Source organism: Hyla sarda, chromosome 1 (genome assembly GCF_029499605.1).
Source record: "Hyla sarda isolate aHylSar1 chromosome 1, aHylSar1.hap1, whole genome shotgun sequence".
Lineage (NCBI taxonomy): Eukaryota > Metazoa > Chordata > Amphibia > Anura > Hylidae > Hyla > Hyla sarda.
Genome location: NC_079189.1, coordinates 615,769,070 through 615,841,158, shown reverse-complemented (window position 1 = coordinate 615,841,158; position 72,089 = coordinate 615,769,070). Strand labels below are relative to the sequence as shown.

At 43.3% G+C, this 72,089-nt stretch overlaps 3 protein-coding genes across 7 annotated transcripts in view; all 3 read right to left on the bottom strand.

Annotated features, from left to right (window-relative positions):
* Positions 1-4,971: 4,971 nt before the first annotated feature.
* LOC130298915 (oocyte zinc finger protein XlCOF7.1-like) lies at positions 4,972-23,360 on the bottom strand. Its single transcript, XM_056551373.1, has 7 exons — positions 23,240-23,360; positions 17,213-17,360; positions 14,763-14,942; positions 13,720-13,846; positions 13,572-13,636; positions 13,138-13,408; positions 4,972-6,731 (listed from the first exon to the last, which is right to left on the bottom strand). The coding sequence occupies exons 2-7, from the start codon at positions 17,288-17,290 to the stop codon at positions 5,734-5,736; spliced, it is 1,719 nt and encodes a 572-aa protein (XP_056407348.1). The 5' UTR covers positions 17,291-17,360; positions 23,240-23,360; the 3' UTR covers positions 4,972-5,733.
* An 8,513-nt stretch (positions 23,361-31,873) lies between these two features.
* On the bottom strand, positions 31,874-57,343 carry LOC130298931 (oocyte zinc finger protein XlCOF7.1-like). Of its 2 annotated transcripts, none has more exons than XM_056551375.1 (5): positions 56,726-57,343; positions 55,681-55,860; positions 51,074-51,200; positions 50,763-50,990; positions 31,874-35,063 (listed from the first exon to the last, which is right to left on the bottom strand). In XM_056551375.1, exons 1-5 carry the CDS (start codon positions 56,801-56,803, stop codon positions 34,273-34,275), a joined length of 1,404 nt encoding a protein of 467 aa, XP_056407350.1. In that variant the 5' UTR covers positions 56,804-57,343; the 3' UTR covers positions 31,874-34,272. The 2 variants fall into 2 exon arrangements, with proteins under 2 accessions (XP_056407350.1, XP_056407349.1); XM_056551374.1 differs by having other exon boundaries at positions 31,876-35,063; positions 50,751-50,990; positions 56,726-57,342.
* Positions 57,344-67,301: 9,958 nt separating this feature from the next.
* LOC130298868 (gastrula zinc finger protein XlCGF26.1-like) overlaps positions 67,302-72,089 on the bottom strand; it is a 23,301-nt gene continuing 18,513 nt past the window's right edge. For all 4 annotated transcript variants that reach the window (XM_056551369.1, XM_056551372.1, XM_056551371.1 and 1 more), the window contains exon 7: positions 67,302-69,160. In XM_056551369.1, the coding sequence (XP_056407344.1) occupies positions 67,827-69,160 (1,334 nt within the window). In that variant the 3' untranslated portion in view covers positions 67,302-67,826. The remainder of the gene's footprint in view (positions 69,161-72,089) is intronic.

Sequence of the window (72,089 nt, the reverse complement as noted above, 5' to 3'; positions counted from 1 at the left end):
CTACAGCCACCCGCCACCCAACGTTTCACCAATGAAGGCTTCTTCCGGGGTGTGGTCAATAGAGTGTGGGGTATGTATATATGCAGAGACTTAACCAATTAAAACCAGGGACTAAAACACGTGATGTAGTTAAGGCGTCATAATCGCCCATAGGTCACTGTTACCAAGCCTCGCTTTCATAGCGAGGTCCGGAAACAGATACGCCTGTCAGCGCGCATCACCTGACAAAAGGAAATCGCGCCAGAGGGCTCCACAGCGTCGCGAGACAACCAAGCCTCGCTTCCAGAGCGAGGCTCGGATGTACGGGCCAATCGTATGCTAGGGTTGTGTCATTATCCAATAGAGGGCCAAGCCTCGCTATCAAAGCGAGGCTTGGAAGGTGCTCAGATGCGGAAATCCCTACTAAAGCGAAAGTTCATAACTCTAGGTAGTTAGTTATAGTTATATACAAACACAATTCAAACATAAATAAATAAAATATATTCATTTCTATATCAACATATTATAGATTGCATATCAGGGACTAAATATCATGATGGGTACATATTGTGAGTAAATACATAAAGAGTACACACTTAAGGTAAGTACATATAATACCAGGGTCACATGTTATGTAGATGCAAGTGCATATTATTGTATTTTTTCATATATTTATATATTTTATTATATAGATATTCATGCAGCTGCACTGCACAAAGGCAGTACAGCATCATGAAGAATCAAGGTAAGGTGCATCGCGTGCAAAAAAAAAAAAAAAGGAGGGGGAAGGGAAGGAGATATTGGAGGAACAACAGTGAAAAAAAGGGAGTCAAGTGCAAGGTGAACACACAGTGCCAAAATGAAAGTGACATGCAGGAAAGGGGGGGGGGGGGCGGGGGGAAGAAACCTATGTAAATATCTACCTAGTAAAAAAGGGGGGGGGGACATAATGTCAATGAATGTGTGAGAAAGTGAAAATATCGAATATGGCTTAATAATTAATACCACTGTCATAATTAAATAAGTAAATGGGTAGCAGTGGGTGTTAAATATAGTTTAAGCAATTAGATTAGAGCCCCAAAGATAAACAAAGAGGGGCATAAAAATGTGGGTATATGGAAAAAATAAAATAAGGGAGTGGCAGTGTAGTGTGAGATTAGTGTACGGAGTGTGAGATGGGATGAAAGAAGTGAATAGTGTGAGTGAAAAAAGTGTATATGTGATTGAAAAACCTATGTAGAAGTGTGATGAGGTAATATGAAAGAAAAGGGATTATAATTATGCATGAAGAAACATAGGGTACAAGAAGTGGAAGTAAAAGTGTCGTATCAAGGAATATATAATTAATTGAAAATTAGTAATAAAAATAAAAAAGTATTAAAAATATATGTAAAGAATATATAGAGAGAGGATTGTGACCCTGGAAGTGTACATAAAAAAGTATATTTTAAAATTGATAAGAGAAAGAGAGTCCCAACATGATTCCGGTGGTAAGGTCACTCCAACGATAGAAGGAGGATAGAGATAGTCACGTGGTGGCCCTGGTTGATAAGTCTCATAACACATCTAGATAGACAATCAGATAAAAAAGAAGAAATAAATTAGTAAACAACAGTTAAAACAAAATGGAAGCTGCTAAAAATCACTTAAAACCCATTAATAACACACACTAATAAAAATCCGAGCTCAGAAACCAACCAATACTCCTCACAAAAATGGGGCATAGCTGTTTACCTCATTTAAGCCGTGAGGTACAAGTGTGTCCAGCCTGAAGATCCATCGCGTTTCTCTTTGTGCAACCAATTTCTTCCATTGGCCACCTCTGATACCCACCGGGACGTGGTCGATACCTATGAATTTGAGGAGAGTGGCATCACTGTTATGTTTAAGTTTAAAGTGTCTTGGTAGGGTTTTCAAAGACTGAAGGTTTGTTTCATTGGCTGCCGCATTGATATCCAAGATATGCTCTCTGACCCGTCGGCGGAGCTCCCTGGTGGTCATGCCCACGTATAGCAATTCGCATGGGCATTGTGCAACGTATACCACCCCTTTAGTTACACAGTTTATTTTCTGCCTGATTTCATATGACTTGGTACAGGATGAATTGCGAAACATATCAGTCCGTAATATATTACTGCATGCAAGGCATTTACCACATGGGGAGCAGCCGTTTTTGGGGCCCTTGGAGCCAAATAAATATGGCTCCTCAGTCTCATAGTGGCTCCTCACCAGAAGGTCCTTCAAGTTTCTATTCCGTCTATATGCAATCGCTGGTCTCGAAGGTATCATACCATTTAGTGTCTCATCCACTTGTAGAACGGGCCAATGCTGTTCAAGTATCTGCCTAATCTCATAGCTACGAGAGTTATAATCTAAAATGCACCTCACCTGGTTGTCAGTTGTCTTGTTGGTCTTTGTTCTATGTAGGGATGACGCACGATCCGTTTTTTTCGCTCTCCAGTATGCCCTTTTAATGCTCCGATTGCTATAGCCCCTTTCACGGAATCTTTTCTCTAGATCACGGGCCTGCATTTCAAAGTCCTGTTCCGTGGAGCACAGGCGTCTTGCACGTAGGAATTGACCTATGGGGATATTTCTGATCAAATGTGTGGGGTGAGCAGAGCTGGCGTGTAGTACAGTATTAGCTGAGGTAGATTTACGATGTAGATTCGTCTGGATAAATCCATTGGCGTCCGCCTGTATCTGGATATCCAAAAACTCAATATTAGTTTTATTCACTTTATGTGTTAGATGAATGTTTAAGTTGTTGTTATTGAGGGCATCCATAAACTGTTCCAACTCGTCTAGTGTACCTTGCCAAATAAACAGGATATCATCAATATATCTGCCCCATGACAGTACTTTTTCAGCCAAGGGGCAGGTATCCGACGTAAAGAGGGTCCTCTCCCACAACCCAAGGAACAAATTGGCATATGAGGGCGCACAAGCCGCCCCCATAGCCGTTCCCTGCAGTTGTAGGTAGAAGACCCCTTTAAAAATGAAGAAATTTCTCGTTAAAATGAAGGACAACAGTTCCAGAATTAAGGCACATAGATCTCCCTCCAAATTGCTGGACTCCAGAAAAAATTTAGTAGCTGCTATACCGTCATTGTGTCTTATCGACGTGTATAGTGATTCTACATCACATGTCACAAGGTAGGAGTTATCATCTAATTGGACACCATCAAGTCTACGTAGAACATCATTTGAATCCTTAATGTAGGAAGGTAACAGTTCGACTAGAGGCTTCAAAAAAAAGTCAATCCACTTACATATTGGTTCAGTCAGGGAGTTACACCCAGACACAATAGGTCTTCCAGGAGGTATCAGCGCGTTCTTATGGATCTTCGGCAGTAGATATATTGTAGGGATGGTCGGGTACTGTATAGTTAGTCCTTGTTTCTGTTTCAAATTCAAGATGTTTTCCTCCACAGCATTGTCCAGAATATGAGCTAATTCCTGTTGATAAGACATCAGGGGGTTAAAAGTGAGTCGCTTATAGCAATTGGAATCACGTAGTTGTCTAAACATTTCCTTCTCATACATATGAGATGGCCATAGGACAACATTACCCCCCTTGTCTGATGGTTTTATAACCACGTTTTTCAAAGCCCTCAGTTCTTGAACAGCCTTTCGCTGGGGGTATGTTAGATTGTCACTGGCTCTTGTTTCTGCCAGGCGTCTCAGGTCCCTAATTACCAATTTGATAAACATATCCACCTCAGGAACCAAAGTCGTAGGAGGGAAGGTGACACTCTTAGGTAAAAGGTAGCGCGGGTACTCACCTGTTCCTAGTTGTGGCATAAGATCCTGTTCATCCAGTAATGATTGTAAGTTTAAAATAGCCTCCTGTTCTATCGTGGAACCCAACAGGTTTTCAGTGTTCAGATCAAAGTGTCTTGTGTGCAGTTTTTTGAGGATCAGGCGTCGTGCAAATAGGTGGATGTCTTTTACTGTACAGAAAAGATTAAAGTTAGCCTGAGGACAAAAAGATAAACCCAGGCTAAGCACAGATTCCTGTTCATTGGTTAAGGTCACATCTGTAAGGTTAATTACCTTAAGGGACGGTCCAGGTGCCGGTGTGTCTCCTCTCTGTCTGGTAAAGCGTCTTTCATTGGAGCGTTGGTTATATTCAGGTTTGCGTCGTGATTTCTTAAATTTATTGCGTTGGGAGCTAGATGAAGATGTACTTGAAGAGGCTCCAATCGAAGAAATAGAGGAGATTGAAGAGGTTCTTACCAGGTTCGTTTGGGGAGTCCTCCAGCGATACACCCGGTTTAGTTGGAGGTCTGTCAGATCCCTCTGGTATTTTTTCACCTTAACTATTTCGATTTTCTCCTCCCAGTCTTTAAACCAGGAGTCCACTTCTTGGTTCCATGTTGTCAATTCTTCTGTAGATAGATCTAGACGGATCTTTCTAGATAGTTCCTCTATCTCAGTTTCCAGAGAGGTGAGTGTTTGTATATTATGACTTACCAATAATTCCAAAAAGGTTTTGGAGCACGTGGAGCATGCTGCTTCAGAGGGTGCATTACCTTATTTAAGATGAGCCGAGCCGTCCTTCTGCAGGGGGCCCGGAAGAATCGGTGGGCCGAGAAGATAATCCGGGGGCTGGCGGGAACATAGTCGGGGGCTGGCACACCATCGCCGAAGGGGGGAGGGGGACACTGTGTGCGCACATACACGCAATGCACACGCAGGCTTCCCTTCCCCTCTGCGCTGCCGTGATTCACAGGCACACAGGTCGGGGTGAGAGGTAAGGCACCTCCCGCTGTCCTCGCGATTTCACTGCGGCGGTCCCGTACATATCCGTTGAGCTAACTGGCATTGATTTCTCCCGTTTTAGGGGATTGGGAAGGGTTAATATCAGCCCGATCTGCGACGTCCGGTATTAACCGGGACCCAGAAGATACGAAGCGCGCTCCAATTCTGAGTGTGCTTCACATTACGGGAGTCGGCAATGGACGTAAATATAAGTCCGTGGTCGTTAAGAGTTAATAAATAATACAACAAATCACACATAATGCTATGTTTATTTTATTATGATACTTTATGTTAACACAAACTTTATCTTTTCGACAACTAATTGGTTTTGCTTTTTGAGTAAAACCTTTCTCACATTCTGAACATGAAAACGCCTTATCTCCAGTATGAATGTTTTATTTTAAACAAGACAAAGTGCACCTGTCATATCCCAGAATAAAAAAAGTTATGTGTATGTACAGCATTAGGTATTAAGTAACATAACACTTCTATGAGTCTAGCATCTATATCTCTCTCACAAGTACCTTCTATCTGTTCTTCACTTGGTTTATCATCCTGTGCTCTGTCCTCACTCTGCATGACTCATTTTCCTCCCTGAGTCTGCTGTGCCGGGTCTCTTTATCCAATTACTGCAGGCTGCCCTGTAACCCCTCCCTCTTTACAAGTTGCAGTCTAATTGGATGATTGGACAGGAGTGAGCACAGAGGAGTGCCAGCCCCAAACTCACTTACAGGACTTTGTCCCTGCCTGTGCTTCAGCTTGGAAAAAGATGATGCAGCAGCCGGACAGGATTATGTTCTGGATGGTAAGGGGTGAATGATATTCTATAAAGAGGGAAATTAAATTATCTTATGAAGTGTGAACATGTACAAGATATAAAAAGTTTGTTGAATCTGACAGTGGCCATATGATTTATCGTTAATTCTTTGATGTTCAACAACATCTACTTTCTAAGTAGAACATTTTCCACATGCTTAAGCTGAAAATGCCTTATCTCCTGGTGTGAGTTCTTTGATGTTTAAGAAGAACCGGTTTCTGAGTAAAACATTTCCCACATTCTGAACATGAAAATGGCTTCTCCCCTGTGTGAGTTCTTTGGTGTCTAACAAGATCTGATTTCTGCGTAAAACATTTTCCACATTCTGAGCATGAATATGGCTTCTCCCCTGTGTGAATTCTCTGATGTTGAACAACATATGATTTCTTAGTAAAATATTGTCCACATTCTGAACATGAAAAGAGCTTCTCCCCAGTGTGAATTCTCTGATGCTGAACAAGACTTGCCCTCTTGGCAAAACAATATCCACATTCTAAACAGGAATATGGCTTAATGCCTGTGTGAATTCGCTGATGTTGAACAAGATATGCTTTCTGAGTAAAACATTTCCCACATTCTGAACATGAAAACGTTGTTTCCCTTGTGTGAGTTTTTTGATGTTCAACAAGATCTGATTTCATGGAAAAACATTTCAAACATTCTAAGCATGAAAAGATTTTCTCCTTTGTAGGAGTTCTTTTACGTTTGAGTGCATATGCTTCCTGGCCAAAACATTTCCCACTTTCTGGGCATTGTAATAACTTCCCTCCTGTGTGAATTCTCTGATGCTGAACAAGATTTGATTCCCGAGTAAAACATATCCCACATTCTGAACATGAAAATGGTTTCACCCCTGTGTGAATTCTCTGATGCTGAACAAGATTTGATTCATCAGTAAAACATTTCCCACATTCTGAACATGGAAATAGCTTCTCCACTGTGAGGGATTTTTGAGGCTCAACACTTCTATGACTTTTATTTTGCTGAACATCTTGAGATGACTGAGAAGACAGGACCTGTATATAAGGATGAGATGACAGATCTTGGCTGTGAAGGGCTGAGGGTGTATCTGGGATAATGGAATGTTCTTCATATGTATCTTGTGTGATATCATCATCTGCTTTATAATCTGAAGATATAAGATTCTCCTCTGATCTCCTGCTACAAGAATCTGCAGAGAAGAAAACATTTCTTGTTATATTTGAGTCATAACCATAAAATCTTTCCTGTATTTATCGTCCCAGAATATGGTGGAACATTCTCCCCATCACTCCGGTCTGTTGTGTCCGTGTATTGTCTCCTCCCCTGGTCTGTCTCCACAACACCGAGGGCCCTGACTGTTCCCATGTATACGCCCCTGCCCCTGTATACACCATACGGCTTCTTCCTATTTCAGGCACTACTACGTTATAGTTACAGCAGGCTTAGAACAAATCACTCCAGTCCATAAGAGCTACAATACTTTACCTACCACTAAATTCCATTATATTGTCTTTTATATATTGGGCCCCATTTACTGACACTTACAGGAATGTTATACGGACCTTTGTTCAGGCCTATAAGGATATTAGAGAATCCCTTATGGCTTCATCCACAATATCTACATTGGAAAACACTGCCTTAGCTTGTCAAAAGCAGCATTTCAGTGCTTAGTGTAACCCTTTCCTTGCTGTTGCAGCTTCTTTCATTTCTGCTCACAGCGGGCATGCTGGGAGTTCTAGTTTTGCAACAGCTGGAGGAGCCTTGGTTGGAAAACACTGCCTTAGCTTGTCAAAAGCAGCATTTCAGTGCTTAGTGTAACCCTTTCCTTGCTGTTGCATTTTCTTTCATTTCTGCTCACAGCACCTTTGGCTGTCCGGGAATGCTGGTAGTTGTAGTTTTGCAATAGCTGGGGGCACCTTGGTTGGAAAACACTGCCTTAGCTTGTAAAAAAAAAAAAAAAAAAGCTGCATTTCAGTGCTTAGTGTAACCTTTTCCTTGCTGTTGCAGTTTCTTTCATTTCTGCTCACAGCACCTTTGGCTGTTCGGGCATGTTGGGAGTTGTAGTTTTGCAACAGCTGGAGGCACTCTGGTTGGGAATCACTGATGTAGATATTGTGGATGATGGACTCTCTGTATTAGTGTTTATACCAATATTGAGAGAGAGAGAGAGAGAGAGAGAGAGAGGGAGAGATTAACCCCTTGCTTATGGTGTTATTCATAAACAAATATATCTAATGTATTCCACTTCTTCCTCGTTCCTTCTTTTGTAATATTATAGGACTATTATGCAGCTCAGAATGTGTCTGTCTGTGCAGAAAGGGACAGAATATTGGTATTCTTTATGGTTTACTGTTTAGCATTTGTTTATATTATCTGGTTCTACAGTAGGTCAGTATTCGCCTGCGCCGAAGATTGTGGAATACGACTTACGCGTGCGCAGTGAGAGAAGCTGTTATAGTCGGAGCAGCTTGTTATATGTTTATATTGGTATTATATTTCCTATATTGTTATATTGGACGTATTATATGTTTATATTGTTATATTGGATGTATTATATGTTTATATTGTTATATTGGATGTATTATATGTATATATTGTTATATTGGACGTATTATATGTATATATTGTTATATTGGATGTATTATATGTTTATATAGTTATATTGGATGTATTATATGTATATATTGTTATATTGGATGTATTATATGTTTATATTGTTATATTGGATGTATTATATGTTTATATTGTTATATTGGATGTATTATATGTTTATATTGTTATATTGGATGTATTATATGTTTATATTGTTATATTGGATGTATTATATGTTTATATTGTTATATTGGATGTATTATATGTATATATTGTTATATTGGATGTATTATATGTATATATTGTTATATTGGACGTATTATATGTTTATATTGTTATATTGGACGTATTATATGTTTATATTGTTATATTGGACGTATTATATGTTTATATTGTTATATTGGATGTATTATATGTATATATTGTTATATTGGACGTATTATATGTTTATATTGTTATATTGGACGTATTATATGTTTATATTGTTATATTGGATGTATTATATGTATATATTGTTATATTGGATGTATTATATGTTTATATTGTTATACTGGACGTATTATATGATTATATTGTTATATTGGACGTATTATATGATTATATTGTTATATTGGATGTATTATATGATTATATTGTTATATTGGATGTATTATATGATTATACTGTTATATTGGACGTATTATATGTTTATATTGTTATATTGGACGTATTATATGTTTATATTGTTATATTGGATGTATTATATGTTTATATTGTTATATTGGATGTATTATATGTTTATATTGTTATATTGGATGTATTATATGTTTATATTGTTATATTGGATGTATTATATGTTTATATTGGACGTATTATATGTTTATATTGTTATATTGGACATATTATATGTTTATATTGGACGTATTATATGTTTATATTGTTATATTGGACGTATTATATGTTTATATTGTTATATTGGACGTATTATATGTTTATATTGTTATATTGGACGTATTATATATTTATATTGTTATATCGGACGTATTATATATTTATATTGTTATATTGGACGTATTATATATTTATACTGTTATATTAGATGTATTATATGTTTATATTGGACGTATTATATGTTTATATTGTTATATTGGATGTATTATATGCATATATTGTTATATTGGACGTATTATATGTTTATATTGTTATATTGGATGTATTATATGTTTATATTATTATATTGGATGTATTATATGTTTATATTGTTATATTGGACGTATTATATGTTTATATTGTTATATTGGACGTATTATATATTTATATTGTTATATCGGACGTATTATATATTTATATTGTTATATTGGACGTATTATATATTTATACTGTTATATTAGATGTATTATATGATTATATTGTTATATTGGACGTATTATATGTTTATATTGTTATATTGGATGTATTATATGTTTATATTGTTATATTGGATGTATTATATGTTTATATTATTATATTGGATGTATTATATGTATATATTGTTATACTGGACGTATATGTTTATATTGTTATATTGGATGTATTATATGTTTATATTATTATATTGGATGTATTATATGTTTATATCATTATATTGGACGTATTATATGTTTATATTGTTATATTGGATGTATTATATGTTAATATTGTTATATTGGATGTATTATATGTTTATATTATTATATTGGATGTATTATATGTTTATATTGTTATATTGGATGTATTATATGTTTATATTGTTATATTGGATGTATTATATGTTTATATTGTTATATTGGACGTATTATATGTTTATATTGGATGTATTATATGTTTATATTGTTATATTGGATGTATTATATGTTTCTATTGTTATATTGGACGTATTATATGTTTATATTGTTATATTGGATGTATTATATGTTTATATTGTTATATTGGATGTATTATATGATTATATTGTTATATTGGATGTATTATATGATTATATTGTTATATTGGATGTATTATATGTTTATATTGTTATATTGGATGTATTATATGTTTATATTGTTATATTGGATGTATTATATGTTTATATTGTTATATTGGACGTATTATATATTTATATTGTTATATTGGATGTATTATATGTTTATATTGTTATATTGGATGTATTATATGTTTATATTGTTATATTGGACGTATTATATATTTATATTGTTATATTGGATGTATTATATGTTTATATTGTTATATTGGACGTATTATATGTATATATTGTTATATTGGATGTATTATATGTTTATATTGTTATATTGGATGTATTATATGTTTATATTGTTATATTGGACGTATTATATGTTATATTGGATGTATTATATGATTATATTGTTATATTGGACGTATTATATATTTATATTGTTATATTGGATGTATTATATGTTTATATTGTTATATTGGACGTATTATATGTTTATATTGTTATATTGGACGTATTATATGTTTATATTGTTATATTGGACGTATTATATGAATATTTTGATTTATTGGACGTATTATATGATTATTTTGATATATTGGACGTATTATATGATTATTTTGATATATTGGATGTATTATATGATTATTTTGATATATTGGACGTATTATATGATTATTTTGATATATTGGACGTATTATATGATTATTTTGATATATTGGATGTATTATATGATTATTTTGATATATTGGATGTATTATATGATTATTTTGATATTTTGGACGTATTATATGATTATTTTGATATTTTGGACGTATTATATGATTACGGTATTTTGATATTCTGGACGTATTATATGATTATTTTGATATATTGGATGTATTATATGATTATTTTGATATATTGGACGTATTATATGATTATTTTGATATATTGGATGTATTATATGATTATTTTGATATATTGGATGTATTATATGATTATTTTGATATTTTGGACGTATTATATGATTATTTTGATATTCTGGACGTATTATATGATTACGGTATTTTGATATTTTGGACGTGTGTTCCGGAGGGCGGCCACATATGCTCTCATGTTTTTAGCTCCTGGGAGCTTTTTAATTGTGATGAGGATATTTGTTGTCGTTCCTCTATAAACCTGATATCATTTCACATTTTTTCGGTGTGCATTGAGTCTGGTGCTTTTCACTTCTTCGTGATACACCGATCGGATGCATTCATGGTGTTTAGAAGACCAATCGGTACTCCGTGCACCTCTTCTCTGCATTTAGTAGTTAAAGGGGTATTCCAGGAAAAAACTTTTTTTTATATATATCAACTGGCTCCAAAAAGTTAAACATATTTATAAATTACAATCTTATAGAGAGGGACTCGGCACCACCGAGACTTGCACTAGGATAAAGCAATCTATTCGGATATAGCAGGCTATTCGATCTTTAAGTGTCTTCCCTTGCAACAGCTGGAGGGACTTCAGTGGTGCTCAACGTATAAGACAAGTCCATACAAAATGCAAGCAATAGAAGAAGGTAGAAACGGAGCAACTCACCACACCGACCCAGGTATACTATGCAAGTGGTTCTTTATTCCAAAGCTTCAACCATGGAAGACAAGCAGGGGAGAGTGGGAGCGGGACGCAGGGGTATCCACTCGGTGACGGGACCGTTTGGCGCCTGAGCGCTTCGTCAGACCGGGATAGTGAGGTCACAGGAAGGGGAGTGCTTTAAAACAGGTAAATCCTGATGACGCTGCAGGTGAACTGCGGATCATTGGTTCTTAACTTAGATACAAAAGTGTATAGTAAAACATGTTATACAAACATTAAAAGCAACTTCCTATTATGCGAACTAACAGTACTATGAAGTTAGCTACTAGGGATCGACCGGTTACCGGTATGGCCGATATTATCGGCCAATAATCACGATTTTGGGCATTATCGGTATCGGCAATTACCTTGCCGATAAGCCGATAATGCCCCGTCCACCACACCGCACCGTGACGTCAGGTGCGTCGCTGCTCAGCAGCGTCAATGCAGCGTTACTAGGCCGGAGCCTGCCCGGAGTGGGGAAGAGGACCCCCGGAGAAGAAGGACAGCCTGGACCGGTTCACCCTCCACCCGGAATGCCGCCGGACACTACAGGAAGGATGGATGGCCCGGACCACCCTCCCCGGACGATCCCTGCAGCAACTGGGAAGGTGAGTCAGGGTTCTGGGATGGACAGGGGTCTGTATAATATACTATACCTACAGTAGGCCCTCCAGCTGTTGCAAAACTACAACTCCCAGCATGCCCGGACAGCCAACAGCTGAAGGGGATTTATATACCCATAACCCTCTCGGGGTTCTGTTGTTATCCGCGTAAGCCTGTAGAGAGCTTATCGTCCAAAAAAGACATGTTTCACGTTCTGCCATGGAGGTGTTTTTACACTCTAAGATATTAGTACTGTTTTAAAGCACTCCCCTTCCTGTGACCTCACTATCCCGGTCTGACGAAGCGCTCAGGCGCCAAACGGTCCCGTCACCGAGTGGATACCCCCGCGTCCCGCTCCCACTCTCCCCTGCTTGTCTTCCATGGTTGAAGCTTTGGAATAAAGAACCACTTGCATAGTATACCTGGGTCGGTGTGGTGAGTTGCGCTACCTTCTTCTATTGCTTGCATATTTATAAATTACTTCCATTAAAAAAACTCTTAATCCTTCCAAAAATTATCAGCTGCGGAAGTTGAGTTGTTCTTTTCTGGCTGGCAACAGTGTTCTCTGCTGACATCTCTGCTTGTCTCGGGAACCGCACAGAGTAGAAGAGGTTTGCTATGGGGATTTGCGTCTACTCTGGACAGTTCCCGAGACAGGTGTCATCAGAGAGCACTTAGAAAAGAACAACTCAACATTGGCAGCTTATAAGTGCTGAAAGGATTGAGATTTTTTAATAGAAATTATTTACAATTCTGTTTAACTTTCTGGGGCCAGTTGATATATATATATATAAAAAAAAGTTTTTTCCTGGATAACCCCTTTAATATTCACCTGAGCGGTTACCTGTGGGAATGTCCTCCTTATACTGCTCATCACCGCTCACATCTGTCTCTTCTTCTTCCTTTATGTCTGTAGCATTAATATAGATCAGATCTTTCCCTGTAGGAATGTCCTCCTTATACTGCTCATCACTGCTCACATCTGTCTCTTCTTCTTCCTTTATGTCTGTAGTATTAATATAGATCAGATCGTTCCCTGTAGGAATATCCTCCTTATACTGCTCATCACTGCTCACATTTGTCTCTGGAGCATTAATATTGTTCGGATCTTGTCCCTAAATCATAAGATGTAGATAAAATATTGTAAAAGTCATCAGACAGTAGGAGTCACGTAGGATGTTATAGATGAGCAGGAGATGAGGAGTCATGGAGGGTGAGGGGACTGACCACAAGAGCTTCACAGCCCTTCTACAGATCATAGGGAATATCTCCATCTACCTGATCATCCTGTGGAAGAAGAGGACGGGGACACCTCTCTGGTGCTGTTCTCTTACTGGATCTGACTGTAGGGAACACATACAGAGACTGAATTCATTCTTTACATACAAATAATGAGAGGACGTTTGTATATAGTCATGTCTATTACCTGGTGATGTGAGGGGCTGCTGATCCTCCATCATGACCTGATCCTTGTACTGATCCTTGTGTCCTTCTACATACTCCCACTCCTCCATGGAGAAATAGACCGCCACGTCCTGACACCTTATAGGAACCTGACACATAATGATACAGTCATCACCCCGACCCCTCCAGTGGTGTTACTGTATAATGTCCCAGCATTCCCAGCAGTGTCACCTCTCCAGTCATCACCAGACCCCTCCATTACTGTATAATGTCCCAGCAGTGTCACCTCTCCAGTCATCACCAGACCCCTCCATTACTGTATAATGTCCCAGCATTCCCAGCAGTGTCACCTCTCCAGTCATCACCAGACCCCTCCATTACTGTATAATGTCCCAGCAGTGTCACCTCTCCAGTCATCACCAGACCCCTCCATTACTGTATAATGTCCCAGCAGTGTCACCTCTCCAGTCATCACCAGACCCCTCCATTACTGTATAATGTCCCAGCAGTGTCACCTCTCCAGTCATCACCAGACCCCTCCATTACTGTATAATGTCCCTGCAGGGTCACCTCTCCAGTCATCACCAGACCCCTCCATTACTGTATAATGTCCCAGCAGGGTCACCTCTCCAGTCATCACCAGACCCCTCCATTACTGTATAATGTCCCAGCAGGGTCACCTCTCCAGTCATCACCAGACCCCTCCATTACTGTATAATGTCCCAGCAGGGTCACCTCTCCAGTCATCACCAGACCCCTCCATTACTGTATAATGTCCCAGCAGTGTCACCTCTCCAGTCATCACCAGACCCCTCCATTACTATATAATGTCCCAGCAGTGTCACCTCTCCAGTCATAACCAGACCCCTCCATTACTGTATAATGTCCCAGCAGTGTCACCTCTCCAGTCATCACCAGACCCCTCCATTACTGTATAATATCCCAGCAGGGTCACCTCTCCAGTCATCACCAGACCCCTCCATTACTGTATAATGTCCCAGCAGTGTCACCTCTCCAGTCATCACCAGACCCCTCCATTACTGTATAATGTCCCAGCAGGGTCACCTCTCCAGTCAGCAGTTCCATCATCTTGTTGATGAGTTCTCGGATCTTCTGTTCATCCATTTCCTCATGTATCAGGGAGTGAGGTGGGGGCCCCGGGATTGGGCTCAGGGTTCTTCCCCATCCTTCACACACAGGGGCCCGACAGCGCCCACTAGAGGACTTCTTCACTACTGTGTAATCCTGTGTATGGATAAGAATGAGGTCATGTGACATCCTTCCCAGAATCCATCACCTCTCCAGTCATATCTATCTATTATTACATAGATTAGAATGAGGTCATGTGACATCACTCCCAGAATCCCTCACCTCTCCAGTCATATCCATCTGTTATTACATAGATAAGAATGAGGTCATGTGACATCACTCCCAGAATCCCTCACCTCTCCAGTCATATCCATCTGTTATTACATAGATAAGAATGAGGTCATGTGACATCACTCCCAGAATCCCTCACCTCTCCAGTCATATCCATCTGTTATTACATAGATAAGAATGAGGTCATGTGACATCACTCCCAGAATCCTTCACCTCTCCAGTCATATCCATCTGTTATTACATAGATAAGAATGAGGTCATGTGACATCACTCCCAGAATCCCTCACGTCTCCGGTCATATCCATCTGTTATTACATTGATGAGAATGAGGTCATGTGACATCACTCCCAGAATCCCTCACCTCTCCGGTCATATCCATCTGTTATTACATAGATAAGAATGAGGTCATGTGACATCACTCCCAGAATCCCTCACCTCTCCAGTCATATCCATCTGTTATTACATAGATAAGAATGAGGTCATGTGACATCACTCTCAGAATCCCTCACCTCTCCAGTCATATCCATCTGTTATTACATAGATAAGAATGAGGTCATGTGACATCACTCCCAGAATCCCTCACCTCTCCAGTCATATCCATCTGTTATTACATAGATAAGAATGAGGTCATGTGACATCACTCCCAGAATCCCTCACCTCTCCGGTCATATCCATCTGTTATTACATAGATAAGAATGAGGTCATGTGACATCACTCCCAGAATCCCTCACCTCTCCAGTCATATCCATCTGTTATTACATAGATAAGAATGAGGTCGTGTGACATCACTCTCAGAATCCCTCACGTCTCCAGTCATATCCATCTGTTATTACATAGATAAGAATGAGGTCATGTGACATCACTCCCAGAATCCCTCACCTCTCCAGTCATATCCATCTGTTATTACATAGATAAGAATGAGGTCATGTGACATCACTCCCAGAATCCCTCTCCTCTCCAGTCATATCCATCTGTTATTACATAGATAAGAATGAGGTCATGTGACATCACTCAGAATCCCTCACCTCTCCAGTAATATCCATCTGTTATTACATAGATTAGAATGAGGTCATGTGACCTCACTCCCAGAATCCCTCACCTCTCCAGTCATATCCATCTGTTATTACATAGATAAGAATGAGGTCATGTGACCTCACTCCCAGAATCCCTCACCTCTCCAGTCATATCCATCTGTTATTACATAGATAAGAATGAGGTCATGTGACATCACTCCCAGAATCCCTCACCTCTCCAGTCATATCCATCTGTTATTACATAGATAAGAATGAGGTCATGTGACATCACTCCCAGAATCCCTCACCTCTCCAGTCATATCCATTTGTTATTACATAGATAAGAATGAGGTCATGTGACATCACTCCCAGAATCCCTCACCTCTCCATTCATATCCATCTGTTATTACATATATAAGAATGAGGTCATGTGACATCACTCCCAGAATCCCTCACCTCTCCAGTCATATCCATCTGTTATTATATAGATAAGAATGAGGTCATGTGACATCACTCCCAGAATCCCTCACCTCTCCAGTCATATCCATCTGTTATTGCATAGATAAGAATGAGGTCATGTGACATCACTCCCAGAATCCCTCACCTCTCCAGTCATATCCATCTGTTATTACATAGATAAAAATGAGGTCATGTGACCTCACTCCCAGAATCCCTCACCTTTCCAGTCATATCCATCTGTTATTACATAGATAAGAATGAGGTCATGTGACATCACTCCCAGAATCCCTCACCTCTCCAGTCATATCCATCTGTTATTACATAGATAAGAATGAGGTCATGTGACATCACTCCCAGAATCCCTCACCTCTCCAGTCATATCCATCCGTTATTACATAGATAAGAATGAGGTCATGTGACATCACTCCCAGAATCCCTCACCTCTCCAGTCATATCCATCTGTTATTACATAGATAAGAATGAGGTCATGTGATATCACTCCCAGAATCCCTCACCTCTCCGGTCATATCCATCTGTTATTACATAGATAAGAATGAGGTCATGTGACATCACTCCCAGAATCCCTCACCTCTCCAGTCATATTCATCTGTTATTATATAGATAAGAATGAGGTCATGTGACATCACTCCCAGAATCCCTCACCTCTCCAGTAAGTCGGAAGAGTATCTGTAGGGTGAGGTTTATGATCCTGTCGGCCATCTTGTTCCTGTCTCTCTCCATGGTTGATGGGTCATCCAGGAGAATTCTCTTATATAGAAGATATCAGCAGAGGATCCTGGATTGGAGAAACCTGAAGGGAAGAAGAGGAGACGATGATAAACCGCACCAGATTCTAGGGAGAAATAAAATCCATTTCCTGGAGATAATCTGGGGAAACATCTGAGGAGACATTATAGTCACAATGAGGGACATTCATCAAAACCTGCGCTGAGGAAAAGTTGCTGAGTTGCCCATAGCAACCAATCAGAGAGCTTATTTCACTTTTCAGAGACCTTTTCAAAAATGAAAGGAGCGATCTGATTGGTTGCTATGGGCAACTGGTTGACTTTTCTTCCGCATAAGTTTTGATGAATCTCCCTCATTAAAGGGGTACTCTGTTGCTCAGCGTTTGGAACAAACTGTTCCAAATCCTGAAGTCAGTGCCGGGATCTTGTGACGTCATAGCCCCGCCCCCTCAATGCTAGTCTATGGGAGGGGGCGTGACAGCCATCACGCCCCCTCCCATAGACTTGCATTTAGGGGGCGGAGCATGACATCATGATGGGGCGGGGCTATGACGTGACAAGCTCCAGTTTGTTCCTAACGCTGAGCGGCGGACACTGACTAACCAGTGCACTAACCAGATTTGCACATTTTTGGTCACTTCAAATACCATAAAAACATATCTAAAAAGCAATTGAAATGTCCCATCAAGACAAAAATAGTACCGATAAAACACACAAATCACAGCGCAAAAAATGACCCTCATACATCCCCATATACAGGAAAATAAAAGTTATAGGGATCAGAATAGTAATATTTTATATTTTTGTATAGTTCCCCCACATTAGGTTGGCAGTATAGTTTCCCCCACACTAGGTTGGCAGTATAGTTCCCCCACATTAGGTTGGCAGTATAGTTCCCCCACATTAGGTTGGCAGTATAGTTCCCCCCACATTAGGTTGGCAGTATAGTTCCCCCACATAAGGTTGGCAGTATAGTTCCCCCACATTAGGTTGGCAGTATAGTTCCCCCACATTAGGTTGGCAGTATAGTTCCCCCCACATTAGGTTGGCAGTATAGTTCCCCCACATTAGGTTGGCAGTATAGTTCCCCCACATTAGGTTGGCAGTATAGTTCCCCCCACATTAGGTTGGCAGTATAGTTCCCCCACATTAGGTTGACAGTATAGTTCCCCCACATTAGGTTGGCAGTATAGTTCCCCCACATTAGGTTGGCAGTATAGTTCCCCCACATTAGGTTGGCAGTATAGTTCCCCCACATTAGGTTGGCAGTATAGTTCCCCCCACATTAGGTTGGCAGTATAGTTCCCCCACATAAGGTTGGCAGTATAGTTCCCCCACATTAGGTTGGCAGTATAGTTCCCCCACATTAGGTTGGCAGTATAGTTCCCCCCACATTAGGTTGGCAGTATAGTTCCCCCCACATTAGGTTGTCTGTATAGTTCCCCCACATTAGGTTGTCTGTATAGTTCCCCCACATTAGGCTGGCAGTATAGTTCCCCCACATTAGGTTGGAAGTATAGTTCCCCCCACATTAGGTTGGCAGTATAGTTCCCCCACATTAGGTTGGCAGTAGAGTTCCCCCACATTAGGTTGGAAGTATAGTTCCCCCCACATTAGGTTGGCAGTATAGTTCCCCCCACATTAGGTTGGCAGTATAGTTCCCTACATTAGCTTGGCTGTATAGTTCCCCCACATTAGGTTGACAGTATAGTTCCCCCACATTAGGTTGGCAGTATAGTTCCCCCACATTAGGTTGACAGTATAGTTCCCCCACATTAGGTTGGCAGTATAGTTCCCCCACATTAGGTTGACAGTATAGTTCCCACACATTAAGTTGGCAGTATAGTTCCCCCTCATTAGGTTGGCAGTATATTCCCCCACATTAGGTTGGCAGTATAGTTCCCCCACATTAGGTTGGCAGTATAGTTCCCCCACATTAGGTTGACAGTATAGTTCCCCCCACATTAGGTTGGCAGTATAGTTCCCCCACATTAGGTTGACAGTATAGTTCCCCCCACATTAGGTTGGCAGTATAGTTCCCCCCACATTAGGTAGTCAGTATAGTTCCCCCCCCACATTAGGTCGTCAGTATAATTCCCCCACATTAGGTCGTCAGTATAGTTCCCCCACATTAGGTCGGCAGTATAGTTCCCCCCCCCACATTAAGTTGGCAGTATAGTTGCCCCCCACATTAGGTTGGCAGTATAATTCCCCCCCACATTAGGTTGGCAGTATAGTTCCCCCCACATTAGGTTGGCAGTATAGTTCCCCCCACATTAGGTTGGCAGTATAGTTCCCCCACATTAGGTTGGCAGTATAGTTCCCCCACATTAGGTTGGCAGTATAGTTCCCCCACATTAGGTTGGCAGTATAGTTCCCCCACATTAGGTTGGCAGTATAGTTCCCCCACATTAGGTTGGCAGTATAGTTCCCCCCACATTAGGTTGGCAGTATAGTTCCCCCACATTAGGTTGACAGTATAGTTCCCCCACATTAGGTTGGCAGTATAGTTCCCCCACATTAGGTTGGCAGTATAGTTCCCCCACATTAGGTTGGCAGTATAGTTCCCCCACATTAGGTTGGCAGTATAGTTCCCCCACATTAGGTTGGCTGTATAGTTCCCCCACATTAGGTTGACAGTATAGTTCCCCCACATTAGGTTGGCAGTATAGTTCCCCCTCATTAGGTTGGCAGTATAGTTCTCCCCACATTAGGTTGGCAGTATAGTTCCCCCACATTAGGTTGGCAGTATAGTTCCCCCACATTAGGTTGGCTGTATAGTTCCCCCACATTAGGTTGGCAGCATAGTTTAGGTTGGCAGTATGTCCCCCCACATTAGGTTGGCAGTATAGTTCCCCCACATTAGGTTGGCTGTATAGTTCCACCACATTAGGTTGGCAGTATAGTTCCCCCCACATTAGGTTGGCAGTATAGTTCCCCACATTAGGTTGGCAGTATAGTTCCCCCACATTAGGTTGGCAGTATAGTTCCCCCACATTAGGTTGGCAGTATAGTTCCCCCACATTAGGTTGGCAGTATAGTTCCTCCACATTAGGTTGGCAGTATAGTTCCCCCACATTAGGTTGGCAGTATAGTTCCCCCACATTAGGTTGGCAGTATAGTTCCCCCACATTAGGTGGGCAGTATAGTTCCCCCTACATTAGGTTGGCAGTATAGTTCCCCCACATTAGGTGTGCAGTATAGTTCACCCACATTAGGTGTGCAGTATAGTTCCCCCTACATTAGGTTGGCAGTATAGTTCCCCCACATTAGGTGTGCAGTATAGTTCCTCCTACATTAGGTTGGCAGTATAGTTCCCTCCACATTAGGTGTGCAGTATAGTCCCCCCCACATTAGGTTGGCAGTATAGTTCCCCCCACATTAGGTGTGCAGTATAGTTCCCCCACATTAGGTTGGCAGTATAGTTCCCCCCACATTAGGTTGGCAGTATAGTCCCCCCACATTAGGTTGGCAGTATAGTTCCCCCACATTAGGTTGACAGTATAGTTCCCCCCACATTAGGTTGGCAGTATAGTTCCCCCACATTAGGTTGACAGTATAGTTCCCCCCACATTAGGTTGGCAGTATAGTTCCCCCCACATTAGGTCGTCAGTATAGTTCCCCCCCCACATTAGGTCGTCAGTATAATTCCCCCACATTAGGTCGTCAGTATAGTTCCCCCACATTAGGTCGGCAGTATAGCTCCCCCCCACATTAAGTTGGCAGTATAGTTCCCCCCCACATTAGGTTGGCAGTATAATTCCCCCCCACATTAGGTTGGCAGTATAGTTCCCCCCACATTAGGTTGGCAGTATAGTTCCCCCCACATTAGGTTGGCAGTATAGTTCCCCCACATTAGGTTGACAGTATAGTTCCCCCCACATTAGGTTGGCAGTATAGTTCCCCCACATTAGGTTGGCAGTATAGTTCCCCCACATTAGGTTGGCAGTATAGTTCCCCCACATTAGGTTGGCAGTATAGTTCCCCCACATTAGGTTGGCAGTATAGTTCCCCCACATTAGGTTGGCTGTATAGTTCCCCCACATTAGGTTGACAGTATAGTTCCCCCACATTAGGTTGGCAGTATAGTTCCCCCTCATTAGGTTGGCAGTATAGTTCTCCCCACATTAGGTTGGCAGTATAGTTCCCCCACATTAGGTTGGCAGTATAGTTCCCCCACATTAGGTTGGCTGTATAGTTCCCCCACATTAGGTTGGCAGCATAGTTTAGGTTGGCAGTATGTCCCCCCACATTAGGTTGGCAGTATAGTTCCCCCACATTAGGTTGGCTGTATAGTTCCACCACATTAGGTTGGCAGTATAGTTCCCCCCACATTAGGTTGGCAGTATAGTTCCCCACATTAGGTTGGCAGTATAGTTCCCCCACATTAGGTTGGCAGTATAGTTCCCCCACATTAGGTTGGCAGTATAGTTCCCCCACATTAGGTTGGCAGTATAGTTCCCCCACATTAGGTTGGCAGTATAGTTCCCCCACATTAGGTTGGCAGTATAGTTCCCCCACATTAGGATGGCAGTATAGTTCCCCCACATTAGGTGTGCAGTATAGTTCCCCCTACATTAGGTTGGCAGTATAGTTCCCCCACATTAGGTGTGCAGTATAGTTCACCCACATTAGGTGTGCAGTATAGTTCCCCCTACATTAGGTTGGCAGTATAGTTCCCCCACATTAGGTGTGCAGTATAGTTCCTCCTACATTAGGTTGGCAGTATAGTTCCCTCCACATTAGGTGTGCAGTATAGTCCCCCCCACATTAGGTTGGCAGTATAGTTCCCCCCACATTAGGTGTGCAGTATAGTTCCCCCACATTAGGTTGGCAGTATAGTTCCCCCCACATTAGGTTGGCAGTATAGTCCCCCCACATTAGGTTGGCAGTATAGTTCCCCCACATTAGGTTGGCAGTATAGTTCCCCCACATTAGGTTGGCAGTATAGTTCCCCCACATTAGGTTGGCAGTATAGTCCCCCCACATTAGGCTGGTAGTATAGTCCCCCCACATTAGGCTGGTAGTATAGTTCCCCCACATTAGGCTGGTAGTATAGTTCCCCCCACATTAGGTTGGTAGTATAGTTCCCCCACATTAGGCTGGTAGTATAGTTCCCCCACATTAGGCTGGTAGTATAGTTCCCTACATTAGGTTTGCAGTATAGTTCCCCCCACATTAGGTGTGCAGTATAGTTCCCCCCACATTAGGTTGGCAGTATAGTTCCCCCACATTAGGCTGGTAGTATAGTTCCCCCCACATTAGGTTGGCAGTATAGTTCCCCCCACATTAGGCTGGTAGTATAGTTCCCCCACATTAGGCTGGTAGTATAGTTCCCCCACATTAGGCTGGTAGTATAGTTCCCCCACATTAGGTTGGCAGTATAGTTCCCCCACATTAGGTTATCAGCATAGTTCCCCCACATTAGGTAGGCAGTATAGTTCCCCCACATTAGGTTGGCAGTATAGTTCCCCCACATTAGGCTGGTAGTATAGTTCCCCCTCATTAGGCTGGTACTATAGTTCCCCCACATTAGGTTGGCAGTATAGTTCCCCCACATTAGGTTGGCTGTATAGTTCCCCCACATTAGGTAGGCAGTATAGTTCCCCCACATTAGGTTGGCAGTATAGTTCCCCCACATTAGGTTGGTAGTATAGTTCCCCCACATTAGGTTGGCTGTATAGTTCCCCCACATTAGGTTGGCAGTATAGTTCCCCCACATTAGGTTGGCAGTATAGTTCCCCCACATTAGGTGTGCAGTATAGTTCCCCCACATTAGGTTGGCAGTATAGTTCCCCCACATTAGGTTGGCAGTATAGTTCCCCCACATTAGGTAAAAAAAACACATAAAGGAAAAAATAATCCCCAAAGGAGAAATCACAGAAAGAGGGGATCGGCCTCTATATAGGGGAGGGGGTGCGATTAAAGGACCTCACCCACATACCTGTATCTGTAGAGGAGCCGTGTGCTTACAGGACCTGCGATGATGTCACCGTCATGTGATCAGTCACGTGGAGGAGGAGGAGTCACATGATCAGGGGCTGCTGCTCTAGGCTCATCTGCTCAGTGTATGCAGGACTCTGCTGTGCTGGTTGTGATCGCTGCTGGATGAGCTGAAGTTATGTGTATGCAGCAGAGCTGTGTGTGTGTGATGTGCGTGGTGCAGAGCTGTGTGTGTGTGATGTGCGTGGTGCAGAGCTGTGTATGTGTGTGTTATATATGTCTGCAGCAGAGCTGTGTGTAATGTACATGTAGCTGAGCTGTATGTGTACACAGTAGAGCTGTATATGTGTAATGTACATGTAGCTGAGCTGTATGTGTACACAGTAGAGCTGTATATGTGTAATGTGCATGTAGCTGAGCTGTACGTGTACACAGTAGAGCTGTATATGTGTAATGTGCATGTAGCTGAGCTGTATGTGTATACAGTAGAGCTGTATATGTGTAATGTACATGTAGCTGAGCTGTATGTGTACACAGTAGAGCTGTATATGTGTAATGTGCATGTAGCTGAGCTGTATGTGTACACAGTAGAGCTGTATATGTGTAATGTGCATGTAGCTGAGCTGTATGTGTACACAGTAGAGCTGTTTATGTGTAATGTACATGTAGCTGAGCTGTATGTGTACACAGTAGAGCTGTATATGTGTAATGTACATGTAGCTGAGCTGTATGTGTACACAGTAGAGCTGTATATGTGTAATGTACATGTAGCTGAGCTGTATGTGTACACAGTAGAGCTGTATATGTGTAATGTACATGTAGCTGAGCTGTATGTGTACACAGTAGTGCTGTATATGTGTAATGTGCATGTAGCTGAGCTGTATGTGTACACAGTAGAGCTGTATATGTGTAATGTACATGTAGCTGAGCTGTATATGTGTAATGTACATGTAGCTGAGCTGTATGTGTACACAGTAGAGCTGTATATGTGTAATGTACATGTAGCTGAGCTGTATGTGTACACAGTAGAGCTGTATATGTGTAATGTACATGTAGCTGAGCTGTATGTGTACACAGTAGAGCTGTATATGTGTAATGTACATGTAGCTGAGCTGTATGTGTACACAGTAGTGCTGTATATGTGTAATGTGCATGTAGCTGAGCTGTATGTGTACACAGTAGAGCTGTATATGTGTAATGTACATGTAGCTGAGCTGTATATGTGTAATGTACATGTAGCTGAGCTGTATGTGTACACAGTAGAGCTGTATATGTGTAATGTGCATGTAGCTGAGCTGTATGTGTACACAGTAGAGCTGTATATGTGTAATGTGCATGTAGCTGAGCTGTATGTGTACACAGTAGAGCTGTATATGTGTAATCTACATGTAGCTGAGCTGTATGTGTACACAGTAGAGCTGTATATGTGTAATCTACATGTAGCTGAGCTGTATGTGTACACAGTAGAGCTGTATATGTGTAATGTACATGTAGCTGAGCTGTATGTGTACACAGTAGAGCTGTATATGTGTAATGTGCATGTAGCTGAGCTGTATGTGTACACAGTAGAGCTGTATATGTGTAATGTACATGTAGCTGAGCTGTATGTGTACACAGTAGTGCTGTATATGTGTAATGTGCATATAGCTGAGCTGTATGTGTACACAGTAGTGCTGTATATGTGTAATGTACATGTAGCTGAGCTGTATGTGTACACAGTAGAGCTGTATATGTGTAATGTACATGTAGCTGAGCTGTATGTGTACACAGTAGAGCTGTATATGTGTAATGTACATGTAGCTGAGCTGTATGTGTACACAGTAGAGCTGTATATGTGTAATGTGCATGTAGCTGAGCTGTACGTGTACACAGTAGAGCTGTATATGTGTAATGTGCATGTAGCTGAGCTGTATGTGTATACAGTAGAGCTGTATATGTGTAATGTACATGTAGCTGAGCTGTATGTGTACACAGTAGAGCTGTATATGTGTAATGTGCATGTAGCTGAGCTGTATGTGTACACAGTAGAGCTGTATATGTGTAATGTGCATGTAGCTGAGCTGTATGTGTACACAGTAGAGCTGTTTATGTGTAATGTACATGTAGCTGAGCTGTATGTGTACACAGTAGAGCTGTATATGTGTAATGTACATGTAGCTGAGCTGTATGTGTACACAGTAGAGCTGTATATGTGTAATGTACATGTAGCTGAGCTGTATATGTGTAATGTACATGTAGCTGAGCTGTATGTGTACACAGTAGAGCTGTATATGTGTAATGTGCATGTAGCTGAGCTGTATGTGTACACAGTAGAGCTGTATATGTGTAATGTACATGTAGCTGAGCTGTATGTGTACACAGTGTAATGTACATGTAGCTGAGCTGTATGTGTACACAGTAGAGCTGTATATGTGTAATGTACATGTAGCTGAGCTGTATGTGTACACAGTAGAGCTGTATATGTGTAATGTGCATGTAGCTGAGCTGTATGTGTACACAGTAGAGCTGTATATGTGTAATGTGCATGTAGCTGAGCTGTATGTGTACACAGTAGAGCTGTATATGTGTAATGTACATGTAGCTGAGCTGTATGTGTACACAGTAGAGCTGTATATGTGTAATGTACATGTAGCTGAGCTGTGTGTACACAGTAGAGCTGTGTGTAATGTACATGTAGCTGAGCTTAGTGTACACAGTAGAGCTGTATATGTGTAATGTGCATGTAGCTGAGCTGTATGTGTACACAGTAGAGCTGTATATGTGTAATGTACATGTAGCTGAGCTGTATGTGTACACAGTAGAGCTGTATATGTGTAATGTGCATGTAGCTGAGCTGTATGTGTACACAGTAGAGCTGTATATGTGTAATGTGCATGTAGCTGAGATGTATGTGTATACAGTAGAGCTGTATATGTGTAATGTGCATGTAGCTGAGCTGTATGTGTACACAGTAGAGCTGTATATGTGTAATGTACATGTAGCTGAGCTGTATGTGTACACAGTAGAGCTGTATATGTGTAATGTACATGTAGCTGAGCTGTATGTGTACACAGTAGAGCTGTATATGTGTAATGTACATGTAGCTGAGCTGTATGTGTAATGTGCATGTAGCTGAGCTGTATGTGTACACAGTAGAGCTGTATATGTGTAATGTGCATGTAGCTGAGCTGTATGTGTACACAGTAGAGCTGTATATGTGTAATGTACATGTAGCTGAGCTGTATGTGTACACAGTAGAGCTGTATATGTGTAATGTACATGTAGCTGAACTGTATGTGTACACAGTAGAGCTGTATATGTGTAATGTACATGTAGCTGAGCTGTATGTGTACACAGTAGAGCTGTATATGTGTAATGTACATGTAGCTGAGCTGTATGTGTACACAGTAGAGCTGTATATGTGTAATGTACATGTAGCTGAGCTGTATGTGTACACAGTAGAGCTGTATATGTGTAATGTGCATGTAGCTGAGCTGTATGTGTACACAGTAGAGCTGTATATGTGTAATGTGCATGTAGCTGAGCTGTATGTGTACACAGTAGTGCTGTATATATGTGTAATGTACATGTAGCCGAGCTGTATGTGTACACAGTAGAGCTGTATATGTGTAATGTACATGTAGCTGAGCTATATGTGTACACAGTAGAGCTGTATATGTGTAATGTACATGTAGCTGAGCTGTATGTGTACACAGTAGAGCTGTATATGTGTAATGTGCATGTAGCTGAGCTGTATGTGTACACAGTAGAGCTGTATATGTGTAATGTGCATGTAGCTGAGCTGTATGTGTACACAGTAGAGCTGTATATGTGTAATGTGCATGTAGCTGAGCTGTATGTGTACACAGTAGAGCTGTATATGTGTAATGTACATGTAGCTGAGCTGTATGTGTACACAGTAGAGCTGTATATGTGTAATGTGCATGTAGCTGAGCTGTATGTGTACACAGTAGTGCTGTATATGTGTAATGTACATGTAGCTGAGCTGTATGTGTACACAGTAGAGCTGTATATGTGTAATGTACATGTAGCCGAGCTGTATGTGTACACAGTAGAGCTGTATATGTGTAATGTACATGTAGCTGAGCTGTATGTGTACACAGTAGAGCTGTATATGTGTAATGTACATGTAGCTGAGCTGTAGGTGTACACAGTAGAGCTGTATATGTGTAATGTGCATGTAGCTGAGCTGTATGTGTACACAGTAGAGCTGTGTGTAATGTGCATGTAGCTGAGCTGTATGTGTACACAGTAGAGCTGTATATGTGTAATGTGCATGTAGCTGAGCTGTATGTGTACACAGTAGAGCTGTATATGTGTAATGTACATGTAGCTGAGCTGTAGGTGTACACAGTAGAGCTGTATATGTGTAATGTGCATGTAACTGAGCTGTATGTGTACACAGTAGAGCTGTATATGTGTAATGTGCATGTAGCTGAGCTGTATGTGTACACAGTAGTGCTGTATATATGTGTAATGTACATGTAGCCGAGCTGTATGTGTACACAGTAGAGCTGTATATGTGTAATGTACATGTAGCCGAGCTGTATGTGTACACAGTAGAGCTGTATATGTGTAATGTACATGTAGCTGAGCTGTATGTGTACACAGTAGAGCTGTATATGTGTAATGTACATGCATCTGAGCTGTATGTGTACACAGTAGAGCTGTATATGTGTAATGTACATGTAGCTGAGCTGTATGTGTACACAGTAGAGCTGTATATGTGTAATGTGCATGTAGCTGAGCTGTATGTGTACACAGTAGAGCTGTATATGTGTAATGTACATGTAGCTGAGCTGTATGTGTACACAGTAGAGCTGTATATGTGTAATGTACATGTAGCTGAGCTGTATGTGTACACAGTAGAGCTGTATATGTGTAATGTGCATGTAGCTGAGCTGTATGTGTACACAGTAGAGCTGTATATGTGTAATGTACATGTAGCTGAGCTGTATATGTGTAATGTGCATGTAGCTGAGCTGTATGTGTACAGTAGAGCTGTATATGTGTAATGTGCATGTAGCTGAGCTGTATGTGTACACAGTAGAGCTGTATATGTGTAATGTACATGTAGCTGAGCTGTATGTGTACACAGTAGAGCTGTATATGTGTAATGTACATGTAGCTGAGCTGTATGTGTACACAGTAGAGCTGTATATGTGTAATGTACATGTAGCTGAGCTGTATATGTGTAATGTACATGTAGCTGAGCTGTATGTGTACACAGTAGAGCTGTATATGTGTAATGTACATGTAGCTGAGCTGTATGTGTACACAGTAGAGCTGTATATGTGTAATGTGCATGTAGCTGAGCTGTATGTGTACACAGTAGAGCTGTATGTGTGTAATGTGCATGTAGCTGAGCTGTATGTGTACACAGTAGAGCTGTATATGTGTAATGTGCATGTAGCTGAGCTGTATGTGTACACAGTAGAGTAGATTCTCGAGGCAGGAGACGTCATGCCATGCCCCCCCCCCATTCATTTGTATGGGATGGGGGCGTGACCTCTCCCAACACGAGAACCCGCCATTATAAATATACTGTTTACAATTCCAGGTGCTGCACAGAGATCGCGGCGAGTTCCAGCAGCAGGACCCCCATGATCAGACATCTTATCCCCTATCCTCTGGACACCTCAACCATCAATCACTTATCCCCTATCCATTGGACACCCCCACCATCAATCACTTATCCCCTATCCTCTGGACACCCCCACCATCAATCACTTATCCTCTATCCTGTGGACACCCCCACCATCAATCACTTATCCTCTATCCTGTGGACACCCCCACCATCAATCACTTATCCCCTATCCTCTGGACACCTCCACCATCAATCACTTATCCCCTATCCTGTGGACACCCCCACCATCAATCACTTATCCCCTATCCATTGGACACCCCCGCCATCAATCACTTATCCCCTATCCTGTGGACACCCCCGCCATCAATCACTTATCCCCTATCCTCTGGACACCCCCACCAATCACTTATCCCCTATCCTGTGGACACCCCCGCCATCAATCACTTATCCCCTATCCTCTGGACACCCCCACCATCAATCACTTATCCCCTATCCTGTGGACACCCCCGCCATCAATCACTTATCCCCTATCCATTGGACACCCCCGCCATCAATCGCTTATCCCCTATCCTCTGGACACCCCCACCAGCAATCACTTATCCCCTATCCATTGGACACCCCCGCCATCAATCACTTATCCCCTATCCTGTGGACACCCCCACCATCAATCACTTATCCTCTATCCATTGGACACCCCCGCCATCAATCACTTATCCTCTATCCATTGGACACCCCCACCATCAATCACTTATCCTCTATCCATTGGACACCCCCACCAGCAATCACTTATCCCCTATCCATTGGACACCCCCGCCATCAATCACTTATCCCCTATCCTGTGGACACCCCCGCCATCAATCACTTATCCCCTATCCTCTGGACACCCCCACCAATCACTTATCCCCTATCCTGTGGACACCCCTGCCATCAATCACTTATCCCCTATCCTCTGGACACCCCCACCAATCACTTATCCCCTATCCTGTGGACACCCCTGCCATCAATCACTTATCCCCTATCCTCTGGACACCCCCACCAATCACTTATCCCCTATCCTCTGGACACCCCCGCCAGCAATCATTTATCCCCTATCCTGTGGACACCCCCACCATCAATCACTTATCCCCTATCCTCTGGACATCCCCGCCATCAATCACTTATCCCCTATCCTCTGGACACCCCCACCATCAATCACTTATCCCCTATCCATTGGACACCTCCGCCAGCAATCACTTATCCCCTATCCTGTGGACACCCCCGCCATCAATCGCTTATCCCCTATCCTCTGGACACCTCCACCATCAATCACTTATCCTCTATCCATTGGACACCCCCACCATCAATCACTTATCCCCTATCCTGTGGACACCCCCACCATCAATCACTTATCCCCTATCCTCTGGACACCTCAACCATCAATCGCTTATCCCCTATCCTCTGGACACCTCCACCATCAATCGCTTATCCCCTATCCTCTGGACACCTCAACCATCAATCACTTATCCCCTATCCTCTGGACACCTCAACCATCAATCACTTATCCCCTATCCTCTGGACACCTCAACCATCAATCACTTATCCCCTATCCTCTGGACACCCCCGCCATCAATCACTTATCCTCTATCCTATGGACACCTCAACCATCAATCCCTTCTCCCCTATCCATTGGACACCTCCGCCATCAATCACTTATCCCCTATCCTCTGGACACCTCCACCATCAATCACTTATCCTCTATCCATTGGACACCCCCGCCATCAATCACTTATCCTCTATCCATTGGACACCCCCGCCAGCAATCACTTATCCCCTATCCTCTGGACACCTCCACCATCAATCACTTCTCCCCTATCCTCTGGACACCCCCGACATCAATCACTTCTCCCCTATCCTCTGGACACCTCAACCATCAATCACTTATCCCCTATCCTCTGGACACCCCCGCCATCAATCACTTATCCCCTATCCTCTGGACACCTCCACCATCAATCACTTCTCCCCTATCCTCTGGACACCCCCACCATCAATCACTTATCCCCTATCCTCTGGACACCTCCACCATCAATCACTTATCCCCTATCCTCTGGACACCCCCGACATCAATCACTTCTCCCCTATCCTCTGGACACCCCCGACATCAATTACTTCTCCCCTATCCTCTGGACACCTCAACCATCAATCACTTATCCCCTATCCTCTGGACACCCCCACCATCAATTGGACACCCCCGCCATCAATCAATGAATAGGGAATAGTTTTCCATAACAGTACACCTTTAATCTCCTCATGGAAGAAACAATACATTTGAAAAGCAAATTTTTATTAAGCATTTGTAAAAAGATTTGGTACACATATATATATATATATATATATATATATATATATATATATATATATATATATATACAGTGGTCCCTCAACATACGATGGTAATTCGTTCCAAACGACCCATCGTTTGTCGAATCCATCGTATGTTGAGGGATCCGTGCAATGTAAAGTATAGGCATCTGTACTCACCTGTCCCCGTCGCTCCGGACCAGGTCCTCACCGCTCCCGATGCTGTCCCAGGGGCTCCCGATGCTGTCCCGCTGCTCCGGTGTCTTCTTCGCGATCCTCCGGTGTCTTGCGCATCTTCTGCAGGGTCCGGGCCTCGCCTTCTGGTGAGGTTATTACGCTGCTGCGCCGGCGCGGCGTGCGTAGTGACGTAATAACGACGCCGGAAAGCGAGGCCCGGACCCTGGAGAAGATGCGCAAGACACCGGAGGATCGCGAAGTGCACCCGGAGCAGCGGGAATAAGTAAGTGAACCTGCTGGGGCACATTACACTGCTATCCGACAGCAGTTTAAGCATTTTGCGCTGTCGGATAGCAGTTAATGCGATGGCCCCAACATATAAAAGCATCGTATGCCGATTTTATCATATGTCGGGGCCATCGTAGGTCGGGGGGTTACTGTAATATATATATATATATATATATATATATATATATATATATATATATATTTATAAACATTAACCCCTTAATGACCACAAACGTACAAACAAATGTATGTCCTGGTTTGGAGGTACTTCGCGGACCAGGACGTACATTTATGTCCTGTGTAAGACTGTGAGCATCGGAGCATTGCTCGCGTCATGCACTGCAGGTTCTGGCTGTCAGCAGCCGGGGACCCGCTGGTAATGGCCGACATCCGCGATCGCGCTGATGTCCACCATTAACCCCTTAGATGCCGTGATCAGTACAGATCAATTACTTATATGTCAAAAATAATCCCTGTTTTTATAATGTAGTGCTCCATATGTCAAGTGTGGAATGTGGGTTTGAAACCAACATTGGACAGTTAACCCTTAATGGTAATGATGCTAATTGCTTATGCAATAGCACCCCCGAGTGTATGAGTAGTTGACATTACACCGACAGGAAAGGCATTATGGGTGATATGCTCAATGCATTCTGGGTAGTATAGTGATGTCATAGTCATTACCATATGTACACACCCAACCTAAATTCATTGGGGAATTCCAATTTAGGAGGGTGTGTCTAATTAAAAAGTCTGGTAAACCAGATGTTAGAGTGAACTGTAGACTGTGCTATCATGTAGAGAACACACAGACACAGGAAAGAGGTCCAACCAGGTGGGAAAGCCATGTGAGATTCCAGCAGACGTACTGATCACACGGTACCGACCCAATGGCTATCCATGACGAAGAGATGGATCGTTCCATGTTCCTCAGTGCAGAAGCGAGGTTCTTACAAAGACTTGGTAAGAGACTCAAAAATGGTATTCCATTTAATTAAGACCAATTGGGATAATGTGGATGGAATTATACAATTTAGATTGGTGAATAAAATAATTATCTCCATATTGAGATTATAGTTTTAGGATATTGTGAGACTTCATTCTACCTGCAGAAGAATCAGGACTCATAATCTATCAATGATTAGATAATTGCTTATACATATTGATAGAATTCCTACTCGCCAAACTAAGTGTTATAAGTATATTTCCCACACAGGAAACTTGTTTCATGTTCTTCCTCCTAAAATATAGTTTAGAGAGATCATAAAACTCTGCTATTTGTCTTAATGTCTTACCAAGATCATGTATAGAAAATAGTCCAGAATGGGGTGGAAGTATATTATAGTTCTTCCATGTTTATATCCTTAGATGGATTTGCCCATTCTTGGAGTCATGTGATTTGTAGTTGGTTAGAAGGGGGCGGAGTGTATTTAGCATTCCATATTGATGTCCATCATTAGATATTGCCCATCTTAATATCATGAGGTTCCTCTGTATAGAGTGATATGTAACCTTTTTCTTATGATATTCCTAACCTAGTAGCTTTTGTCTTATTTTAACAAGTTACTTACTACTCACATGTATTGTTCTATTATATGTAGTCAATTAACAAGCTTATAATGTTTACTAATATATATAATTGATATTCATTTGCATATATCATTGTGTTTGTTACTCATTTATGTTTATAACCTTATAACCAATAAATCTGCATACTTTATAATACCTGTGTATTATTGTATATTGCAAAACTACATCCTTAATCGTTAATGTCATAAGAACTTGTTGATATGAGGAAATAGTCGGACTCAGATGTGAATTGTATTGATTGGCTTTGTCTACAATTCACCAGGTCATAATTTAGATATTTTTGATAATTTTCACAATTTAGAATTTTTTATAATTCATAATTGAGTTATTACCGCACGACATGCCCCCAATAAAAATGAAAATTGTCTGTTTCTCCCGTTTTATATATGCAAATGTGGTATCAATAAAAAGTACAGATGACGGCACAAAAAATTAGCCCTCATACCGCCCTATATACGGAAAATTTAAAAAGTTATAGGTGGTCAAAATAGGGCGATTTTATTTTACTGATTTTGTACAAAAAGTTTTTAGATTTTTTTTTTAAGCGTTCCAAAAATATAAAAGTATCTAGCCATGGGTATCATTTTAATCGTATTGACGCACAGAATAAAGAACATGTGTTATTTTTACCGTAAAATGTACAGTGTGAAAACGACACCCTCCAAAATGTGCAAAATTGTGGTTTTCATTAAAATTTCCTCCCCCTAAAAAAAATTTTTTTTGGGTTCGCCATACATTTTATGGTAAAATGAGAGGATTCATTACAAAGTACAATTGGTCACGCAAAAAACAAGTCCTCATATGGGTCTGTAGATGGAAATATAAAGGAGTTATGGATTTTAGAAGGCGAGGAGGAAAAAACTAAAACGCTAAAATTAAATTGGCCTGGTCCTTAAGTTTAAAATGGGCTTGGTCCTTAAGGGGTTAAGGTAAAATATTCTAATACCTGGTTGAGGATTTTTTTTGGAATACATTTTCAATGTTAGTTTATTGCTCTTTCCTGTGACTCTGACTGCAATGGTCGTAGTATTTGTACTATTTGACAAGTCGGAAGGTTACTTTCCAGTGTGAGCTCTTAGGTGTATAAGAAGATTTGCTTTCCGAGTAAAACATTTCCCACATTCTGAACATGAAAACGGCTTCTCCCCTGTGTGAGTTTTCTGATGTTTAACAAGATCGGATTTCCACGTAAAACATTTCCCACATTCGGAACACAGAAATGGCTTCTCCCCTGTGTGAGTTCTGTTATGTTCGACAAGATGTGATTTCTCAGTAAAACATTTCCCACATTCTGAACATGAAAATGGCTTCTCTCCTTTGTGAGTTCTTCGATGTTTAGCAAGATGTGACTTCTGAGTGAAACATTTCCCACATTCTGAACATGAGAAAGGCTTCTCCCCTGTGTGAGTTCTCCGATGTTCAACCAACTGCGCGTTACGAATAAAACATTTCCCACATTCCGGGCATGGAAATGGCTTGTCCCCTGTGTGAGTTTTTTTATGTTGAAAAAGCTCTGATTTCTGAGTAAAACATTTTCCACATTTCGAACATACAAATGGCTTCTCTCCTGTGTGAATTTTTTGATGCTGAACAAGATGTGATTTCCAAGCAAAACATTTCTCACATTCTGAACATGAAAATGGCTTCTCCTTATTTTGCTGAACATCCTGTGATGACTGAGAAGACAGGACCTGTATATAAGGATGAGATGACAGATCTTGGCTGTGAAGGGCTGAGGGTGTATCTGGGATAATGGAATGTTCTTCATATGTATCTTGTGTGATATCATCATCTGCTTTATAATCTGAAGATATAAGATTCTCCTCTGATCTCCTGCTACAAGAATCTGCAGAGAGTAAAACAGATTTTATTATTTTTGAGTAAAACAATCTAAAATTGCTGTGCACATATTTATAGTCTTTTTAGTAGAACATTATAAGTGCAGGATGTGACATCATGGAACCTTCTCCCCGTCCTCCCGATACTAAATAGTTAATGCGCACATAATATAGGTTCCTTATTATCTAGTCAGCAGTACAATGATGGGGTAACTCCGCCCCTGTGTACCAGAAGGACCTTAGAATCATTTTCAAGAAAATAAATTAAGGAATTAAAGGGGTACTCCACCCACAGACATCTTATTACATAGACAGTAAAGGGGTACTCAGGTGAGAAATTTTTTTTTCATATCAACTGGCTCCAGAAAGTTAGCCAGATTTGTAAATTACTTCTATTAAAAAATCTTAATCCTTCCAGTACTTATCAGCTGCTGAAGTTGAGTTATTTTCTGTCTGGCCACACAGCTCTCTGCTGACACCTCTGTCTGTCTCAGGAACTGTCCAGAGAAGGAGAGGTTTTCTATGGGGATTTGCTCCTTTGCTGGACAGTTCCTGAGACAGACAGGTGCCAGCAGAGAGCACTGTGGTCAGACAGAAAAGAACTCAACTTCAGCAGCTGATAAGTATTGGTAGGATTAAGATTTTTTTTTTTAATAGATGTAATTTACGAATCTGTTTAACTTTCTGGAGCCAGTTGATATGAAAAAAAAAAAAATTTCACCGGAGTACCCCCTTTAACCCCTTAAGGACCAAGGGCATACAGGTACGCCCTTGGTCCTGCTCTCCTGATATAACGCGGGGTTACACAGTAACCCCGCGTCATATCACGGCGGGCCCGGCGTCATAGTGAAGCCGGGACCCGCCTCTAATAGCGCGCAGCGCCGATCGCGGCGCCGCGCGCTATTAACCCTTTAGCCGCGCGCTCAGAGCTGAGCCGCGCGGCTAAAAGTGAAAGTTGCCGGCTAGCTCAGTCGGGCTGTTCGGGATAGCCTCGGCTAATCGCGGCATCCCGAACAGCTGACAGGACAGCGGGAGGGCCCCTTCCTGCCTCCTCGCTGTCCGATCGCCGAATGACTGCTCAGTGCCTGAGATCCAGGCATGAGCAGTCATGCGGCAGAATCGTTGATCACTGGTTTCTTATGAGAAACCAGTGATCAGCATAGAAGATCAGTGTGTGCAGTGTTATAGGTCCCTATGGGATAACAATGATCAGTATAAGAGATCAGTGTGTGCAGTGTTATAGTCTCCTATGGGATAATAATGATCAGTATAAGAGATCAGTGTGTGCAGTGTTATAGGTCCCTATGGGATAACAATGATCAGTATAAGAGATCAGTGTGTGCAGTGTTATAGGTCCCTATGGGATAACAATGATCAGTATAAGAGATCAGTGTGTGCAGTGTTATAGGTCCCTATGGGATAACAATGATCAGTATAAGAGATCAGTGTGTGCAGTGTTATAGTCTCCTATGGGATAACAATGATCAGTATAAGAGATCAGTGTGTGCAGTGTTATAGTCTCCTATGGGATAATAATGATCAGTATAAGAGATCAGTGTGTGCAGTGTTATAGGTCCCTATGGGATAACAATGATCAGTATAAGAGATCAGTGTGTGCAGTGTTATAGGTCCCTATGGGACCTATAACACTGCAAAAAAAAAGTGGGAAAAAAAAGTGAATAAAGATCATTTAACTCCTCCCCTATTAAAAGTTTGAATCAACCCCCTTTTCCATTAAAAAAAAAAAACACAGTGTAAATAAAAATAAACATATGTGGTATCACCGCGTGCGGAAATGTCCGAATTATAAAAATATATAATTAATTAAACCGCTCGGTCAATGGCGTGCGCGCAAAAAAATTCCAAAGTCCAAAATAGTGCATTTTTGGTCACTTTTTATATCATTTAAAAATGAATAAAAAGCGATCAATAAGTCCTATCAATGCAAAAATGGTACCGTTAAAAACTTCAGATCACGGCGCAAAAAATGAGCCCTCATACCGCCCCCTACATGGAAAAATAAAAAAGTTATAGGGGTCAGAAGATGACAATTTTAAACGTATTAATTTTCTGCATGTAGTTATGATTTTTTCCAGAAGTGCGACAAAATCCAACCTATATAAGTCGGGGATCATTTTAATCGTATGGACCTACAGAATAATCATAAGGTGTCATTTTTACCGAAAAATGTACTACGTAGAAACGGAAGCCCCCAAAAGTTACAAAACAGCGTTTTTTTTTTCAATTTTGTCGCACAATGATTTTTTTTTCCGTTTCACCGTAGATTTTTGGGCAAAATGACTGACGTCATTACAAACTAGAATTGGTGGCACAAAAAATAAGCAATCATATGGATTTTTAGGTGCAAAATTGAAAGAGTTATGATTTTTTAAAGGCAAGGAGCAAAAAATGAAAATGCAAAAACGGAAAAAACCCCGGTCCTTAAGGGGTTAATGGAGGGGGCGGGGCGTGATGTCATGCATCTGGCCGCCCAAACCCAGAGTTCTAAAATACTGTTTAGAATGCTGAGTGTGGCACGGGTGCTGCACGGGGTCCCACCCCAGCAGTCGGACCCCGGCGATAAGATGTCTGTGGGTGGAGTGCCCCTTTAACCCCCTTAAGGACCAGGCACGTACTCGTACGTCTGTGGGAATTTCGCATCCCGCCAGGCGGGTTGCGAAACCGGATGCCTGATGAAATCGTTCAGCAGACGTCCGATGCAAACGCCGAGGGGGTTCCTGAGACCCCCATGTCGGCGATCGCAGAAAATCGCATGTCAATTCAGACATGCGATTTTCTGCTATTCCGTGCTGATCGGGTCTCTGGTGACCCGATCACCTGGAAAATAGTGATGATCTGACCTGTCAGTGACACCCCCGATCATCTTGCAGGGTAGGAGTGAGGTCGCAGTGCTGCGATCTCCTCCTGTCCCCTGCCATGGCAACCCCCCGTTCTGCCCACCCCTGGATGTCGCGGGGAACATGGGGAGAAGATGGAAGTTGGTACCTGCAGGAGAAGATGCCTGGGAACACCTGGGAACATCGTCGCTGCAGACTGCTGGATCCTGGCTCAGGTAGGGAAGCGACGTGGGGGGGGGGGGGGAATGAAAGTGAAAGTAATGTGATCTTTACTGTGGCAACCACTAGGAAGGCCAAACTGCAACTCCCAGCATGCCCAGACAGCCAAAGGCTGTCTGGGCATGCTGGGAGTTGTAGTTTTGCAACATCTGGAGGGTCACAGTTTGGGGACCACTGTTACAGTGGTGCCCAAACGGTAGCCCTCCAGATGTTGCCAAACTACAACTCTGGGAGTTGTAGTTCTGTAACATCTGTCCCTTCGGATTTTGCAATTTTCATGACATTTTTGAAAATTGCTGCTCTACTTTGAAGCCCTCTAATTTTTTCAAAAAGTAAAAATATGTCCATTTTATGATGCCAACATATAGTAGACATATTGTATTTGTGAATAAAAATAAAATTCATTGGGAATATCCATTTTCCTTACAAGCAGAGAGCTTCAAAGTTAGAAAAATGCAAAATTTTCAAAATTTTCATGAAATGTTGGGATTTTTCACCAAAAAAGGATGCAAGTAACGCCGAAAATTTACCACCAAAATAAAGAACAATATGTCACGAAAAAACAATCTCAGAATCAGAATATTCTGTAAAAGCGTTTTAGAGATATTAATTGTTTTGTTTTGTTTTTGTTCCTTTTATTCTGCCCGTTATTAGGCGTTTTTTTCTTCTCACACTGTTTTATGTGTTGTGGAGCTTTACCTCCCACTTGTTCCCTCCCTGTCCTTCCAGTCTCCTGCTCGACTACTCCATTTTTTGCTATGTGGTTTACAACCCCCTTTCTTAGTTCTTAGTGATAGTTTTTATTATACAGTAAAATCTCCCTTAGCGGACACCTCCCAATAGGGGACAGTTTTTAGTTCCCCGGCTGTTCCATAAGACTTAATATATTTGTACCCTCCAAATAGGGAACACTCCCAAAAGCGGACACACCTTATAGGGGACTAAACAAACACTCCCAATAGGGGGACAAAACACTCCCAATAGGGGAACAAAACATTCCCAATAGAGGACAATACACTCCCAATAGGGGAACAAAACACTCCCAATAGAGGACAATACACTCCCAATAGGGGACAATACACTCCCAATAGGGGACAATACACTCCCAATAGAGGACAATACACTCCCAATAGAGGACAATACACTCCCAATAGAGGGGACAATACACTCCCAATAGAGGGGACAATACACTCCCAATAGGAGACAAAACACTCCCAATAGGGGGACAATACACTCCCAATAGAGGACAATACACTCCCAATAGAGGACAATACACTCCCAATAGAGGACAATACACTCCCAATAGAGGGGACAATACGCTCCCAATAGAGGGGACAAAACATTCCCAATAGAGGACAATACACTCCCAATAGAGGACAATACACTCCCAATAGAGGGGACAATACACTGCCAATAGGGGACAAAACACTCCCAATAGGGGACAATACACTCCCAATAGAGGGGACAATACACTCCCAATAGAGGGACAATACACTCCCAATAGAGGACAATACACTCCCAATAGAGGGGACAAAACACTCCCAATAGGGGGACAATACACTCCCAATAGGAGACAAAACACTCCCAATAGGGGGACAATACACTCCCAATAGAGGGACAATACACTCCCAATAGGGGACAATACACTCCCAATAGGGGGACAATACACTCCCAATAGGGGGACAATACACTCCCAATAGGGGGACAATACACTCCCAATAGGGGGACAATACACTCCCAATAGGGGGACAAAACACTCCCAATAGGGGGACAAAACACTCCCAATAGGAGGACAAAACACTCCCAATAGGGGGACAAAACACTCCCAATAGGGGACAAAACACTCCCAATAGGGGACAAAACACTCCCAATAGGGGACAATACACTCCCAATAGGGGACAATACACTCCCAATACGGGACAATACACTCCCAATACGGGACAATACACTCCCAATAGGGGGACAAAACACTCCCAATAGGGGGACAAAACACTCCCAATAGGGGACAATACACTCCCAATACGGGACAATACACTCCCAATAGGGGGACAATACACTCCCAATAGGGGGACAAAACACTCCCAATAGGAGGACAAAACACTCCCAATAGGGGGACAAAACACTCCCAATAGGGGACAAAACACTCCCAATAGGAGACAATACACTCCCAATACGGGACAATACACTCCCAATAGGGCGGACAAAACACTCCCAATAGGGGACAAAACACTCCCAATAGGGGACAATACACTCCCAATGGGGGGACAATACACTCCCAATGGGGGGACAATACACTCCCAATAGAGGGACAAAACACTCCCAATAGGGGACAATACACTCCCAATAGGGGGACAAAACACTCCCAATAGGGGGACAAAACACTCCCAATAGGAGGACAATACACTCCCAATAGGGGACAATACACTCCCAAGAGAGGGGACAAAACACTCCCAATAGAGGGACAAAACACTCCCAATAGGGGGACAATACACTCCCAATAGGGGGACAATACACTCCCAATAGGGGGACAATACACTCCCAATAGGGGGACAAAACACTCCCAATAGGGGACAATACACTTCCAATAGGGGACAATACACTCCCAATAGGGGGGACAAAACACTCCCAATAGGGGACAATACACTCCCAATAGGGGACAATACACTCCCAATAGGGGGACAAAACACTCCCAATAGGAGGACAATACACTCCCAATAGGAGGACAATAAACTCCCAATAGAGAGGACAAAACACTCCCAATAGAGGGGACAAAACACTCCCAATAGGGGGACAAAACACTCCCAATAGGGGGACAATACACTCCCGATAGAGGGACAAAACACTCCCAATAGGGGGACAATACACTCCCAATAGAGGGACAAAACACTCCCAATAGGGGACAATACACTCCCAATAGGGGGACAAAACACTCCCAATAGAGGGGACAATACACTCCCAATAGGGGACAATACACTCCCAATAGAGGGGACAATACACTCCCAATAGGAGACAATACACTCCCAATAGAGGACAATACACTCCCAATAGGGGGACAATACACTCCCAATAGAGGGACAAAACACTCCCAATAGGGGGACAATACACTCCCAATAGAGGGACAAAACACTCCCAATAGGGGACAATACACTCCCAATAGGGGGACAAAACACTCCCAATAGAGGGGACAATACACTCCCAATAGGGGACAATACACTCCCAATAGAGGGGACAATACACTCCCAATAGGAGACAATACACTCCCAATAGAGGACAATACACTCCCAATAGGGGGACAATACACTCCCAATAGGGGACAATACACTCCCAATAGGGGGACAAAACACTCCCAATAGGGGACAATACACTCCCAATAGGGGGACAAAACACTCCCAATAGAGGGGACAAAACACTCCCAATAGAGGGGACAAAACACTCCCAATAGGAGACAAAACACTCCCAATAGGGGACAAAACACTCCCAATAGGGGACAAAACACTCCCAATGGAGGACAATACACTCCCAATAGGATACAAAACACTCCCAATAGAGGGGACAAAACACTCCCAATAGAGGGACAATACACTCCCAATAGAGGGGACAATACACTCCCAATAGAGGGGACAATACACTCCCAATAGAGGGGACAATACACTCCCAATAGAGGGGACAATACACTCCCGATAGAGGGGACAATACACTCCCGATAGAGGGGACAATACACTCCCGATAGAGGGGACAATACACTCCCGATAGAGGACAATACACTCCCGATAGAGGGGACAATACACTCCCAATAGAGGGGACAATACACTCCCAATAGGGGGACAATACACTCCCAATAGGGGGACAATACACTCCCAATAGGGGGACAATACACTCCCAATAGGGGGACAATACACTCCCAATAGGAGGACAATACACTCCCAATAGGGGACAATACACTCCCAATAGGGGACATCCAGGCTTATGTGCCGGCACTACCTTTGTACACAGGGCCGCCGTCATGGGGTACCGCCAATACCCTAGTAAGTGGTCCAGGGTTCCAGGGGGCCCTGGCTCCTGCTGCACCCCCCTGCAGCAGCCCTGGCACAGAAGCAGAAGAACGCTGTTTAAACAGTGGTCTCCTTCCTCTGTACGTCCGCTGGCCACATCATTTGTGGTGAGCCACAGTGAAGGGCGGGACCACGGGGTGTATCAGTGTAGGTGGATGGGGCAAATGGTATTAACCCCAGGGGCAAGTTGTTATTAACCCCTAATGTTCATGACGCCAGAGTGGTTTTTGGGTCTCGGGAACCACTCAAACGATATCTCCGCTATCCCAATGGCTAAGCAGTGAAATGAGAGTCCATGACCATGTTATGGTTTAACGGAGGCCTTACTGAGGTCAGACAGTTGTTAAAGTCTCTACAGCTCGGCCAGAATCCCAGAGAGGTGGCCAGGAACACAGAAGGACCTCACAGCTTGCTGGGACCAAATGTACTTGTAAGACACTTTAGATAATTGACTTTAGGCTTGACTGGACTGTAGGTAGTGACAGCAGACATTGACTTGACTTACTGGAAGTGACTGTAGATTTGAGGCCTTTCAGGTAGCTGGACACTAGCACTGAGACATCTGATCTCTCTGTTCCTCAGCAGCAAAAAAGAACAAAAGAGACAGAATTGTAATGGCCGCCCCCTTATAAAGAGGGGGGGGGGGGGCTGAGCCAGAAGCCCATAGGTCATGCTGCAGGTCATGTGTTAAGCTGGTGCCCTCTGGGTAAGATAAACATAACGTAACATCTTACAGGTCCTTTAGACAATTACATTAGTCCTCCAAAGGTCCTTTATACTGTCTATAAACTAGTATACTGCCTTTGGTGTCTGTGCATGCTGGGAGTTGTAGTTTTACAACAGCTGGAGACACCCTGGTTGGGAAAAACCGCTCTGAAAGAAGCAAGTTGTAAGAATTTTTCCCTCAAAATAGCTTTTTTGGTGGCGTTACCTCTGCTTAGAGGGGATAAGATGTTTAGCTGCAGAGTACCCCTTTAAGATCCTTAGACCTGATGAGGTGTTTGAAGAGCTATCTACAAAGGACAGAGAACTTGAGGAAGGATAAAAACTTCTTTGTAATTTATCTGGGTGCAAGAAAAGGCAAAAAGGCCTCAAAGGCGACCATATCAAGATGAATGTGTGACGGCATTCTCGCTACATATCTGGCGGTTAACATGGTCCCACCGGAATTTACAAGAGCCCAATCTACCAGAGCGGCTGCAACTTCTTGGTCCGAACAAGGTTCAGTACCCATAGTACCATTAGTGTCCTCCTTAGAGCCCCACATAGTAATAGTGTCCTCCTTAGTGTCCCACATGGTAATAGTGTCCTCCTTAGTGTCCCACATGGTAATAGTGTCCTCCTTAGTGCCTCACATGGTAATAGTGTCCTCCTGAGTGCCCCACATAGTAATAGTATCCTCCATAGTACCCCCACATAGTAATAGTGTCCTCCTTAGTGACACACATAGTAAGTGTCCTCCTTTGTGCCCAACATAGTAATAGTGTCCTCCTTTGTGCCCCACATAGTAATAGTGTCCTCCTTTGTGCCCCACATAGTAATAGTGTCCTCCTTTGTGCCCCACATAGTAATAGTGTCTTCCTTTGTGCCCCACATAGTAATAGTGTCTTCCTTACTGCTCCACATGGTAAGTGTCATCCTTACTGCTCAACATGGTAATAGTGTCCTGCTTAATGACCCACATGATAATAGTGTCCTGCTTAGTGCCCCACATGGTAATAGTGTCCTCCTTAGTGCCCCACATGGTAATAGTGTCCTTCTTAGTTTCCCACATAGTAATAGTGTCCTGCTTAGTGACACACATAGTAATAGTGTCCTCCTTAGTGCCCCACATAGTAATAGTGTCCTGCTTAGTGACTCACATGGTAATAGTGTCCTCCTTACTACTCCACAAGGTAATAGTGTCCTCCTTACTGCTCCACATGGTAATAGTGTCCTCCTTAATTCCCTACATAGTAATATTGTCCTCCTTACTGCTCCACATGGTAAGTGTCATCCTTAATTCCCTACATAGTAATATTGTCCTCCTTACTGCTCCACATGGTAATAGTGTCCTCCTTACTGCTCCACATGGCAATAGTGTCCTCCTTAATGCCCTACAGAGTAATAGTGTCTGTCACGCACCTGACACTATTACCATGTGGAGCATGGTAATAGTGTCCTGCTTAATGACCCACATGATAATAGTGTCCTGCTTAGTGCCCCACATGGTAATAGTGTCCTCCTTAGTGCCCCACATGGTAATAGTGTCCTTCTTAGTTTCCCACATAGTAATAGTGTCCTGCTTAGTGACACACATAGTAATAGTGTCCTCCTTAGTGCCCCACATGGTAATAGTGTCCTCCTTAGTGCCCCTCATGGTAAGTGTCCTTCTTAGTACCCCACATAGTAATAGTGTCCTCCTTAGTGCCCCACATAGTAATAGTGTCCTGCTTAGTGACTCACATGGTAATAGTGTCCTCCTTACTACTCCACAAGGTAATAGTGTCCTCCTTACTGCTCCACATGGTAATAGTGTCCTCCTTAATTCCCTACATAGTAATATTGTCCTCCTTACTGCTCCACATGGTAATAGTGTCCTCCTTACTGCTCCACATGGCAATAGTGTCCTCCTTAATGCCCTACAGAGTAATAGTGTCTGTCACGCACCTGGATGCGGGCGGTCTGGAACAAGATGTGGATCCTCTACTTGTGTGGCAGATGACTCGGACCGTATCAGGGAGCGGAGTAAGCAGCAGGGGAGCGAGGTAAGCGACGGGCCGGGACTCGCATGCGGGCGCGTCCCGCGATGCGAATCCCGGCCTCGTCGGGAGCAGAGACCGTGCGCTCGTGGCCGCCATGTGCGGCCGGAGCACAAGTAGTAATAGTAACCCCCCCCCCTTTTGGTCTCCCCCTCCTTTTGCGGCTAAGAAATTTTTTGAGCAGGTCTTTGTCCAGAATATTGTCCTGCGGCTCCCAAGACCTCTCCTCTGGACCAAAACCTTCCCAATCAACCAGAAAAAAGCGTTTTCCTCTGATGAACTTAGAGTCCAAGATCTCCTTCACAACACACACATCTGAGGTACCAGAGATGGGAGCAGGAGCGATGTCCTTAGGAGAAAAACGGTTGAAGAGGGCTGGTTTCAGGAGAGAAACATGGAAGGAGTTTGAGATCCAGAGAGAGGAGGGAAGATGAAGGAATAAGCAACAGGATTGAGCCGTTTCTTGACTTTATAGGGACCCAAATAATGAGGACCAAGTTTATAACTGGGTATCTTGAAACGGATATATTTAGTGGATAGACAGACTTTGTCACCAGGAGAATATTCAGGAGGAGGACGTCTCTTCTTGTCTGCCTGAACTTTCATGCGAGAAGTAGCCTGTAGAAGTGCAAGACGTGTCTTTTGCCAGATGAAGGAAAAATTCCTTACTTGTTCATCGACGGCAGGAACTCCAGAGGAAGATGACAAAGGAAGAGGAGGACGAGGGTGAAGTCCATAGACCACAAAGAAGGGAGAAGTACCAGAGGAATCGGAATCTTTGTGGTTGTAGGAAAATTCAGCCCATGGTAGCAGATCGACCCAGTCATCTTGATGCGCAGAAATAAAATGGTGTAGTCTCCCAACACCTGATTCACCCTCTCGACCTGTCCATTGGACTGAGGATGGTAAGCCGATGAGAAATCCAACTTGATTTGTAGACGTGAACACAGGGCCCTCCAGAATTTAGAAACAAACTGAACTTCTCGGTCGGAGACAATATGGGAAGGAAGTCCATGCAAACGAAAGATATGATGGAGAAAAAGCTTGGCAAGATGTGGAGCTGATGGGAGCCATTTTAGAAAAGCGATCTACTACCACCCATATGACAGTATTACCTTGGGAAGAAGGAAGATCTGTAATGAAATCCATAGCAATGTCAGACCAAGGAAATTCAGGAACTGGCAAGGGTTGAAGCAGACCTGCTGGCTTGGAATGGGGAGTCTTGACCCGGGACAGACTGGGCAGGACCGAACAGAATCAACAACATCCTTTTTCAAAGTTGGCCACCAGTACTGTCTTGAGATGAATTGTAAAGTCTTACGAATACCCGGATGGCCTGTCAGAAGAGAAGAATGTCCCCATTTCAAGACTCGGAGTTTCATACGAGGTGAAATGTAAGTTTTTCCAGGAGGCAGGTGTTGGAGACTTGCTGGTGCTGTAGAAATGAGACACTCCGGCGGGATAATATGCTGTGGTAGAGATTCACAGTCGTGCACATCTAAAGACCTGGAGAGAGCGTCAGCACGGACGTTCTTTTCTGCAGAATGGAAGTGGATGAAGAAGTGGAATCTGGAAAAAAACAAGGACCATCAGGCCTGTTGTGGGTTGAGACGATGAGCTGACTGAAGATAAAGCAGATTCTTGTGGTCTGAATAAATTGTGACAGGAAATACCGAACCCTCCAAAAGGTGACGCCACTCTTCTAAAGCAAGTTAAATGGCTAGGAGCTTGCGATCACAGATAGTATAGTTTCTTTCAGCAGGGGTGAAGGTTTTAGAGAAAAAGCCGCAGGTAAAAGTTCTCCCTTTAGCAGACTTTTGTGTTAAAACTGCCCCAGCTCCTACTGAGGAAGCATCCACTTCCAAGAAAAATGGCTTGTAAGGATCAGGTCTGAATAAAACAGGAGCAGAAGTAAAGGCGGACTTCAACTGTTTGAAATCTTCTACAGCCTCTGGTGTCCACACCCTGGGGTTAGCAGTCTTCTTGGTAAGGGAGACGATGGGAGCTACCAGAGTAGAGTAGTGAGGTATAAATTGCCGATAGTAGTTGGCAAAACCAAGGAAACGCTGGGTCGCCTTCAGACCAGAAGGTTGAGGCCAGTCTAGAACAGCAAGCAACTTGTTGGGATCCATCTGGAGACCTTCACTTGTAACAATATAGCCCAAGAAAGGAAGACTGGTTTTCTCAAAAGAACATTTCTCCAGTTTGGCATGAAGACGATTTCCCCCGAAAACGCTGTAAGACTTGGCGGAGATGAGAGCGATGAGATTGAGGATTGGACGAATAGATGAGTATGTCGTCTAAATCACTGTTTCCCAACCCAGTCCTCAAGGCACACCAACATTCCGGGTTTTTTCAGTTACTCCATTGGAATCGAACAGGGAAAAATTTTAATCCTGGACTGTTGGTGTGCCTTGAGGACTGGGTTGGGAAACACTGGTCTAAATAGACAACGACACAGGTGTATAGAAGTTCACGAAAAATGTCGTTGACGAACTCCTGAAAGACTGCTGGAGAATTACATAGTCCAAATGGCATGACAAGATACTCGAAATGTCCATCTCGGGTATTAAACACGGTCTTCCATTCGTCCCCTTTACGGATGCGAATCAAATTATATGCCCCACGCAGATCAAGTTTTGAGAAGATTTTGGCACCTCTTAGCCGATCAAATAATTCCGAGATTAGGGGTAGTGGATAACGGTTTGTTAAAGTAATTTTATTTAATCCACGATAGTCAATACAAGGTCGCAAAGAACCGTCTTTTTTTTAAACGAAGAAGAACCCTGCCCCGGCAGGTGAAGAGGACTTCCGGATAAACCCCTTGCCCAGATTTTCTTGGATGTAGTCTGCCATGGCCTGGGTCTCTGGAACAGACAAGGGGTAAATTCTGCCTCTGGGAGGAGTGGTGCCGGGCTGTAGGTCTATAGGGCAATCGTAGGGGCAATAATTCAGCTTGCTTTTCACTGAAAACGTCCGCAAAGTCCTGAAGAAAAGCAGGCAGACCAGTCAGAGAACTAGAAGCTGGTTTCAATTTAGTAACACGTACATGGATACAGTGAGTGTTCCAATGTGGACCACAATGTAGGACTTCTCCAGTTTTCCAATCCAGCTGTGGGGCATGGAGCTGTAACCAAGGTAGACAGGGCAGGAGAGGAGAAGTACAGTATGGGAGTACGTAGAAGGACAACTTCTCCTTATGAGAAACTCCAACCTGCATAGACAGGGGTTCTGTGCGGTAAAGCACAGTACAGTCTTTCTCCATTGACCGTAGAAATGTACAGTGGTTTCTGTAGGCGGGACACAGGCAGACGATACTTATGCACAAGGGAGGCATCAATAAAGTTTCCTGCAGAGCCAGAGTCCAGAACGGAGATGATCTCTTTGGAGGGAAGAAGGAGCTGGACTGTCAAATTTAAACGTGGAGAGGAGGAATTCACACCTAGGGAGGCCTCTCCAACAAACCCTAGGTGCGAGCATTTCCCTGTGGCTGTGGAAGTACAGGACAATCTTTAAGGAAATGATCGGCACTGGCGCAGTAGAGACACAGATTCTCAGCTCGGTGTCGAGTTCTTTTTTGCAGAGTCAGGCGAGACCGATCCACCTGCATAGCCTCCACTGCGGGAGGCAAGGTAGAAGGTTGCGGTGGTTGCTGGAATACTGGAGCCAAGCGAGGAAAGCGCCGAGGTCGTGTTGATTCCCTTTCTTGACGTTGTTCCTCATGTCTCTCATAGAAACGGATATCAATCCGGATGCCAATAGTATTAGTTCATTCAAATTGGATGGCAACTCCCGGGCAGCGAGGACATCTTTTATCTGGCTACATAATCCCCTCTTGAATGTAGCGCAGAGAGCTTCATTATTCCAAGACAACTCCGACGATAGGCTTCGAAACCGGATGGCATATTCGCCCACAGTGGAATTGTCCTGGGAAAGACTCAGCAATGCCGTCTCAGCGGAGGAAGTTCGGGCAGGTTCTTCAAAAACTGTGCGAAATTCCATCAGGAACGCCTGTAGGTTATTAGTGATAGCATCACTGCGATCCCATAGTGGAGTAGCCCAGGCCAAGGCCCTACCAGACAGGAGACTGATGACGAAGGCCACCTTTGCTCAATCTGTGGAGAACTGGTCTGCCATGAGTTCCAAGTGCATGGAGCACTGTGTCACGAAACCCCAACAAGTCTTGGGATCTCCCTTAAACTTCTCCGGAAGAGACAGACGGAGTTTCGAACCGAAGGAAACTGCAGCAGCGGGAGGCTGTACAGGAGCTGGAGGAGGCTGTGGCTGATTCTGATGGGCAGAGAGCAGCTGCTGCATCATGGCGGAAAGCTGGTTGAGCTGCTGTGCCTGCTGGGCCAACTGCTGGGACTGAAACGCCACGACCGATGCAAGATCCGAATCAGGCAGAGGAACCCCAGTTGGATCCATGGCCGGATCTTGCTGTCACGCACCTGGATGCGGGCGGTCTGGAACAAGATGTGGATCCTCTACCTGTGTGGCAGATGACTCGGACCGTATCGGGGAGCGGAGTCTAAGGTGCCGCTGGTCTTCACCAGAGCCCGCCGCAAAGCAGGATGGATTTGCTGCGGCAGGCGACACCCAGGTCGCTACCCCCAATACGGCTCGACCACACAGGTAACCGGGCAAGGCGAGGTACAGGAAGATGAGGCAGAGGCATAGTCAACGTAGCAGAAGGTCAAGGCAGGCGGCAAAGGTTCGTAGTCAGTAAACATAGCAGAAAGGTCTGGGTACAAGGGTATGGCAAACAGGCAATAGGGTACGCTTTCTCTCAGGCCACCTTTCTCTCAGGCCGGGGCAGGGTTCTTCTTCGTTTAAAAAAAAGACAGTTCTTTGCGACCTTGTATTGACTATCGTGGATTAAATAAAATTACTGTAAAGAACCGTTATCCACTACCCCTAATCTCGGAATTATTTGATCGGCTAAGAGGTGCCAAAATCTTCTCAAAACTTGACCTGCATGGGGCAAATCAATTGGGGCTGAAGATCCGGCAGGGGGGTGTGGGAGGTGCAACAACTTTATAATGTGCTGTACAGGTGCATACAATTATGGGTGTACTGGCCCTTTAAATCTCAGAGCACCAGCGCGCGCGCCCTAGGAGACGGGGACACGCGCGCTGGTGCTGAGACACAGAGTAGGAGGCAGCAGGGGAGTGAGGTAACCGACAGGCCGGGACTCGCATGCGGGCGCGTCTCGCGATGCGAATCCCGGCCCTGCCGGGAGCAGAGACCGTGCGCTCGCGGCCGCCATGCACGGCCGGAGAGCAAGTAGTAACAGTGTCCTCCTTACTGCTCCACATGATAATCGTGTCCTGCTTAGTGCCCCACATGGCAAAAGTGTCCTGCTTAGTGGCCCACATGGTAATAGAGTCATCCTTACTGCCCCACATGGTAATAGTGTCCTGCTGAGTGCCCCACATGGTAATAGTGTCCTGCTGAGTGCCCCACATGGTAATAGTGTCCTCCTTACTGCCCCACATGGTAATAGTGTCCTGCTTAGTACCCCACACTGTAATAGTGTCCTTCTTAGTGCCCCACATGGTAATAGTGTCCTTCTTAGTGTCCCACATTGTAGTAATGTCCCCCTTAGTATCCCACATGGTAGTAGTGTCCTCCTTAGTGCCCCACATGGTAATAATGTCCTCCTTAAAGCCCCACACAAAATGTGTCTCTCCTTATTTCCTCCCACAGTAGCAGTGCCTCCTGTGCCCCTCAAGAGTAACTGTGTTCTCTTTATACTACCCAAAGGAATAGTATGCCCACACTTAAGACGTGACACTTCTCTGAATTTAGTGGTTACTACTTACCTGGGTATTCACCTGTAGAAATTTCCTTCTTATACTGCTCATCACCGCTCACATCTGTCTCTATTTCTTCCTTTATGTCTATAGCATTAATATAGATCAGATCTTTCCCTGTAGAAATGTCCTCCTCATACTGTTCATCACCGCTCACATCTGTCTCTGCTTCTTCCTTTATGTATATAGCATTAATATAGCTCAGAGGACGGGGACACCTCTCTGGTGCTGTTCTCTTACTGGATCTGACTGTAGGGAACACATACAGAGACTAAATTCATTCTTTACATACAAATAATGAGAGGACGTGTGTATATAGTCATGTCTATTACCTGGTGATGTGAGGGGCTGCTGATCCTCCATCATGACCTGATCCTTGTACTGATCCTTGTGTCCTTCTACATACTCCCACTCCTCCATGGAGAAATAGACCGCCACGTCCTGACACCTTATAGGAACCTGACACACAATGATAAAGTCATCACCCCGACCCCTCCAGTGGTGTTACTGTATAATGTCCCAGCATTCCCAGCAGTGTCACCTCCCCAGTCATCACCAGACCCCTCCATTACTATATAATGTCCCAGCAGTGTCACCTCTCCAGTCATCACCAGACTCCTCCATTACTGTATAATGTCCCAGCAGTGTCACCTCTCCAGTCATCACCAGACCCCTCCATTACTGTATAATGTCCCAGCAGTGTCACCTCTCCAGTCATCACCAGACCCCTCCATTACTGTATAATGTCCCAGCAGTGTCACCTCTCCAGTCATCACCAGACCCCTCCATTACTGTATAATGTCCCAGCAGTGTCACCTCTCGAGTCATCACCAGACCTCTCCATTACTGTATAATGTCCCAGCATTCCCAGCAGTGTCACCTCTCCAGTCATCACCAGACCCCTCCATTACTGTATAATGTCCCAGCAGTGTCACCTCTCCAGTCATCACCAGACCCCTCCATTACTGTATAATGTCCCAGCAGTGTCACCTCTCCAGTCATCACCAGACCCCTCCATTACTGTATAATGTCCCAGCATTCCCAGCAGTGTCACCTCTCCAGTCATCACCAGACCCCTCCATTACTGTATAATGTCCCAGCAGTGTCACCTCTCCAGTCATCACCAGACCCCTCCATTACTGTATAATGTCCCAGCATTCCCAGCAGTGTCACCTCTCCAGTCATCACCAGACCCCTCCATTACTGTATAATGTCCCAGCAGTGTCACCTCTCCAGTCATCACCAGACCCCTCCATTACTGTATAATGTCCCAGCAGTGTCACCTCTCCAGTCATCACCAGACCCCTCCATTACTGTATAATGTCCCAGCAGTGTCACCTCTCCAGTCATCACCAGACCCCTCCATTACTGTATAATGTCCCAGCAGTGTCACCTCTCCAGTCATCACCAGACTCCTCCATTACTGTATAATGTCCCAGCAGTGTCACCTCTCCAGTCATCACCAGACCCCTCCATTACTGTATAATGTCCCAGCAGTGTCACCTCTCCAGTCATCACCAGACCGCTCCATTACTGTATAATGTCCCAGCATTCCCAGCAGTGTCACCTCTCCAGTCATGACCAGACCCCTCCATTACTGTATAATGTCCCAGCAGTGTCACCTCTCCAGTCATCACCAGACCCCTCCATTACTGTATAATGTCCAAGCAGTGTCACCTCTCCAGTCATCACCAGACCCCTCCATTACTGTATAATGTCCCAGCATTCCCAGCAGTGTCACCTCTCCAGTCATCACCAGACCCCTCCATTACTGTATAATGTCCCAGCATTCCCAGCAGTGTCACCTCTCCAGTCATGACCAGACCCCTCCATTACTGTATAATGTCCCAGCAGGGTCACCTCTCTAGTCATCACCAGACCCCTCCATAACTGTATAATGTCCCAGCAGTGTCACCTCTCCAGTCATCACCAGACCCCTCCATTACTGTATAATGTCCCAGCAGTGTCACCTCTCCAGTCATCACCAGACCCCTCCATTACTGTATAATGTCCCAGCAGTGTCACCTCTCCAGTCATCACCAGACCCCTCCATTACTGTATAATGTCCCAGCAGCGTCACCTCTCCAGTCATCACCAGACCCCTCCATTACTGTATAATGTCCCAGCAGTGTCACCTCTCCAGTCATCACCAGACCCCTCCATTACTGTATAATGTCCCAGCAGTGTCACCTCTCCAGTCATCACCAGACCCCTCCATTACTGTATAATGTCCCAGCAGTGTCACCTCTCCAGTCATCACCAGACCCCTCCATTACTGTATAATGTCCCAGCAGTGTCACCTCTCCAGTCATCACCAGACCCCTCCATTACTGTATAATGTCCCAGCAGCGTCACCTCTCCAGTCATCACCAGACCCCTCCATTACTGTATAATGTCCCAGCAGTGTCACCTCTCCAGTCATCACCAGACCCCTCCATTACAGTATAATGTCCCAGCAGTGTCACCTCTCCAGTCATCACCAGACCTCTCCATTACTGTATAATGTCCCAGCATTCCCAGCAGTGTCACCTCTCCAGTCATCACCAGACCCCTCCATTACTGTATAATGTCCCAGCAGTGTCACCTCTCCAGTCATCACCAGACCCCTCCATTACTGTATAATGTCCCAGCATTCCCAGCAGTGTCACCTCTCCAGTCATCACCAGACCCCTCCATTACTGTATAATGTCCCAGCAGTGTCACCTCTCCAGTCATCACCAGACCCCTCCATTACTGTATAATGTCCCAGCAGTGTCACCTCTCCAGTCATCACCAGACCCCTCCATTACTGTATAATGTCCCAGCAGTGTCACCTCTCCAGTCATCACCAGACTCCTCCATTACTGTATAATGTCCCAGCAGTGTCACCTCTCCAGTAATCACCAGACCCCTCCATTACTGTATAATGTCCCAGCAGTGTCACCTCTCCAGTCATCACCAGACCCTTCCATTACTGTATAATGTCCCAGCAGTGTCACCTCTCCAGTCATCACCAGACCCCTCCATTACTGTATAATGTCCCAGCATTCCCAGCAGTGTCACCTCTCCAGTCATCACCAGACTCCTCTATTACTGTATAATGTCCCAGCAGTGTCACCTCTCCAGTCATCACCAGACCCCTCCATTACTGTATAATGTCCCAGCAGTGTCACCTCTCCAGTCATCACCAGACCCCTCCATTACTGTATAATGTCCCAGCAGTGTCACCTCTCCAGTCATCACCAGACCCCTCCATTACTGTATAATGTCCCAGCAGTGTCACCTCTCTAATCATCACCAGACCCCTCCATTACTGTATAATGTCCCAGCAGTGTCACCTCTCCAGTCATCACCAGACCCATCCATTACTGTATAATGTCCCAGCATTCCCAGCAGTGTCACCTCTCCAGTCATCACCAGACCCCTCCATTACTGTATAATGTCCCAGCAGTGTCACCTCTCCAGTCATCACCAGACCCCTCCATTACTGTATAATGTTCCAGCAGTGTCACCTCTCCAGTCATCACCAGACCCCTCCATTACTGTATAATGTCCCAGCAGTGTCACCTCTCCAGTCATCACCAGACCCCTCCATTACTGTATAATGTCCCAGCAGAGTCACCTCTCTAATCATCACCAGACCCCTCCATTACTGTATAATGTCCCAGCAGTGTCACCTCTCCAGTCATCACCAGACCCCTCCATTACTGTATAATGTCCCAGCAGAGTCACCTCTCTAATCATCACCAGACCCCTCCATTACTGTATAATGTCCCAGCAGTGTCACCTCTCCAGTCATCACCAGACCTCTCCATTACTGTATAATGTCCCAGCAGTGTCACCTCTCCAGTCATCACCAGACCCCTCCATTACTGTATAATGTCCCAGCATTCCCAGCAGTGTCACCTCTCCAGTCATCACCAGACCCATCCATTACTGTATAATGTCCAAGCAGGGTCACCTCTCCAGTCATCACCAGACCCCTCCATTACTGTATAATGTCCCAGCAGTGTCACCTCTCCAGTCATCACCAGACCCTTCCATTACTGTATAATGTCCCAGCAGTGTCACCTCTCTAATCATCACCAGACCCCTCCATTACTGTATAATGTCCCAGCAGTGTCACCTCTCCAGTCATCACCAGACCCCTCCATTACTGTATAATGTCCCAGCAGTGTCATCTCTCCAGTCATCACCAGACCCCTCCATTACTGTATAATGTCCCAGCAGTGTCACCTCTCTAGTCATCACCAGACCCCTCCATTACTGTATAATGTCCCAGCATTCCCAGCAGTGTCACCTCTCTAATCATCACCAGACCCCTCCATTACTGTATAATGTCCCAGCAGTGTCATCTCTCCAGTCATCACCAGACCCCTCCATTACTGTATAATGTCCCAGCAGTGTCACCTCTCTAGTCATCACCAGACCCCTCCATTACTGTATAATGTCCCAGCAGTGTCACCTCTCTAGTCATCACCAGACCCCTCTATTACTGTATAATGTCCCAGCAGGGTCACCTCTCCAGTCATCACCAGACCCCTCCATTACTGTATAATGTCCCAGCAGTGTCACCTCTCCAGTCATCACCAGACCCCTCCATTACTGTATAATGTCCCAGAAGTGTCACCTCTCCAGTCATCACCAGACCCCCCCATTACTGTATAATGTCCCAGCAGTGTCACCTCTCTAATCATCACCAGACCCCTCCATTACTGTATAATGTCCCAGCAGTGTCACCTCTCCAGTCATCACCAGATCCCTCCATTACTGTATAATGTCCCAGCAGTGTCACCTCTCCAGTCATCACCAGATCCCTCCATTACTGTATAATGTCCCAGCAGTGTCACCTCTCTAATCATCACCAGACCCCTCCATTACTGTATAATGTCCCAGCAGTGTCACCTCTCCAGTCATCACCAGACCCCTCCATTACTGTATAATGTCCCAGCAGGGTCACCTCTCCAGTCAGCAGCTCCATCATCTTGTTGATGAGTTCTCGGATCTTCTGTTCATCCATTTCCTCATGTATCAGGGAGTGAGGTGGGGGCCCCGGGATTGAGCTCAGGGTTCTTCCCCATCCTTCACACACAGGGGCCCGACAGCGCCCACTAGAGGACTTCTTCACTACTATGTAATCCTATGTATGGAGAGACACATTAATATCACTACATACATTCCCAGAATCCCTCACCTCTCCAGTCATATCCATCTGTTATTACATAGATAAGAATGAGGTCATGTGACATCACTCCCAGAATCCCTCACCTCTCCAGTCATATCCATCTGTTATTACATAGATAAGAATGAGGTCATGTGACATCACTCCCAGAATCCCTCACCTCTCCAGTCATATCATCTGTTATTACATAGATAAGAATGAGGTCATGTGACATCACTCCCAGAATCCCTCACCTCTCCAGTAATATCCATCTGTTATTACATAGATAAGAATGAGGTCATGTGACATCACTCCCAGAATCCCTCACCTCTCCAGTCATATCCATCTGTTATTGCATAGATAAGAATGAGGTCATGTGACATCACTCCCAGAATCCCTCACCTCTCCAGTCATATCCATCTGTTATTATAGATAAGAATGAGGTCATGTGACATCACTCCCAGAATCCCTCACCTCTCCAGTCATATCCATCTCTTATTACATAGATAAAAATGAGGTCATGTGACGTCACTCCCAGAATCCCTCACCTCTCCAGTCATATCCATCTCTTATTACATAGATAAGAATGAGGTCATGTGACATCACTCCCAGAATCCCTCCCCTCTCCAGTCATATCCATCTGTTATTACAGAGATAAGAATGAGGTCATGTGACACCACTCCCAGAATCCCTCACCTCTCCAGTCATATCCATCTGTTATTACATAGATAAGAATGAGGTCATGTGACATCACTCCCAGAATCCCTCACCTCTCCAGTCATATCCATCTGTTATTACACAGATAAGAATTAGGTCATGTGACATCACTCCCAGAATCCCTCACCTCTCCAGTAAGCCGGAAGAGTATCTGTAGGGTGAGGTTTATGATCCTGTCGGCCATCTTGTTCCTGTCTTTCTCCATGGTTGATGGGTCATCCAGGAGAATTCTCTTATATAGAAGATATCAGCAGAGGATCCTGGATTGGAGAAACCTGAAGGGAAGAAGAGGAGACGATGATAAACCGCACCAGATTCTATGCAGAAATAAAATCCATTTCCTGGAGATAATCTGGGGAAACATCTGAGGAGACATTATAGTCACAGATACATTTTTCAGATAATACAGTCAGGGATGTGGAATTCCTATCGCCCGACGCCCGGGACATGCAGTTTCGGGCGCCGGGCAGGTGAATTTTTCCGTCCCTTAGCCTGGATATATACTAGCTGAGTACTCGGCGTTGCCCGGTTTTTCCTTCCTAATCCTTGTTGGGGAGGAAAATAAACAAAGGAGGAAGCTTTTGATTTCATATCCCGTCCTCATATATTGTTGTCATATCCCGACCTCCTATCCCGTCCTTATATATTGTTGTCATATCCCGAACTCCTATCCCGTCATCATATCCCAACCTCCTATCCTGTCCTCCTTTTCCATCCATCTATCCACGTCCTCCTTTCCCGTCCTCATATCTCGACCTCCTTTCCCGTCCTCCTATCCCATCCTCCTATCCAGTCCATCTATCCTGTCCTCCTATCCCATCCTCCTATCCTGACCTCCTATCCAGACCTCCTATCCCGACCTCCTATCCCATCCTTCTATCCCGACCTCCTATCCCGTCCTCCTATCCCGTCCTTATATCTCGACCTCCTATCCCGACCTCTTATCACGTCCTCCTATCCCGGTCCTCCTATCCCGACCTCCTATCCCGACATCCTATCAGGGTCCTCCTATCCCGGTCCTCCTATCCCGTCCTCCTATCCTGACCTCCTATCACGTCCTCCTATCACGTCCTCCTATCCCGTCCTCCTATCGCGTCCTCCTATGTCGACCTCCTATCCCGACCTCCTATCCCGTCCTCCTATCGCGTCCTCCTATCTCGACCTCCTATCTCGACCTCCTATCCTGACCTCCTATCCCAACCTCCTATCCCGACCTCCTATCCTGACCTCCTATCCCGTCCTCCTATCCCGACCTGTAATATGTGACCAGGTATTGAAATATCTCCAGCCGTACAGAAGTTATGTGGGAAGATACATTTCCCATTGATTTGCATGGGACTTTAAACAAAACCCCCGACCCTCACAAATGGGGGTAGTTAAGGGTTAAATTAACTGTCCTATATTTTAAGTGGACATATAAGTAACATGTGACCAAGTATTATGGAAATATCTCCAGCCGTTTGGAAGTTATGCAGTAACATATATTTCCCATAGACTTGTATAGGACTTTAAACATAAACCCCGCCCCTGGCAAATGGGGGTGAGTAAGGGTTAAGTTACCGATCCTATGTTTGTTGGTGACATATAAGTAACATGTGGCCAAGTTTCATGTTTATATCTTTAGCCGTTTGGACGTGATGCTGGAACATACACACACACATACATATATACATACATATATACATACTCACATAGACACATACATATACACACATACATATACACACATATATATACACACATAGACACATACATATACACACATAGACACATATATATATATATATATATATATATATATATATACACATACACACACACGTTGAGTTTTATATATATAGATATATATTTACCATATTTTTCGCCCTATAAGTCGCACCCAATTTTAAAGGTGCAAAATCTAGAAAAAAAAGATTCTGAACCCAACAGTGATCTTTAACCTGCGGACCTCCAGATGTTGCAAAACTACAACTCCCAGCATGCCCGGACAGCCAACGGCTGTCCGGGCATGCTGGGAGTTGTAGTTTTGCAACATCTGGAGGTCCGCAGGTTGAAGACCACTGGTATTGGTGGTTATACTCACGTGTCCCCGCCGCTGCGGACCATCACCGCTCGTCACCGCTGCCCTGGATGTCGCTCGATCACTGTCGCCGCGTCCTCGGGGTGTCCCCGACGCTCCGGACGTCTTCTTCCCCGGGATCCTCGCTTTCCATCGCCGCTCCTACTGCGTGACGACGTGATGACGTAGAAAGAGAGCGCAGGGGATCCCGGCACGGAGCAGACACCAAGGAGGCAGGTAAGGTCCCTCCCGGTGTCCTGTAAGCCGTTCGGGACGCCGCAATTTCACGGTGGCGGTCCCGAACAGCCCGACTGAGCAGCTGGGTTAGTGTCACTTTCACTTCAGACGCGGCGGTCAGCTTTGATTGCCGCGTCTGAAGGGTTAATACAGGGCATCACTGCGATCGGTGATGTCCTGTATTAGCCGCGGGTCCCGGCCGTTGATGGCCACAGGGACCGCCGCGATAGGTGTGTGTATTCGCCTTATAAGACGCACCAACTTTTTCCCCCCAGTTTTGGGAAAGAAAAAGTGCGTCTTATACGGCGAAAAATAATCTCATTTGTGTAAAAGCGAAAATTGACCCGGACAAGTGGATCGTCATGAGGGACAAGTAGATTTTGCGCCATTTTAGTCCCGTGGACAAGTAGTTTTTTTTAAATAAAATGTCCACACCCCTGATACAGGAGATAATATGGAGATGATGTTCTCTTATGATCAGTTCCTTTACACTTGAGGTAGAAGCAGAATGTTATCTCGCAGTTTCACATGACTAGTACAGCGCACATCTCAGGTAACGCTGGTCATGTGACATACCCATCTGGTGATCGCCGCGCATGCCCCATTTAGAACACTATCACCGTAAGATGGATTACTTAAGGCGGTGGATTGGTTGCCTCTGTCCAAATCAGACACATTTTAGTTGCTAAGGACAAATCAGACACATTTTAGTTGCTAAGGGCAAATCAGACACATTTTAGTTGCTAAGGGCAAATCAGACACATTTTAGTTGCTAAGGACAAATCAGACACATTTTAGTCGCTATGGGCAAATCAGACACATTTTAGTTGCTAAGGGCAAATCAGACACATTTTAGTTGCTAAGGGCAAATCAGACACATTTTGGTTGCTAAGGGCAAATCAGACACATTTTGGTTGCTAAGGGCAAATCAGACACATTTTGGTCGCTATTGGCAAATCCGATACATTGTTTGCTTTGGAAATTTTGGTTGCTATGAGGAAACCAGATATATTTTGGTTGCTATGGAAAAGAATCAGATACATTTTAGTTGCTATGAGGAAATCAGACACAGATTGATAGACTGATCAATAACACAGGATGGGGGTGCGGAGCAGCTGCCGGGTATACAGTGCGCAGGGGCGGAGCCATGAGGTCACCTGGTGCACCCGCACTATACACCCTGAGGAGACCAGAGTCCTGATAATACATCAGCAAAATTCTGACCCTGAAAACCACAGGAATCTGCACAGATTTATAACCTGCCTATAAGAGGAGCTGTCACTGTTACCTATAGCGACCAATCACAGCGCAGCTTATAGACACTATGAGAAATGAAAGCAGCGCTGTGATTGGTTGTTATGGGCATCAAAAGCAAATAACGATTCTTATACAGATTATAAATCTCTCATAAATAGACATATACATACTCTACCTGAGCTTACAGGACCTGCGATGATGTCACCGTCATGTGATCAGTCACATGGAGGAGGAGGAGTCACATGATCAGGGGCTGCTGCTCTAGGCTCATCTGCTCAGTGTATGCAGGACTCTGCTGTGCTGGTTGTGATCGCTGCTGGATGAGCTGAAGTTATGTGTATGCAGCAGAGCTGTGTGTGTGTGATGTGCGTGGTGCATAGCTGTGTATGTGTGTGTTATATATGTCTGCAGCAGAGCTGTGTGTAATGTGCATGTAGCTGAGCTGTATGTGTACACAGTAGAGCTGTATATGTGTAATGTACATGTAGCTGAGCTGTATGTGTACACAGTAGAGCTGTATATGTGTAATGTACATGTAGCTGAGCTGTATGTGTACACAGTAGAGCTGTATATGTGTAATGTACATGTAGCTGAGCTGTATGTGTACACAGTAGAGCTGTATATGTGTAATGTACATGTAGCTGAGCTGTATGTGTACACAGTAGAGCTGTATGTGTGTAATGTACATGTAGCTGAGCTGTATGTGTACACAGTAGAGCTGTATATGTGTAATGTACATGTAGCTGAGCTGTAAGTGTACACAGTAGAGCTGTATATGTGTAATGTACATGTAGCTGAGCTGTATGTGTACACAGTAGAGCTGTATATGTGTAATGTACATGTAGCTGAGCTGTATGTGTACACAGCAGAGCTGTATATGTGTAATGTGCATGTAGCTGAGCTGTATGTGTACACAGTAGAGCTGTATGTGTGTAATGTACATGTAGCTGAGCTGTATGTGTACACAGTAGAGCTGTATATGTGTAATGTACATGTAGCTGAGCTGTATATGTACACAGTAGTGCTGTATATGTGTAATGTGCATGTAGCTGAGCTGTATGTGTACACAGTAGAGCTGTATATGTGTAATGTACATGTAGCTGAGCTGTATGTGTACACAGTAGAGCTGTATATGTGTAATGTGCATGTAGGTGAGCTGTATGTGTACACAGTAGAGCTGTATATGTGTAATGTACATGTAGCTGAGCTGTATGTGTACACAGTAGAGCTGTATATGTGTAATGTACATGTAGCTGAGCTGTATGTGTACACAGTAGAGCTGTATATGTGTAATGTACATGTAGGTGAGCTGTATGTGTACACAGTAGAGCTGTATATGTGTAATGTACATGTAGCTGAGCTGTATGTGTACACAATAGAGCTGTATATGTGTAATGTGCATGTAGCTGAGCTGTATGTGTACACAGTAGAGCTGTATATGTGTAATGTGCATGTAGCTGAGCTGTATGTGTACACAGTAGAGCTGTATATGTGTAATGTACATGTAGCTGAGCTGTATGTGTACACAGTAGAGCTGTATATGTGTAATGTACATGTAGCTGAGCTGTATGTGTACACAGTAGAGCTGTATATGTGTAATGTACATGTAGCTGAGCTGTATGTGTACACAGTAGAGCTGTATATGTGTAATGTGCATGTAGCTGAGCTGTATGTGTACACAGTAGAGCTGTATATGTGTAATGTACATGTAGCTGAGCTGTATGTGTACACAGTAGAGCTGTATATGTGTAATGTACATGTAGCTGAGCTGTATGTGTACACAGTAGAGCTGTATATGTGTAATGTACATGTAGCTGAGCTGTATGTGTACACAGTAGAGCTGTATATGTGTAATGTGCATGTAGCTGAGCTGTATGTGTACGCAGTAGAGCTGTATATGTGTAATGTGCATGTAGCTGAGCTGTATGTGTACACAGTAGAGCTGTATATGTGTAATGTGCATGTAGGTGAGCTGTATGTGTACACAGTAGAGCTGTATATGTGTAATGTACATGTAGCTGAGCTGTATGTGTACACAGTAGAGCTGTATATGTGTAATGTACATGTAGCTGAGCTGTATGTGTACACAGTAGAGCTGTATATGTGTAATGTGCATGTAGCTGAGCTGTATGTGTACACAGTAGAGCTGTATATGTGTAATGTGCATGTAGCTGAGCTGTATGTGTACACAGTAGAGCTGTATATGTGTAATGTGCATGTAGCTGAGCTGTATGTGTACACAGTAGAGCTGTATATGTGTAATGTACATGTAGCTGAGCTGTATGTGTACACAGTAGAGCTGTATATGTGTAATGTACATGTAGCTGAGCTGTATGTGTACACAGTAGAGCTGTATATGTGTAATGTGCATGTAGCTGAGCTGTATGTGTACACAGTAGAGCTGTATATGTGTAATGTACATGTAGCTGAGCTGTATGTGTACACAGTAGAGCTGTATATGTTTAATGTACATGTAGCTGAGCTGTATGTGTACACAGTAGTGCTGTATATGTGTAATGTGCATGTAGCTGAGCTGTATGTGTACACAGTAGAGCTGTATATGTGTAATGTGCATGTAGCTGAGCTGTATGTGTACACAATAGAGCTGTATATATGTAATGTGCATGTAGCTGAGCTGTATGTGTACACAGTAGAGCTGTATATGTGTAATGTGCATGTAGCTGAGCTGTATGTGTACACAGTAGAGCTGTATATGTGTAATGTGCATGTAGCTGAGCTGTATGTGTACACAGTAGAGCTGTATATGTGTAATGTACATGTAGCTGAGCTGTATGTGTACACAGTAGAGCTGTATATGTGTAATGTACATGTAGCTGAGCTGTATGTGTACACAGTAGAGCTGTGTGTAATGTGCATGTAGCTGAGCTGTAAGTGTACACAGTAGAGCTGTATATGTGTAATGTACATGTAGCTGAGCTGTATATGTGTAATGTGCATGTAGCTGAGCTGTATGTGTGTAATGTACATGTAGCTGAGCTGTATATGTGTAATGTGCATGTAGCTGAGCTGTATATGTGTAATGTACATGTAGCTGAGCTGTATATGTGTAATGTACATGTAGCTGAGCTGTATGTGTACACAGTAGAGCTGTATATGTGTAATGTGCATGTAGCTGAGCTGTATGTGTACACAGTAGAGCTGTATATGTGTAATGTACATGTAGCTGAGCTGTATGAGTACACAGTAGAGCTGTATATGTGTAATGTGTATGTAGCTGAGCTGTATATGTACACAGTAGAGCTGTATATGTGTAATGTACATGTAGCTGAGCTGTATGTGTACACAGTAGAGCTGTATATGTGTAATGTACATGTAGCTGAGCTGTATGTGTACACAGTAGTGCTGTATATGTGTAATGTGCATGTAGCTGAGCTGTATGTGTACACAGTAGAGCTGTATATGTGTAATGTACATGTAGCTGAGCTGTATGTGTACACAGTAGAGCTGTATATGTGTAATGTGCATGTAGCTGAGCTGTATGTGTACACAGCAGAGCTGTATATGTGTAATGTACATGTAGCTGAGCTGTATGTGTACACAGTAGAGCTGTATATGTGTAATGTGCATGTAGCTGAGCTGTATGTGTACACAGTAGAGCTGTATATGTGTAATGTACATGTAGCTGAGCTGTATGTGTACACAGTAGAGCTGTATATGTGTAATGTACATGTAGCTGAGCTGTATGTGTACACAGTAGAGCTGTATATGTGTAATGTACATGTAGCTGAGCTGTATGTGTACACAGTAGAGCTGTATATGTGTAATGTACATGTAGCTGAGCTGTATGTGTACACAGTAGAGCTGTATATGTGTAATGTGCATGTAGCTGAGCTGTATGTGTACACAATAGAGCTGTATATGTGTAATGTACATGTAGCTGAGCTGTATGTGTACACAGTAGAGCTGTATATGTGTAATGTACATGTAGCTGTGCTGTATGTACACAGTAGAGCTGTATATGTGTAATGTAGCTGAGCTGTATGTGTACACAGTAGAGCTGTATATGTGTAATGTAGCTGAGCTGTATGTGTACACAGTAGAGCTGTATATGTGTAATGTAGCTGAGCTGTATGTGTACACAGTAGAGCTGTATATGTGTAATGTAGCTGAGCTGTATGTGTACACAGTAGAGCTGTATATGTGTAATGTAGCTGAGCTGTATGTGTACACAGTAGAGCTGTATATGTGTAATGTAGCTGAGCTGTATGTGTACACAGTAGAGCTGTATATGTGTAATGTAGCTGAGCTGTATGTGTACACAGTAGAGCTGTATATGTGTAATGTAGCTGAGCTGTATGTGTACACAGTAGAGCTGTATATGTGTAATGTAGCTGAGCTGTATGTGTACACAGTAGAGCTGTATATGTGTAATGTACATGTAGCTGAGCTGTATGTGTACACAGTAGAGCTGTATATGTGTAATGTACATGTAGCTGAGCTGTATGTGTACACAGTAGAGCTGTGTGTGCAGTATCGGCAGGGAGACAGGACGCAGGCGCATTCTTCACCGTGTGCAATGATAAAGATCTATTACAAGTCTTAAGCTTACAGAGCTTGGAGTATAAAATACAACATTTAGCGGACAAAGAAATGCGTCTGTTTTGGACTGTTAAATCTTTAAAGTCACACGAAGAATGTGGTTCGATACCTCGCGGTTTGAGAAACTACAAAGAGCCGTCCCAATACACAGGTGACCCGGCTTTTTTGATTGCATGGAAAGAGGTCCATCTAACCTATGCAGGCAATATGCTTGTTTTGTGGAGACAACGGAATGAGACTGAATATGTTCCCGATACATTGTGCAAAACTAAGAGAGAATTACAATCTAGAGCAGCGGTCTTGAAACTGTGGCCCTCCAGATGTTGCAAAACTACAACTCCCAGCATGCCCGGACAGCCAACGGCTGTCCGGGCATGCTGGGAATTGTAGTTTTGCAACATCTGGAGGGCCACAGTTCGAAGACCACTGATCTAGAGTATCAGCTATACAGTTCCAGAACTTCAATAAGAAACTTGAACGGAAGATGGTAACCTTACAAATCAATATAAAGGAACAAAAACGGGATCAATTGATCCGAAATCGATCAGATTTTGATTGTGGGCGGATTTTCTTTAATAACAACCAAGGAAAGAAAAAGAATTGGAATACAAAATAATACTCAACAACAACAACAAAAATAAGGATAAAAATTATCCAAAGAAGAAAAAAAACTTTGGATTTCTTAAAGGGGTACTCCGCCCCTAGACATCTTATCCCCTATCCAAAGGATAGGGGATAAGATGTCAGATCGCCGCGGTCCCGCTGCTGGGGACCCCCACTATCATTACAGCTCAGAGCGAGTTCGCTCTGCGCGTAATGACGGGCGATACAGGGGACGGAGCATCGTGACGTCATGGCTCCGCCCCTTGTGACATCATGGCCCGTCCCCTTAATGCAAGTCTATGGCAGGGGGCGTGACGACCGCCGCGTCCCCTCCCATAGACTTGTATTGACGGGGCGGGCCGTGACGTCACGAGGGGGCGGAGCCGCGACGTAACGATGCTCCGTCCCCTGTATCGCCCGTCATTACGTGCAGAGCGAACTTGAACGATAAACTTGATTTAAGTAAATTTCTTTAACTATATGATTGCCACGGTGTTGCTAATCCTGGTTTATTTCTGTTTTTTTAATGTTTTGTAATCTTGCACTTATATGTAACTACAGAAATGACCGCCCAGGTATTTACCCGGAGAGCCCTCAGTGGACGAGATGGTCTGACGAAGTGCGGAAGCGCCATACCTACCGGATTATCCGGCGTTCCTGTCTCCCTGCACCTGTATGTCCTAACTGCAATTTAAGAAATAATGAAGTTTGTCGCTACCTGGACGTGGTGAGTGCCGCTCATTTCACATTCTTCTACACCTCAGATTTGTAAATCACTTCTATTAAAAAAAAAATCTGAATCCTTCCAGTACTTTTTAGGGGCTGTATACTAAAGAGAAATCCAAAAAAGAAATGCATTTCCTCTGATGTCATGACCACAGTGCTCTCTGCTGACCTCTGCTGTCCATTTTAAGAACTGTCCAGAGCTGGAGAAAATCCCCATAGCAAACATATGCTGCTCTGGACAGTTCCTAAAATGGGCAGCAGAGGACAGCAGAGAGCACTGTGGTCAGGACATCAGAGGAAATGCATTTCTTTTTTGGATTTCTCTTTAGTATACAGCCCCTAAAAAGTACTGGAAGATTTTTTTTAATAGAAATGATTTACAAATCTGTTTAACTTTCTGGCATCAGTTAATTAAAAAAAAAAAGTTTTCCACAGGAGTACCCCTTTAATGATTAGCTGTGTTGTCATGTGACTAGACAGGTGACTAGCCCTGATCTCCATACATACACCCCACCCCCGTCGTCATTTAGATGATCTGATATTTGTTTGGGTGGATCGTTAGGACGAAAAACAAGCTATGGGCAGGTGTAAGGGTATGTTCACACTACGGAATTTTAGCTGCCGACAATTCTGCCGCTGAAATTGTTCCGGGCAAAGAAGGAACACAATAATTCTTTGCGCGAAAGTCCGCGAGCACTTCATAGCCGTCAATGGTGAAGGATCAGAAAGTATGTCACATAGTCCCCTCTTCTCTGCTAACCGGTTATGACTACGGCGTTCCCATGGACCCTGGGCAGCCATCTTTCTTTTATCCAGAAGTAAAACTATGCCTACACTCGGTAAGATACACAGGTTTCTAATTTGATTAAGTTGCCTCCTTTTTAAAGGGGTACTCCTGTGGAAAACTTTTTTTTTTTTCTTTTTTAAATCAACTGGTGCCAGAAAGTTAAACAGATTTGTAAATTACTTCTATTAAAAAATCTTAATCCTTCCAGTACTTTTTAGGGGCTTTATACTACAGAGGAAATGGTTTTTCTTTTTGGATTTCTCTTCTGTCACGACCACAGTGACCTCTGCTGTCCATTTTAGGAACTGTCCAGAGCAGCATATGTTTCCTATGGGGATTTTCTCCTGCTCTGGACAGTTCCTAAAATGGACAGCAGAGGTCACTGTGGTCGTGAAAGAAGAGAAATCCAAAAAGAAAAGCATTTCCTCTGTAGTAGACAGCCCCTAAAAGTACTGGAAGGATTAAGATTTTGTAATAGAAGTAATTTACAAATCTGTTTAACCCCTTTAATGTGGACAGATAATGTTATGGGGAGGAGCAGACCTGGCTTATATATAATCTCAATTATGGGATGGTAATAGTAGTTTATAAGCCACACCTCCTTCTACTGCAGATGAACGGGGCGTGTCTTATGGGGATCAATGCAATGATCATATTGCATATTAGCATAGTCTGATGGGATCCTACTCTGCTCCAAGACATTACATAATAATTGCCACGAGGAAACTTAATCTAAGTCTTCCTAATTAGTAGCGTACTATAAATTATATATTTAGTACCGTATCTTACCAGAGAAAGTTGTGGTTAGAACTGGGCGGGGTTTATTCCCTTTTTTATACATGTAAAATGCCCATAAGATATCATGTAATCTGATGATCTCTATACATATAAATGATGTCTGAATAATATATTATAATAATTTTAATATTTTTGTTGATCATAATTAATAATTCATAAATGGGTTATTACCCCGACAGTACTATTTGACAAGTTGAAAGGTTACTTTCCAGTGTGAGCTCTTTGGTGCATAAGAAGATTTGATTTCCGAGTAAAACATTTCCCACATTCTGAACATGAAAACTGCTTCTCTCCTGTGTGAGTTTTCTGATGTTCAACAAGATCAGATTTCCATGTAAAACATTTTCCACATTCTGAACATGGAAATGGCTTCACCCCCTTGTGAGTTTTTCGATGTTTAACAAGACCCCATTTCCAAGGAAAGCCTTTTCCACATTCTAAACACAGAAATGGCTTCTCCCCTGTGTGAGTTCTCTGATGTTTAACAAGAGCTGATTTCCAAGTAAAGCATTTTCCACATTCTGAACATGAAAACTTCTCTCCAGTGTGAGTTCTCTGATGTTTAACCAGATGTGATTTCCAAGTAAAGCATTTTCCACATTCTGAACACGAAAATGGCTTCTCTCCTGTGTGAGTTCTCTGATGTTCAACAAGATGGTATTTTTGAGTAAAACATTTTCCACATTCTGAACATGAAAATGGCTTCTCCCCTTTGTGAGTTTTTCGATGCCTAACAAGATATGATTTCTGGGTAAAACATTTCCGGCATTCTGAACATGAGAAAGGCTTCTCCCCGGAGTGAATTTTTTGATGCTGAACAAGATCTGATTTCCCGGCAAAACATTGCTCACATTCTGAACATGAAAATGGCTTCTCTCCTGTGTGAGTACTTTGATGAACAACAAGACCTGATTTCTGAGTAAAATATTTTCCATATTCTGAATTTGAAAATGGCTTCTCCCCAGTGTGAGTTTGGTGATGTTTGAAAAGATTTGATTTCTGAGTAAAACATTTCCCACATTTTGAACATGAAAATGGCTTCTCCCCTGTGTGAGTTCTTTTATGCTTAACAAGACTTGATTTGTCAGTAAAACTTTTTCCACATTCTGAACATGAAAATGGCTTCTCGCCTGTGTGAGTTCTTTGATGTAGAACAAGATATGTTTTCCCAGTAAAACATTTCCCACATTCTGAGCATAAAAATGGTTTCTCCCCTGTGTGATTTCTTTGATGTATGACAAGACTTGATTTCTTAATAAAAGATTTCACACATTCTGAGCATGAATATGGTTTCATTCCTGTATGAGCTTGTTGAGGTCCAACATCCCTTCTGGTGCTATTATTTTGCTGAACCTCCTGTGATGACTGAGAAGACAGGACCTGTATATAAGGATGAGATGACAGATCTTGGCTGTGAAGGGCTGAGGGTGTATCTGGGATAATGGAATGTTCTTCATATGTATCTTGTGTGATATCATCATCTGCTTTATAATCTGAAGATATAAGATTCTCCTCTGATCTCCTGCTACAAGAATCTGCAGAGAATAACACAGAATTTATTATTTAAAACCTTATTTTTTTTTTTTCACCCCTTTAAGGACGAGGCCAATTTTATTTTTCGTTTTTCCCTCCTCACCTTCTAATAATCATAACTCTCTTATATTTCCATCCACAGACCCATATGAGAACTTGTTTTTTGCGCCTCTAATTGCACTTTGTAATGACATCACTTATTTTACCATAAAATGTACGGCGCAACCAAAAAAAAAATATTATTTATGTGGGAAAATGTAAAAGAAAACCGCAATTTAGCAAATTTGGAAGGTTTTGTTTTCACGCTGTTCACTTTACGGTAAAAATGACGTTTTCTTTATTCTGTGGGTAAATACGATTAAAATGATCCCCATGTTATTTGCTTTTCTATAATTGTATCGCTTAAAAAAAATGTAAACTATTCTAACTAAATTAGTATGTTTGAAATTGCCCTATTTTGACCACCTATAACTTTCTCATTTTTCCGTATACGGGGCGGGATGAGGGCTCATTTATTTCACCGTGATCTGTAGTTTTTATCGGTACCACTTGCTTATATTTAACTTTTTAATTTAAAAAAATATATAAAAAGAGACAAAAAAAAGCAGCAATTTTGGCCTTTTTTTATTTATATTTTTTTTAACGTTTACACCGTTCACCGTACGGGATAATTAACAATATATTTTGATATTTCAGACTTTTATGCACGCGGCGATACCAAATATGTTTATAAAAAAATGTTATGCTTATTTGGGGGTAAAATGGGAAAATGGATGATTTATATTTTTGGTGGGGGAGGGGATTTTTCACTTTTTTAAGTTTTTTTTTTTTTTTACTTTTTCATTTAATTTTTTACACTTTTTATGTCCCCCATACGGGACTAGATAGTCCCCTATGTGGACATAAAAAGTGTAAAAATAAATACTATTGTTCAGTGCTATACATAGGGCATAGCACTGATCAGTGTTATCGGTGATTTTCTGGTCTGCGCGATCTCAGACCGGAGCAGAAGACCCCTGGAGACGGCTGGAGGCAGGTGAGGGGACCCCCGTCGGCCATTATGGATGATCGGATCCCCACGTCAGCGTTGCGGGCGATCCGATCAGCCATTTAAAGTACCACACTGCCGCCGATGCCCTGATCTGTATTGATCACGGCATCGGAGGGGTTAATGGCGGATGTCCGCCATTATCAGCGGGTCCCTGGCTGCTGATAGCAGCCGGTACCTGCTCACGGTCATGGCGGAGCGTAAATGTACGTCATGGTGCGTTAAGTACCACTGCACCATGACGTACATTTATGTCTATCGTTATTAAGGGGTTAAACTGTGCCCCTATATAGTCTTTTTAGTACAACATTATTTGATTTCCGAGTAAAACATTTCCCACATTCTGAACATGAAAATGGCTTCTCCCCTGTGTGAGTTTTCGACAAGATCTTGTTGGGGGAGTGTAAAAAAATAAAATACTATTGTTCAGTGCTATACATAGGACATAGCACTGATCAGTATTATCGGTCATCTTCTGATTTCCACGTAAAACATTTTCCACATTCTGAACATGGAAATGGCTTCTCCCCTTTGTGAGTTTTTCGATGTTTAACAAGACCGGTCCGGGGCTCGCAGTCATGGCGGAACGTAAATGTACGTCATGATGCGTTAAGTATCATCGCACCGTGACGTACATTTACGTTCATTGTCGTTAAAGGGTGGAACCGTACCCCTATTTATAGTCTTTTTACTACAACATTATGGGACCTTCTCCCTGTCCTCCCGGTACTAAATAGTTAATGCACACATAATTTAGGTTCCCTATTACCTAGTACAATGTGGGGTAACTCCGCCCCCGTGTACTAGCAGGTCCTTAGAATCATTTTAACGAAAATAAATAATTAACTAAGGAATTAAAGTGTTACTCCACCCACAGACATCTTCTCCTCTATCGATAGGATCGGGGATATGATGTCTGATCGCGGGGGTATGTTTAGAATGCTGGGTTTGGGCAGCCAGAGACGTCACACCACGCCCCCTCGTAACATCATGCCACGCCCCCTCCATTCATGTCTATGGGAGGGGGCGTGACAACAGTAAACATACCCCCGGTCACTATATACAATGTATCCAGAAAGTCTTCACCCCCGGTCACTATATACAATGTATCCAGAAAGTCTTCACCCCCGATCACTATATACAATGTATCCGGAAAGTATTCAACCCCCCCCCGATCACTATATACAATGTATCCAGAAAGTCTTCACCCCCGGTCACTATATACAATGTATCCAGAAAGTCTTCACCCCCGGTCACTATATACAATGTATCCAGAAAGTCTTCACCCCGGTCACTATATACAATGTATCCAGAAAGTCTTCTCCTCCGGTCACTATATACAATGTATCCAGAAAGTCTTCACCCCCGGTCACTATATACAATGTATCCAGAAAGTATTCAACCCCGGTCACTATATACAATGTATCCAGAAAGTCTTCACCCCCGATCACTATATACAATGTATACAGAAAGTCTTCACCCCCGATCACTATATACAATGTATACAGAAAGTCTTCACACCCAGTCACTATATACAATGTATCCAGAAAGTCTTCACCCCCCCCCCCCCCGGTCACTATATACAATGTATCCAGAAAGTCTTCACCCCCCCCCCCGGTCACTATATACAATGTATCCAGAAAGTCTTCACCCCCGGTCTCTATATACAATGTATCCAGAAAGTCTTCACCCCCCCCCCCCGGTCACTATATACAATGTATACAGAAAATCTTCACCCCCGGTCACTATATACAATGTATCCAGAAAATCTTCACCCCCGGTCACTATATACAATGTATCCAGAAAGACTTCACCCCCGGTCACTATATACAATGTATCCAGAAAGACTTCACCCCCGGTCACTATATACAATGTATCCAGAA

Bases quoted from the DNA above. Each gene is read 5' to 3' on its own strand.
- LOC130298915 (XM_056551373.1), bottom strand. From the start codon at position 17,290: ATGGAGAGAGACAGGAACAAGATGGCCGACAGGATCATAAACCTCACC. The intron at 14,943-17,212 runs GTGAGGGATTCT...ATCCATACACAG, and splicing joins TCTTCCGACTTACTGGAGAG to GATTACACAGTAGTGAAGAA. The intron at 13,637-13,719 runs GTAATAGACATG...TGTTCCCTACAG, and splicing joins GCAGCCCCTCACATCACCAG to TCAGATCCAGTAAGAGAACA.
- LOC130298931 (XM_056551374.1), bottom strand. From the start codon at position 56,803: ATGGAGAAAGACAGGAACAAGATGGCCGACAGGATCATAAACCTCACC. The intron at 51,201-55,680 runs GTGACCCTGCTG...ATTGTGTGTCAG, and splicing joins TGGAGCTGCTGACTGGAGAG to GTTCCTATAAGGTGTCAGGA. The intron at 35,064-50,750 runs GTAAGTAGTAAC...TACTCTCTGCAG, and splicing joins TTCTACAGGTGAATACCCAG to ATTCTTGTAGCAGGAGATCA.